Genomic DNA, 72,089 nt, shown 5'->3' with positions numbered 1-72,089 from the left:
TGGGGTGCAACCTTAAAGGTTTGGGCTGACTGATCTTGGGGTGAAGACAGATCTTGGGGTGAAGACACTTTTAGAACCCGTATTGCACAATTCGGGGTGTCTAAATACCTTAAAGAAAGTACTTCAGGTACGTTTCAGCTCTAAAGAAGTACTGTGATTACAACAACAGTTCTGGTGTGCGTGCAGATCCCTCAGACTTCAACAACAGTAATCAAACTTTCAATTAGAAGAACAGTAAGAAAAAGCCGAGACATCCTGATTACAAGCCTCAAGAAGCCAAGGAATGGAATTAGGTCATACAGTCCTACTTGCCACAGACTGGGCCCTCCTAGCTAGATTATCGGCCAAATTCTGATCTATTCCAAACTGTAGAATAGTAAAGCGCTCATCAAACTATAAAAGAAGATTTGATGGCTAGATTTGTCTCTGCATCTCCTCTAGTCATGACCAGAAATAACTCAAAATAGAATAAGTTATACAAATAAAATCTGAGTTTGAAAAAACGGTTACTAGAAGAAACCTAAAATCTTGAAATTAAATATGCAAAAAAGCATTTGAAAGAACCACAATCACCAATTAGGGCTTGCGAAATAGGGGATTAGAGTCGGTTAGATTTAGGGCTTTCAGTTTGTAAATTTGTAAACGTTGCACCTTAGAATGTAAAACAAGAAAATCATCATTACAAGTAAGCCCCGCCATTTAAATTGGCACCGTTTGATAAACTTTTGTAAATGTGGCGAAATGTGGGCCGTTAACTACTGGCTGTAGCCGCTATAACAAATAAAAATCCTACCACCCATTATGCTAGAAGCACATTTACTAAACCTGATATATATCCTGACTGTTCAATTATTATTTATTTCGATCCTAAAAGAATATTAGCAGAGATAATCAAACTTAAGGTTTGAACTTTCTTACAGGTAAGAAAAAGAAAATGAAAATGGGAAATTAGAGAAGTTAAATAGAGACAGCTAAAACTGAAAAAAGGCTTGTTGCAGAGGCAAAAGAAGAAATATGATGACTGGGATAACTCTGCGACTGTCTCCATTTAAGCAAAAAACGGACCTTCTTTTCATAATACTCTTTACTAATTAGAGGTAAATCTCTCTCTAGTAAAACCAACTGCCTGTTTGTCGCTTCAGCACTCATTGGAACTACTCATTTAGCCCTAAGTTCCTAACCCGCCACCCTGACTATCAGAACCTAATCATCATCATATACTTAGCTTTGAATAAAGCTAGCAAAATCTAACATTTGACCGACAAAAATTTTAGAATTCCCTACAATATTATTAGTACTCACATTGACACTAGTGAAAAAGTACCGTAGAAACAAACACAAGCTAGCAGTATTCCCAACCCTCTACATTTAACTATTCAGATCCAAAAACACATCAATACCTCTCTCTTCTTGACAATTTCCAAGCAATTCGAATCCCAATTAACCGCAAATTGTTCTTAAAGCTGATGATGTTAATCCATTTTACAGACAAATTGACTTTGTAAGCAACAATGGATTCTATATTGACCCCAAAAAACTGGTCACCCTATTACCAGAAGTAATTACAGACTTCTTCACAGATGAAGCTGAAGCATGCTTCTTGATACTGTTGCGTGTAGATCTTGAAGGATTCTTTTTGTTTTCTTGGAAAGAGACTTGAAAGATTCAATGCACTCAAAAAACCAGCATCTGAAGCTTACTTTCTCCACCTTCTGTCATATTTACATACAAGAAAAGAATTTACACCATCGGGGGAAGCTTGTCCATGGGTTTTATTACTGCAACACAACTACGATCATCTTGTATATATTTATCACGTGTGACTCTTAATTGTCCTTGACCAGAAGCTTGGTGGAATCCTAAGATCATATCAGCACAGTCCCTGCATAAAACCAAGATATAAAAACAATAGTGCAACCTGATGCTTGATACCAAGAAACAGACAAAGTGTTGAAAGTCTAGAAAGATGCCTCAATTGCGATTCTTCATAGCGTGTATGTTTTATTAGCAGTTTTGTCCAAGCTGGGCTGATTTGCAGAGTAAAACGTGCAAGATAGATTGCTGATGCACAGAGCAATGATGATTTGAACTTCAAAGCTTCATATTCAACCAGCGACAACTCAATTAAGTAAAACGCTAAATGCTCAAGCTGGTGCAAATCCAACAAGCAAAATACATGTAATCAGCAGTTAGAGTAAATTAAACTCTCACAAACAAAAGCACTTATTTAACGGTACGGACGCAAACCTTGGTATCTGATTTAGAAGCCTTGAGAAATCTTAACATAAACACATACGGAGTTGGCACATTCAATCGGAACATTAACTTTTTAAGAATAAGCTTCTCCTGTACACATAATAAGTAAAATGAGTTCAATTATATCCCTGCCAAGGCAGAAAAAACTATTAAGAAAAGAGTAGATGTCTCAAGCACCATTCCAAGCATTTGATCTCTCGTGTATGCGTCTGCCGTGATGCTAATTAAATCATTAACCTGAAACATTTTTTAGAAATGCCCACTTTAGAAGAAAATTTAAGCAGTTGGTTTATTACAAATTACTAAATTTGGGCATATGTATTCACCTTAGGATGCCAAAAATCCTCATATTTGGATGCTAACAAGAGTGCTGTAAGACCGACCAACTGCAATTCCTTCTTTTCAACTATAACCTTAGAAAGGAATCTATCCAGTAATGCTACCATTAGAAATAATGTCTCTTGCATCAATTCAAATTTGAGGTGTACCTGAAACCAAGACAAGGATCTAACACTCAAATCTCAGTTGAATAGCTAACCACACTGAGGAGAAACAATGCAAATGAAGAAATAAGAAAAACTTGTTGGGTTATCCAAGAACCCAAATGATGGATCGAATGGTAGGTTCTATACTTCAATTAACCAGTTGATCAGTATTCCACGTAGTGCTGGAGTTATCTCTTTGTGTATCATCATGTAATTTTCCAGGGATGGATTTTCAGCCTGCAAAAACAAGAGGTCTAACATAAGAAATTCAAGCGAAACAAAAATTCCAGAAGTCACTCAAGCATTTCCACATGTCAACTGATATCAAAAAGTGAGTAGGCAATGAGAATATTCCAAGTCACAGAATGCAGCCATATTGCTACAAGGAGAAAGTCACAGCAAAAAGTAGAAATTCTACAGTACTACTGATATGCTTCAGGTTTTTGAATACAAAAGCTGGAATCATACACCTAAACAATCATGCAAATGAAAAACATCATTCAAACCACTAGTCCCCAATGCAAAGCTGGGGTAATGCTCAGCATACTTAATGCTAAATGAAACTGTAAAAATTATGAGTAAGAAAATTCCAGAGAGGACAGTGGGAATATGACCTCCATAACCCAATAATACTGATAGATCTCATCAACATATTCAGCTACTTCAAGATGATTAGCAGTATCATCAATACTTGGTAGCTGTTCCTGTTTGACACCTTCAGCAAGCTCACCTAAAACCTGCCATAAGAATGCCAATTTCCAATATGAAATCATCGACAGAGAAGAAAGAAGCAGTAACAGATCTTCAGTAGGCCCCACCTCTCTAGCCCCCACTAGCAAAGAAGTAAATGATCTTCGACGACTGCCTCTGGTTCTAAAAGTCTTATCTGTCATAATGGTTGAACTTGAGTTGGCAATGCCAGTAGAAGGGAGCTTTTTGCAGTCAGGTTGATGTGAAAACACCCCAGCAGTCTTCTCAGGAACAGAAGCCTCAATTACTTCCTCTTCTTTGTCATTCGTTAAATTCGCAGTAGCAGATGAAGAAGAATAGTCTGATTTATGGCTGAAAGTTGAAGCCTTCTGGGAATTGGAGGATGTCTTTCTGGTTCTATTAGCTGTCTGCGACATGACATTTTGTAATAAAGAACACAGGAGTGAGAGAGATATTTCAAACTGCTTTTCAGCATTGACCAAAAAGTAAAGCTTAGCAAACAGACGAGCATCCATCCAAAATTAAAATTTCTATTATGCCTAAATAACAGATGTGAGAAAGGCTTAACAACTATAACTGCAACTTGTTGCTTATGAGAACATAATATACTTTATACAACCAACATTATTAGTCAGGGTGCTACTGTAATTGTTTACAGTGCAAGAGTTTACATCCACCACAGACCTCTTAAAAAATAAATTAGAGGTAGCTTTGGAGTTTAGCTACATATATGAGGAATTATAACATCTCTTACAGAGTTTAAAATCCCTATTATGTAGTCTGCATCCTTATGGGCCTCTAAAGAACCCAGATGAAGCTGTAATTTGATCAGGTTATGTTGTGTGATGAATCTCCTATCCAGTCCATACTGGGTGAAGATGAAACCACTAGATTGACAGATCAATCTCAGGCGAGATTTGGTATGACTTCTACTTTGTTGCTGATTAATTTCATTAAATAGTCAACAATATATATTTTTGGTCATGAAATTGCAATTGTTGTGGTTGTATCAATATGAAATATTCCAAACACATAAGAGGGGAAATTCATTTGGAATTCCAACTTTTCAGAAAGATTTACTACAGATCTTTAGGAAGGTTGTGGTAATGAAGGCAGTGGTTACAGCAATGGCTGGAGGTAGTGGTGGTGGCACTCTGGTAGTGAGACAATTAGGAGAAGGGAGGTGTTTTATTTTTAGTATGAACTACTACTTTACCCGCCAAATTATTAGTTAAACAGCAATACTCGATCAAAAGATAAAGAAATTTTGAAGCACATCTTCAGCCATTTCAGAATGTCTGTTCCAATTGATTTTTATTCCACTGAAATAAAAGTTCAAAAACCAACCAAAATTTTTTTTCCAAAATAGAAATCTTACCAAAAACTCAGCAAGATCAGATTGGAACACTTTATTTATTGTTAGTCTCAGCCAATTAGGTTTTGTCCACTCTGATGACCACCAACCAATTAGCTGATGGCCCATATTTTGGAACTAAGATAGATAAGTGGTTCTTAATCGGCCTAAATTGTTCAAATTTGGATATTAGCTCCTAACTGGTTAGTCCTGTCACTCAAGTCAACCAAGACTGAAGATATAAATTTATGGAGTTTCAGTCCTCAAATTAAGATCAAACCACTAGGTGTAAAATCCATACCAATCAGGTTTATCCACTTTATTGGCAAAACCCATACAGAGAAACTCTGGACCTTAGATGACATCAGAATTATTTTTGCTCCTTCATCCAATAGCTAAAGCCTTTAGGTTGGATATTTCAACATGATATCAGAGCCTCAGGCCCACAGTGATATATCAGAGTACAACCCCCTCCCCCCCGGGGGGGCAACATGTGAGGAAAGTGTTGGAAATAATCCCGCACTGCTAGGACCTCAGAAAACTTCACAAACCATAAACCCTCTCAACCTAAGTATGATATTGCATTGGATAATTCAACAGATTCAAAAGCTAGAGTACAGCACAGAAATTGTTATTTCATAATTTCCATCAAATTAAGAAGAAGTCGGTTGCATGAATAGCTCTCCCTGTTGTTTATGCAATTGATATTTGATCAAGAGTTGGATAAGATCCACACAAGCAAACCAGAACATGAGCAGTTGTTTTCATTATCTCTATTAGAAATCCAAACCTGGTAGCTATACCAGAGGAATTTAATAAGCCAGCAGAAAAAAGAATTACAGCGCAGTTAAACATACAGAATACAAGCATGGAAAAGGTGATGCAACAATTTTTTTTTTTTTTTTGGGTGGGTGGGGGAGGGGCGGGGTGGAAGAAGAATGCAAGATTAGGCAGAAACTGAGACACACCTTGACTTGTTGTTTTGACAATGCGCTTGTACGCAAGGTACTTCGACCCACAGGAACCCTATAATATGCAAGTCACGAAAAATTGATAGAACTTATGAAATAAAAACATAGATGTTAAGAACTAAAAAACAAATGGAAAGATAGTGTAGACATTGCATTTCCCCTTCATCTCTACAACTCGCAATAGTAAAATATTATTTCTCTTAGAGACCATTTCCAGACTCAGTACCAGCAACCAACTGATCACTACAAAGGAACCTCACCATTGTGTGAAGGCCTGCCCTTGTAACATGGGAATAATAGAGCTCTGAAATTCCAGGACTACCAAAGGATTCATACCAATACATGAAGTACTAAGAGGGCATGATCTAATACTGAAAGAGTATGATTGAATTCGCTATCTACTTTAAATTAGCTCTGTGGCTAAGGTAGACTGTGTACCATCTACCAGTGACTGGAAGTGCAACATCAATCCATGGGGCAAAAAGTAGGTGAGTCATAAAGGAAGGCCATGCTAAGTCTGTCCAAAAGACCTTTAATACAATAATTAAGGATTTTTCCAGAAGCAGTTTTTACTCACATTGAGATAAAACCATCACTCACTCGGCTCCGCAAAAGATTATTTTTTGCACCTCTTACATCAAGCCCCACCTTTCTTCCACCCATAGTTGTCACTGAATCCAATGAATAGTATTAAAGAGATCGGGTATACTGAGCTGTGGCACAACCTTAAATTCTGGAATGTTGCATCTTACCAGAAAAATCACTAGTTCCGGTACTTCTTTTTGAGTAATCACCTTTGTCCTATAAATAGATGAAAACATGTACTGATCGGTATGCATTGACAAAAAAAGAGGAATATAACTACCAGCAGAGAGCAATGCAAACCCAACAATTACATCAGTTAAATGGATCTTGCTCATCATCCTTGTGACAGGCAATGACTTCCTACAGATCAAAATTAGCCAAAAGAATATTAGAAAAAATTGCAAAATGGACAGATTATTCAGGTTTTGACAGGTGAACTTGAAGATAACTCTGCAATCCCGCATACCTTGTCAATATTGGAGGCTTTCTAGCACTTTTCCTGCCATAAATTTAGAGAAGATAAAGGAAATTTCTTTTTTAAGAGGGGAACTTCCTAATTTAAGAGTTAGAAATTAAGATATATTGGATTCCATGTACCTGCCACCTGTTCCAGTTTCTTCTTTCAGGGCCTTAAGCTTTTCAGAATAAATCTTAGTTCCTCCGATACCAGCTGTTTTAGAAACCATTAAACACAAATAAGCAGACTGGTCATAGAGAAAGTAAATAATTCTGAAAGGATGAGTGACTTACTGTTTGTATGGAGGTTACGAGTTTCAATATTTCTGTTTGCCGTACCTTTTCCCTGAATTAAACAAACACTATATCAACATTTAAGAGATGAATTTTTGGTTGGAAGAGATCAAGGAATGACATAATAAGTTGCACAGAGATTGCATATGCCTGAATTTACAAAAGAGTTCACAGTTTTCACTTCTTGTTAGATTTTGTCTGCGAATGATGGGAAGAAAGAGTTCACAGTTTTCACAACTTAATTTAATGAGCATCCATTATAAAGGGTGTCAGGTTAAGACTTCTGCACAACATTCATACATCATTTATTGATCAATTTATGATGAATATTTTTTACTGACCAAAAATGATAGAGTTTATTTTCTACAGTACAATATTAATCTGCATGTTATTATCAAAATGAGGAAATAGTAGCTTTACAATGGCCCATCACCTTAACGACCTTGCAGGCACCAATCCAATTATTAGTCTCTCCCCACAGAATATGGATTACTATATTTAACAACAGTTATTGGATTCTAGTATAAGCATCGAGTATAGCAGCCTGCTGGTTCAGATGGAGTCATAAACAACATTTAACTAGTTCAGAAATGAACTCTAAAACGGTTATAGCAGAACCCCCTGTTGAAACTGTTAATTTGTGTTAAAATTTATTCTCGTCACAATCATTAAAAAGATCTAGCTTATCATTAACATGTTGTAACAAGTAATCAGAGCTAGTGGGTTGGGTTTGCTGCCTGGCAATTGTGAGGGGTTTGTGTCACCTGTTCTACCCCCTCTTGTTGACAGTTGATGGTGCCACATGCTGAGCCCAGTGTGTCACCTGGACATACAGGGGGTGGTGGTGTTTGTCAGGATACATTGCAGTGGTCACTGAACTCAAGATTTTGCAATAAAAGTTGTAACAAGAACAACATAATTCCATCATTTAACGATTGGATTGTCAAATGAAAGGTTAAAGTATCTTGATGTTCAAATTGACAAATACTGTACTTAATACATTGTGTTTATTCTTTGGAAGGATGGATATCCACCTCTGTTGAAAAGTTTACTAGTGCCCTCCTCACAGGCTTCCAAAAGAAGATGAAACCAATGACCAAACAAGAAAGTGAAACATTCTTAGGAAGTGAATATACAGAAGTGGTGGCATAGCATCCACTATACTACGCCTAGCACAATGGACAGTTTACAGCCATCTGATAGCATGGTGGTGTGTCCGCCCTCTACTACCCTGTCAATTTTCAAGGTAAACAGAGTACAGCAAAAATAGCACTCAAAAAGTCACAATCAGGGTAAAATGGTTCAATAGCTGAAAATATTGGGAAAGAAGTAAAACACAAAATTTTCTAAAATCTCTTCTTTCCAGTCTCTGTCGAACTTTATAACAAGAACTCAGTATCTTAATGGTGTCAAAATGTATAGTACATTAAATAATGGACCTTCCCTTCAGATTATTCGAGAACCACTTCTGCTATATCTTTGATAGTGGCAACTACAGCATTGCACATAGCATTTGTATCTTCCTTTGTTTCTGACTTAAGTTTGTCGCAAGATCTGAGTAAATACTTTTTTCCACAACCTTTAGGGACAGGCAAGCTGATTTTTCAATTAAACTTCTTCCATCTCTCAATACCAACATTTAAAACTAATAACCTATGTTAAGGGATTAAGCTCTTCTGGGGATAATCTTCACTTCTCTTTCAGCTATAAAATACTGAGCACTCTAGTCCAGAGAGAAAATGCCTACTGACACTTGTTCCTTAAGAACCCAAGTGTTCCTTCTTACTTGGTCTATAAGTAGATAGCTAACACATTATACTCCTAAAGCTGGAAATTGCAAGGGATTCAGTGTTTAGAAACAAATATTCAGCACCCTCTACTGGAAAGCTAGAGAAGTTTGAATAAGCATCTCAGCCAACGTTGAATCAAACCTTGAAATATTGAAGAAAAGACATGAAAGGTAAACCAAGGCACATATTTGCTTGTAGAGGACCAGAAGTATAAGTTAAAAAACTGCATGCTGATGTAGCAACTAGGTAAACACCCGGTCAGTAGTCTTTCCCACATCCAGTGGCTTGGCACAAAGGAAACTATGCAATGTTACCTAACAATGTGGTAAAGTATGTGGTTAAGGGGGTCATGCAAAATTTTATGTTTTGAGGGAGCTTTATGCATGAAATACTAAGTTTTAGGGGAGGATTTTTCCATATAATTAAAAAAAAAAAAAAAAAGGAAACTTTTTATAATTTGAATGGTGGGATGTTATAAATCCTCTTTCTGTCTTATTTTCTTGTACTTCCTCACATTTCCTAATTTTCCCCTAGGGTTTCCCCTTTATTTGGCCATTCCATCACTGTTATTCCATTCAAAATGTGCTGATAATAAAGCTTTCCATAGCCTTGATCCTCACCAACCACTAAATGCCTAGGCAACACCTTGACATCTATTTTCAGCTGACTCCACCTTGTGGGTTTCGTCCTCATTATTCAATATGGACTTTTATCATCCAATCCACACTGGACTATCTCCAGTCTCAAATATATTGGTGAATAATGAAGAAAATCTTTCCATGAGTCTCAATAATATAATGTTGACAGAATAGAGAGTAAAATAGTAGATTCACTATAAGTAAAAGGCACAGCTGCAAGTAGGTTTTGTAACACAAAGGCCACCAAAATGCCCTATTGCATGGATTAAGTGGATCAACTGGTAGAGCCTTCATCCCAGAAACAAATGAAAGACACTGTCATTTAGTTACAACAAACATAAAGTGAGAGTTGAACTCAATTTGAGCAGAATCTCAAAGAAAGAAAAAGAAATCATGAAACAGTTTTTACAAAGACATACCTACAGATGACTAAAGTATAAACTAACTGTGATAGCTCCCTTTTATGGATCCAAAATTATCTTTGAAATTGGAACATTAAAATTGGGTGATCATATATTTCCTGTAACTCAAGGCTATGGTAATAATCAACGGTATCAATTGCCTCCAACACCTATATTGACATACATGCCTGTTTCAATCTGATACAGGCTGTCAGAGCCCATCTTTGGGATTGAACATTAAATCAGTTACTGTGTCAAGAAAATAATGATAAAAAATTTCCACAAAACTATGATAATAATCAATAAGTATCAGGCATGTCATCTTATATAATACCGATGCTAGAAACTCTGTGTTGCTTGATAAATGACCGATACATTGGCAACAACCAATTGGACTGATATGATCAGCCGATACAGTATAACTCAGGCATCAGTATTGGCTACCATTGAAACAGATATCAAAATCCACAACGGTAATTATGAAACAAAAATTTTAAATATGTATATCTGAATTATCCCAAAAAGAATAAACAAATGCCTTAAGAGTAACCAGAAACAGAAAGACCACATAAATGGAAGAAATATGTAATCGCTTTCAGCTAAAATGAAAGAAGAAGAAGATGAGATTTACACTGGTGTTCATACCATTACAGGTTTATTTGATGTCGCAGTTGCAAAACAAGTACTCTGACCCACTGAGGACCTATCAATATGTGTTGTAAACAAATTCATAACTAAAACAGTTCACTGAAAATTTTAAAAATACAATATGAAAAAAACTTAAGAATTCGAAAAGGAAGAACCCCATACCTTGACCCATATAAAGTTCTCCCTACTTGATTCTTGCTGTAAAGGATTTTTATGAATCAATATAATTATACAAGTAGGAAAAGTAGGAGGTGGATTATGATGCAAATCAGAATATAATTGACAATAATCTCTTATCTTAAGCCAAATACATAATGGAACTACGAGGGTTGGCTTAAAAGTATTTGTGGTATACAGATATTCTTCCTTTTTCACCGAGAGAACCACAATCTAATGCTGATTCTTTCTCTTGCTTCCTCACCTAGCTTTGGGGTTGCTTTCTGATAGTCAAGACTTGTCTGTTTGGCATGGTATAGTTGTGTGAGAGTTTTGTCAAAAACAATATGATTTTGTGCGGGTCTCATAAAGTTATGGCCAATTTGTTGAGACTGTCAAGCATCAACAGGATAAATATTTTTTTGAATTTGAGTAAATAGGGAGTTTGCTTTGTTCTTCTTTCTTTACTTGGGAAATGAGCAGCACTCATAGGAGTTGGTAAACTTGGTCTTGGAGTTAAAATAACCCAATGGGTTCAGAAAGAAGTCTTAAAGTCTAGGTTTTTGGCAAGTAAGAGTTTAATGGTTTGGAATGTTTTTATTTTGTCAAATTAAGAGCTAGCATGTATTTTTCAAACTAATAAACTAACATTTTTTTTTATTTCATAGTCTATGCAAAAAAGATCAAGAACTCCAACGCACTGCACCAGTACACAGCTTCCTCCATTAATACAAAGGTGGACAAGAAGCCCGGCAAATCAGATCATTTGGACTATTTTTCTTCACTAAATGGAAGTTGAGTCACTGCTTTATCACACTGGTGTGTCATTGGCGACCTTGTAGTATAGTGTTAGTTGTAGCCTTATAGGCTGCACTAAACCCTAAATATTTATGGCTTAAACCCTATTATTCTTTGTTACCCTTTACTGACTATTTAACATTTGGGCCTGCTACTTGTGGCTCATTTCTTGGTGTACTACAACAGCTTCTGATCAATTTAAGATATCAAACTTTTAATACATGATAAACCCAATTGAGACCCATAAGTCAATAAAGAAAAAGGTGACCGCGAAATAAATCTCACTCCACATCTCGCTGTATTGAGAAACTTCGGCCAGTTTTGTTATTCCAGCATAACCCATTATTCTCAAATTTGGAAGAACCTTCTTTGGGACGAAGTTTACCGAAGATTTCTTAGTTACAGTAAGTCAGTAACTTATGACAAACAAGACATATAGAGACACTTGCAAATCACAATTTAAAGGGTCTTGTGCATCAAAAAAGTCCAAAAATCAATATATCTCAGAACTCTTAGTGCTAAAACCTCTGCTGTCAGAAAACACATCAAACAGAAATACTAATTACTTCGCTGATGCTTGACCCTGTGCCAAACTTTTTTTACTGGAAAAAAAAAGTCTTCATCCAACAAGAAGAAAAAAATCTCTCTTTTACTCACTTTGATTTGGAGCCATCACCTGCTCGACTCCGTAGGATGTAACTCTTTGTGGTGCTGCCATCAGCCAATTTCCTCACATCCTTTATCTTGACTGGGGACAATATGATTTAAAAAAGATTCTCAAAAGCTAATATATGCATGTTTGTGCATCAAAATAGCTTAAGAGACCATGTCTTACGAGACCTACCAGATATAAGGTTACTTCTCTTTGAACTATCAGCAGTACCCTATAGATGAAATGGAAAGCAAGACAGAGCATAAAAACATGATTCAAGTAAACTGCATACTTGAAGTTTTAGATGGCGAAATAGATGTATTAAGGATTGAACCTATTAAATTTAATCTACCTTTTGATGATCTACGTCAGTCTGATCAACACCTTCTATTGGAGACAATGATTTCCTGCAGCCAAAATAAAGCAGCAAGTAAGACATTCAATGGGGTTAGGAGAATTACGTGAACTATCCAACCAGGAAGGAAAAGAATAACTTTATTACTCACAGTGGTTTGGAGTTGTCACTTGCTCGACTCAAGGGAATATAATTCCTTGCAATGCTGAAATGAGTCAATACTTTCCTCCCATCCCTCTTCTTGACTGTAGAAAAGTGTAATTATAACATTTTTTTTTTTTTAAATACACAAGTTTGTGCATCAAAATAGGCCAATAGCACCATGTGACCATGTCTCACCAGAACTATCAGATTTGGGCTTACTTTTCTTTGAACCACCAGCAGTACCCTATATATGAAATAAAAACCAACAAGAAGCAAATAGGAAAACATTAAAGTAATTCATAGAATTGGAGTTTCAAAGCACTGGGAGGGGGGTTTGGAAATAAATGTGTCAAACATTGAAACTATTAAATTCAATTCAACCTTCTGTTGATTCAAATCAGTCTGATCAACAACACCTGTAGGAGACTCAGATTTCCTGAAGCCAAAACAAAGCAGCAAATAGAGCATTCAAAGAGGTTCTGGGAAATAACGCAAAACAGCTCTGGCAGTAGTTCATGTATGCACCAAAAAATCACCCCCAAAACTGTATCCATTTCCATCCATGACCAAAATATGACAAGTAGTAGAGATGGTTCAATCTCATAAAAACCCAAAAAAGGGACTTCAAATATTTATGAAGAAATAGGAATGAATCTCAGACGATTACTTTTTTGGGTATAAATATCAGTGGGATCTAACCTGAAATGAACATTATGCAGACTCAGGTATTAACATTATGCAAAGTACATAGAAATCAAACATACCTAACTTTCATCAATGGCTTTCTTTCAGACTTCCTGGAAAAAGAACAATAAAAATTAAGAAAGAATCAACTCCGAGAGAGAGAGAGAGAGAGAGAGAGAGAGAGAAGAAATTATTGAAATCAACCTACATGGCAGCAGACCCGAAATTACAAGTTGTGTGATAGGAGAAAAAAAATTAATAAGTTGTGGTCATGAGGTACTGAATAAGAAAGTAATTTTGGAGTCTAGGCTGCTCTCTTGGTTGGATTTTGATATCATATTCTGAAAATGATGGTATGATATATCAACCCTAATTATGGGAAATAGAAAGCAATTGAAGTCAAAATTCTGAAACAGTTGGGGCGCTACTTCGATAGATAAGCTCCCCTAACACAGGGAGCATGGTGACACAAATTAGTTGGACTACTTTTATGCATTATCAAAGAGAAGTTGAGCAGCTGCTATATTTTGCTGATGCTGTGGTTGGTAGAATCTAGAATGAGACGATGACTCGTATTAACAAGGCCGCCAAAAAAGTTCCAAGGAAGCAAAAGTTAGGCTAAGGCCCCTAGGGAAACTTGGTAGTTCTATGATAACCTTCTCTCATTTTCTTAGTTCCTGCATTACCTATTAACTTTTATTTAGAAGTACATACTTTCAGCATTGAGACAAAGAATACCGACTTTTGTTTAGATGTATAAGGAATTGACCATGTAGAGCTTCTCACAGATCACAATTTCATGGGGGAAAAAAGAACCCAAGTCTTAGAGCCAAATCCTCAAGAACACGTTTCAAACAGATTAGGTTGAACGCTAACCTGGTGCTCAACCCTGCACCCAAAAGAGATACAAAAGGGGGGAAGGAAAAGCGAGCAGCACAAAAAGTCTTCATCAAAACAGGGGGAAAAATCTCTTTTTTACTCACGGTGCTTTGAAGCCATTGCTTGCTCGACTCCTTATGATGGAATTCCTTACATTGCTGACATCAGCCAATACTTTTCTCCTAACCTTAATCTTGACTGGGAAAAAATATTAAAAAATTATTTTCAAATCTGCATCAGCAAGTATGTACATCAAAATAGGTAACTGGCACCATGTCTCACCAGAACTGCCAGATTTCGGCATAGTTGTGATTGAACAATCAGCAGTACCCTATTGATGACAGGAAGCATGAAGCATAACCCAAAAGAAAAAATTGTTAAAATAACTACATTAATGGAGTTAGGGGAAAAGAAAAAACAAATCAAGCAGTGAACTTATAAAGTAATATGATAATAAATATAACCTTTGGATTCTTAAAATCAATTTGATTGCCACCTTCTGTCAGAGATGATTTCCTGCATCCAGAAGAAAGTAATGAAAGTATTTAGTATGTTATTAAACAAAACAAAACAAAACAAAAAGAATTTCTATATTAGTTTAGGAATATCCCCTTCCCCCCACCACCAAAAAAAAAAAGGTAGTTCAGGGGAAGAAAAAAGTTGAATAATCTCGACTACAGTTTCATCCCCTGGTTTAACCAGTCCATCTTTGAAGCATTACTTTTTGGATACAAATCTCAATGGACTTAGCATGAAATGAACCTCATGTGGATAAAACATTAACGGAACATTCAAATTCTTCAAAGAAATTGAAAATACCTTGTCATCACCAATAGTTCTCTTCCAGTTTTCCTGAGAATTCAGTAAAGAAATTTGAGAAAAATCAACTCCATAACTCAGATAGGAGAAAGTAATGATAGAAATGGACTTACATGACATCAGAACCAAACGCATCATTCCTACCAAATTTTACCCTCTCATTATCTGTATAAATCTTAAAATCTCTTGCACCGGCTGTGGAAAAGAAGCAAGAAACGTAAAAAAAAAACATTTCCGCACAAGAATGGAAAAAAAGAAATTATAGGAAACGTACCATTCTTTAAGATCCGTTGGTTTTCCGCAACTCGACTTTGATTTCTAGTCAACTTACCCTGATTTTACAGATGATCATCAAACTTGATGATTTTCGATGATTGCATATAAAAAAGAACAAAGAAATCGAAAAGAAACACCAAGCCGAGAGAGTATAATAACTAGTAAAAAGGAAAAAGTGTTAGGGTTTACTTTCAGTACCTTAGATGAAACCATCGTGCTACGCTCTCTTTTTGGTTCTAGCCCGACTGTCTTCTACGAGAGTTAAAGACAGAGAGATTGTTTGGGAAAGTGAATGTGCACTGAGGGACGAAATGCACTGAAAAAAAAAACTAACGTTGGGTTGAGGTTGAGCTCGAACTCGCCGACCGCCATCCATGCGAATTTGAAATTGAGTGGACCAATTTACAGAAGCGCCCCAATAATTATCTAAATTTACAGCTTATGCCTTTCTTCTTTTTCTTTTTCTCTTTTTATCCTTTTATAGGTCTTTCTGCATTCTTCCCACTGAAGGTCCACTCGAGAGCCTACTGTCTTAGGAAGTTCATATATATTATTATGGGAAGCAAAGCTTATAAATTAATAATATACAATGAAAAAACACAAATAAGTGTAATATTAGTTTTTCTTTAAAATTGAAAATTTTAAATGGCACTAAGGATGAAAATATGATTAAATAATTTAATAAATCGGTATCAATATTTTCAATAGGGTTCATCCAATCAACTGCAACGTAAGGTAATATTAACATATAAATTCAATAAAAAGTAAGGTATATTAACATATAAATTCAATAAAAAGATGAAAGTTTAATACGATAATATAATTTATAAATCCCCCCCCCAAAAAAAAAAATTTGCAATTCATAAGCATTCCTGTAGAAAAAGATTTATTCTCCTTTTGGTTAAAGTTTTGACACAGATAAGATGTCGCCTACATACTATAGAATATGATACGATGGTGGTTCAATTAAAGATCTTGCTACACGGTTATCTCTGCATTTCTTCACCCCTCCTTCCATCTCCTTCTTCCTTTCTTTCTTTTTTTTTTTTTTCTTTTTTTTTTTAATGAAAAATAAATAAATATATACTAAAAAAACTAAGTAGTATGGTTACATCGAAAGGCATACTCAGCTAGCCGAGTATGAATCATCTCTCCTGAGGAGAATACAAAGTGCTCCCTCGACAATTTTCAACCAAAACCATAGGGCCACAAGGTACTGGTAATGGGTCCCACGTTTTAAAATTTTATTATTTTTTTCACTTGCCCCCCTGTATTTGTAGTTATAAAATCATCGAGGGAGCACAAACAAGGGGGATGATCCACACTATGAGCCATTGTACAGCTAAGTCCTACATTTTTTGTTGCTAATTTTAGGAATAAATGTCTAATGGTATGAGATCTGAAATTACAAATTTCTAACTTTGTTGTAACGGTTAGAGGTTGTGGCAAAATTGGATTAGAGTATAGAGACACGTGTATAGGCAGGGTATAGGATACTTCTATAAATACTTGTACACAGTTACAAAAAGATATACAATACAATACTTTCTATTTCAATATGGTATCATCCCTCCGAGCGTAGACTTCTCTTGAAACGGCTCTAGAAACCGCTCTTGAAACAACCTCTTTCTCTTGAAACAAAGTTTTCTCTTTCTTTTTCTTGAACATGGCCCTTCTCGTTCCTTACCCTTGTAATCCGAATGTTACAAATTTTGTAACAATTAGGTTAAACTCAGAGAATTATCTCCTTTGGGATACTTAGATCCGTACTCTGATCGAGAGCCAAGATCTTGATGGGTTCATCACTGGAGCGGTTTCAGCCCCTCCTGCCCGTGAACGATGTTGGTGAAGAATACGCAATCCCTCTTATCAAGCCGGATTCGCCGATAGACTTGTAAAGCCCGGATCACGGGGACCTTAGTTGACGGTGTTCTTGGATTGGTGGGTGCGTCTTCTTCTTTCAATCTCTGGAAAACTCTAGCAGATGCTTTCTCTCAAGTTTCTGAGGCTAGAGAGTTTGAGATTCTTTCTCGTCTTCATTTCTTGCGCAAGAACGACTCACAATCTCTTGCTGATTTCTTGATTAATCGGTTGCCTTCTAGTGTGCTTAATATGCAAACACCTTTACGACGTTGGTCAAGATCCAGATATTCTTCATTCGAGTTTTTGGTACAGATGCTTTCCCTATTTAAGGCCTTATACTACTAACAAGTTTGCCACCCGATCTTTGCAATGTGTGTTTTTGGGTTATAGTGATAAGCACAAAGGTTATAGGTGCTATCATCGTGCTTCCGGTAAAATATATATTTCAAGAAGTGTAATTTTTTATGAATCTCTCTTTCCATTCAAGTCTACTACAACTAGTATTGATGTCTCTTCTCCAACGGTGCAAGTTAGTAATTTGATGGGCGCATATAAAGATGCTTCGTTGAGTTAGTTAATGGGAGAAAACAGCCGGAGTGGTTAATGGGCGAAAAATTTGATTTTGTTGAAGATGCGGAGTTAGTTAACGAAAAACCTCGAGTTGTAATGGAGGACAAACTACTGAGCGGTAATGGGCAGAAAAAGACAGCGAGCGAGTTAGTAAGTCAAAAAATCGGAGTAGTTAATGGGAAGAAAACTCGAAGAGCAAAGACCAGTCTAGACACAAACCAGGTGAAGTAGTGGTGACCAAGGTCAAGACCCGGAGACAAGAGTATAGGCAAACAACAAGTCAAGTTGAGGAAAACATATTAGACCCAAATGCGAATGAATGATGCAGAAAAACAGGGCCGGGCAGAGCCACTCAAAAGTCAGCCACAGAACACTCATAAAATGACAGTCCGAGGAGTGTAAGCCCAACCAAGAATATTTCATCCCAAACCCAAAAGAGGCGCAAATCCAGTGGCCATCAAGAAGAAATGACGCGGACAAAATAAACATACTAGTGCCAGAACGTGAATGAATGTGGTAGTGCAAATGGAAAGACTAAACCAAAGCGGATGGCACAGAGACAAAGCTCCCGGCACGAGCACCCAACAGGAAGGAATAGATCAGAGACATTAGTCCCGTATTAAACAGCAAGGCGCAGTAGCTACATCGATGGTCTACGCAATAGACGAAAACGCACATGGATGTTGAAGAGGCAAGACTCAAACCCGGACAAACCCACACGAGCCACGTGATCAAAACACGGCACAGGACCGACAAGCTCCGCGGGACCGACACCGCTAGAGTTCGTGTCGACAACTCAGAATCGACAATGGGAACTACCCAACGAGAAAGTGAGGAAGACTACCAACAACAACGCCCCCACAAAGAGGGGTCATATCGGACACCAACCCCAAGAAAATCAAGAAGAAAACAAGACCAAAAACCCAGAAGAGCCAAACCAACCAACACCAAGGAACCCCAAAAGCAGAGCACAAAAGAGAGGGACAAACCCACAGAAAAACCAAAAAAACAACCACAAGGAGACACCAAAGACCAAAGCAAAACAGAAAAAAAAAAAAAAAAACAACAAACCAAACCAGAAGAAAAAAAAAGAAAAACAAAAAAAACAGAAACCCAAAAAAAAAAAAAAAAAGAAAAAAAAAGAAAAAAAGAACGAAAAATACAAAACCAATTAAACAGCCGCCATAGGGGTAGGACACGTGTATAGGGATAGTATTAATTGAAAATTCAATAATATATTAGAGTTTGAGAATGGTCATTCAATTCTTTACCTTCTAGTATACTCCTTGTAGCCCTTTCATCACACCAATTTTCATTCAATTGTACTATTGTTGTTGTGTAGTTTGTATAGCTTCTAGAACGTGATGCAATAGTTATTCCAAGACATTTCCAAATTGTCATATTCTTGTTCCAAGATATTTGATGGTATTATTCCAAAAAAGGCTGCCATTCCATCTGTTACAATCTAGTTCATAGGATACCCTTGTATACGTTAACGTATGTGAGTGGAAGATATTGTTACAGGAACATACGCATGGGGATCGACAAAGCTCCCCCCGATTTTTATTTGGTGGGACCCACACATATTTGAAAAAGAAGGCAAATTATTTTTTTCCCCACAAAATATAGGTAAATTAAAACAACAATACAAAAAAAAATATATACACATGACTTCAACCCTAAAAATTTAGATGCAAGCCAAAATTTTATTTGGTAGGAAATGTAAAACAAAATTTTGTTTTTAAGTAAGAGATGCAAACTAATGGTTACCTTACTAACTATAAATATTTTATTCGCAAATTACAATACAAAAAAAAATAACAAAAAATGTAGAAGAAATAAATAAACATAGAATATAAAATCAAATAAAAAGAATAACAAAAAAAAAGGAGAAACAATAAATATACTAAGAATAAATAGGAAGAAAAGATAAGAGAGAAGAGATGAGAGAATAAATAGGGATTGAGGAGTTAGTTTTTAATTAGGAATGATATTTATACCCATGATTTTACTTTTCAAAATTATTTTCAATATTGGGGGGTCAAATAGTGACATTTCACATGTGGGAGAAAAAATAGAAAAAATTAAAGAAATTTATATAAAAATGAAAAAAACTAAAGAAATTAGTATTATCTTTTAAAAATCCCAAGTGTGACCGGATCCACATCCTCTGTAATTCCTTTCCCTACAAGTCCCTCATAGGCCTGTGTGGCATTTAAGTAATCCAACAGTCACCCAACAAACTAGAGTTTAAATAAAATTTATATTTATAGGTGCGTTTAAATAAAATTTAAATTTAGTTTAAATTGGGTAACCTTTTAGATTACTTAAATGCCACATGCAAGAAATTACAGAAGATGTGAATCTGGGGTGACCTGGGGAGTTAATGTGATACGGATACCAAGAGAAGTTTATCCAAAAAAAAAAAAGAAAGAGGGAATCTTGGTGGTCTCTTGAATAAAATATTTTAAGCCGAATTTATATGTGTTCTGTTGTAACTTGTAAATGGGTTTGACTCTTGTATTTGTTCTTCAAACCTAGAATAAATTACATGGATCGTCTGTATTTATTTACAAGAATTACGTCTATTTTTTATGAAAAAAGTTTAATCAGAAGCGCATGGAAGAATCGGAGTTAAATGATAATGCTCTTCAAAAAAAAAAAAAAAAAAAAAAGTTAAATGATGATGTGATCATTTATCCCTAAACGAGATCGGTTTTGCGGCTTTTGCCCTTCTTTATCCTCCCGTTATTCAGGTATTTTTAGAATTCCAATTTCTCTTCTCAAGCTTCTCTCCTCTGTTCACTCTTCGTTTGCTAGTTTCAATCTTAAGACTCGAGCTTCTCCTGTTCTTCCGCGACTCCACGACGGCACGCAGCTCTGCTTGTTTCTTTCTTAACTTCTTTTGTTGACGGATCTCCGTTTTGCGGCGATTACACGGACGGACAGCAACTTTGATCGTCCTCTTCACTTCTTTGCTCGATTTCAAATCGGCAAATCCGCACGGCTCCAGCAGGTACTCTTCTCTATCCTTCAATGCAAAGTTTGCATTTTTTTAGCTAAAATCTTCTCTCATTCTCAGACATTAGTGCTTTATCTGGAGTCAAGATGGGCCCATTTTTTCATATCAGCAGATATGGTTCTGCTTGAGTTTATATACATTACAGGAATGGAAACAGGAAGGAAAAGAAATAAGGAGCAAAGACGATTATAATAAAAAATAAAGAAAATTATAAATAGGGGTAAAGTAGGAAATATGATAAATTTTGAGTTTTTTTTTTTTTGGGTCAAGACAGATTGAAGATTCCACTACGTACCCTTCCATGGCGAGGTAGATCTAAAACATAAAAACGTCGACCTCAATTCCTTTGTTTCTCTTCTGCCAGTGGGAAGACTCGTTAATCCGTTCTGTTGTTGACGTGGGAGCTGGAGCATTTTCTCAATTGCCCATCTCTTTTCTCCGGGCACATCAGTGATCTGATTTGGTTGTTCGTTTTATCAATTCACTAAATAGGTATGGGGGAGCAAATTTTAATTGAATTTTGTTGGGATTAGTTTCTTATTTGATCTATCTGGTTTTCCGTGAATTAGGGTTTTACTTTGTATAATCGCGGGTATAAACCGATTAGGGTTTTAGATTTTGTTTGGTGGCTGTACTTCTATTCCTTCTGCTTCTGATGTCATGAGAATGGAAACAGGAGAAAAAAACAGATAGATGGGACGATAACATTGAAATAGAACATAGGATGTTCTATTCTAAAGTGCTTATGCAAAATAATTTCTTCCTCCCTGTAAATTTATTGTGGCTATGAAATTCAATTCCTTTCTTCTCTGTCTCCCACTACTCGTTTATTTATTTATTTGAGAGTTTATATCTACCTGCTGAAATCACTGTTGGTAGTTCTAATGAGTATTCTCTATATTTAAACATAGTTGAATGGTTATTTTTGCATCTAAATTGTTGATTTTACATGAGGCAATAGTTGTCTGTATTACTGCAGATTCTGCTGCTTTTATTACCCTGATTGAATTGTTATTTTATTTCTGATCGTGTTTTAGTTTAACTAATTTGATTGCTTCAAGTGATAGATTCTGCAGAACTACCTTCATACCGCGATTGTGGCTTTTCTTTTTGTGTTTTCTTTGGTTGGATGATTACATTATTATTTGATCTGTGCCCACGTAGTTTAACTGTAAGATAAAGATTTCTATAGGTCATTGAAGTTGGTGACTAAGGTTAAAAAAGGGGCATTGACATTGACCTCAGGCTCTTGGAAAAAGTGCTGTTCATGTTTAAAAATATTTTGATATTTCTTTGTCAGAGGGGTAAAAATACGGTGTAATGAGTCTCAGGAATATATACACTGAGGTTGCTGATGACAGCCTGTGATAGAAATACTAGCCACTTGTATTTGGATCTGAGTTTAAAATTTCAAAAAAATCGTGGTAGTAAGTGAAAAAAGAGGTATCATAGTCATGATGTTTATGGATGACTCATTGAATGACTCAATGGTTTGGGTGTTGAGTTGAAGATGCATGCAGGATGACTGTCACACTGGTAATGGGAGTAAGATTTTTAAACTGTTTGTATGTCTTGAACTCAGATTGGTTGTCATACTGGTCTTGGTAGTAAGATTTTTAAACTGGTTATACAACTTGAAGTTTGAACTCAGAATGGTTGTCAAACTAATTGGCTTTCACATCTATAAATGCTCTCAATCTTCATGTGGTGACTTGTTTATTTATATTTTTTGAACAGTCACACGATTCATCTCCATGGCAAACAAACCTCAGATTGCTACAAAGAATTCAGCCCTTATTGCAATGATTGCTGATGAGGTACGAATAATATGGATGCAGCACTAGCTTTAATTCCTTAAGTATTTTCAAGAACTTTTTTTATTTGCAATATTTATTTGTTTTGAGTACTTGAGGGGGGGGGGTGTTTGCCTTTTCTATAGATTCATATCATTCTTCCAATTACTGAGGTTTATCATTATGGATTAAATGTTCTGATTATTACACTCATAATAGAAAATAAAAAAGTGATGTATGCATTCATCCAATAAGCTCAGTGGTACCCTACTTAAATTGCTAGCACCCTCTTAATTATATTTGATCGGAGTTGCTTTCTATTCTATTAATCATCTCATAATTCAAGTTGTTTAGTTATCTATTTTGCTCTGTACTCTTTATTATACCCATTATTCTTTTCTATCCCTCCTTGGAGTAACTAGATCTTGGATTGTACTATTTCATTTACGCGTCACTATGAATCTTCATTTTTAATTATTCATGTAATGATTTCAAGATTTTTGAGTTATCTATCCTGATTTTGTTACTTTTTTCTCTGAATTTTACCTATTATTGTGTTCTATGCCTTCTGTTGAGGTAATCAGACCTTCGGTGTACCATTTCACTTTGACATCCACTATGAATGTTATTCAAAAATTCTCATTGCATTGACACTCAATTGCCTTTTCCTCTCTCCTAAGGCAATACTTCTGGAAATTGTTTCATTGTTAGATGTTGTGTCAGTATTGGAAACTGTTGCTGAACATTATGTGATCAATTCTTTGGTATTGTCGACAAACTAAAACTGGAAACTTCTGTCTTCTTTGCAACCTCTAACAATACAGCATGTTGAGGACAATGGTTTTGAATTAGAGGGATTGCTTGATATTATATGATCTTATGCATGGGTATGATTGATTAGATAAAGAAAAGTTGGGAAAATTCTCTTTCCTTATTTTAGCATATTCATTTGTGCATGTTTATGCTGTATCTACTTGGGGTAAATGGTTCATAGCGACCTTGTTAACAAAGTGGGTTTAATGCGTAATGAAAGGGCAAGCTTGGTGAGGTACGCTTCCGCACAAGCATAGTCCGGGGGGCATTTTTCCCATGCAGCCTTACCCAAACAATTTTTACCAAGAGGCTGTTTCGATACCCTAACCTCATGCTACAATTGTGGTCCACCAACCACTACATCAAGATGCATCCCTGTGTTTGATGCCCAAATTTGAATTATGATTTAGGTGTTTCACATTGTTAGAATTAATGTATGACGTCTTTTAATGAATTATTTGTTCAATATAGGACACTGTAACTGGGTTCTTGCTGGCTGGAGTGGGCAATGTTGACATAAGAAGGAAGACAAACTATCTTATTGTTGATTCAAGTATGCTCTTATCTTATACTAATCATTATCTTGCATCAAGTTTGTATTTGATTTCTCATCCTTCTATTATGGTCTATTCAGTAGCTTTTTCTTTTTATGTCTTGCAATTCACCTTTAAACACTTATCAATCTCAAATTTTATTTCTCTCCACGTTTTTCTTTATCTGTATTGTTGCATATGGAATTTGGATAAACTAGAAAGGGTTCTTTGGCAGGATGAAAAGGATTAGGAGGATGGTATTTACATTTTTTTTGGATTGGTGAAATACAAGTCATTAAATTTGACTGTGATATGTGCTAAGAGAGGCTGACAGTCATTAGATTCCTAGTATAATGAATTGTTCTTTTAAGCTTCCATTCTGGTGATTGGTAAGCAAAATCAACAGTCTTCTGTTCATCTGAGGATGTGGGAATTCTGGATGGTAGCAAGGCTGGGATTTGCTAAACCATTAAGGCTGTGTTTTGTTGATGGAGAAAAGTGGAAAGAAAAAAAAAATGGTGGGAGACTTGTATGGTATCTCACACTTCCACAACTGAAGGAGTGTTGGGTTAAGCGTTTTTGGAAACTTACCAGATAAATTCATAAGATGCTTGTTGTCTGATGATGCAGCATCCCAAGTTTCCCTGCTTCATTCACTGGCACTATCATGGAAAATTTGGTAGGACTTAAATCTTCAATGACACAAGGTGTCTTAAAATGTAGATAAATGTCTCTTATCTCTCCCTGGGCCCTTGTTCGTTCAGACAGACACCTCTGAAGCTGTTGACCTTAAATCTCCATGACACAAGGCATCTTTAAATGGAAATAAATGTCTCTTTACTCTTCTTTGTTTTGAAAGTTTCAAACAGATATATGGGATTTTCAGCTCCCTAATTCTTGGGATCGTTTTGTGATCTGATCAGACTTGAGAGATATACAGAACTGACCTTGTCTTATATTGCTTCATGCTTGCGACCTAGTGTTCGAATGATGTAGATGATCCTGTGTCTGGCCAACACTACCAGGGAGAGAAGAAGAATGGAACTAGAGGACCAGGTCCAGCAGTGGCAACCCCATGAATCAGGTTTTGATGGGCCAGATTGTACCAGGCCAACCAAGGCTAAGCAGTGTTTGAGCCAGTTCATCTGAGCTTCTAGAACCCCCAAGATGTGCTGCACCAATTTTGGTCTGGCTGGCTTTGACCAGTAAGACTCTTAGAGTGTTAAGACACTTCAGTTGCTTCTTCGTTAGTATGTTATTTGGTATGGTTCCCTTTTCGTGTACTTGCTGGGTTAGAAGCCTGGATTCCATCAAGCTTTACTAGTTCCTAGTGCTTACTTCTCTATCTTTGTTAAATTGCAATAGCTATTATATTGATTCCCATTGTATGAAATTGTCACTAATTGATTAATTAAATTTACAAGCAATGCTTGGTTACATTTCCGAGAAAGAATCCTCCTTTCAACAGCTGGGATTGCTTTGGGTGAGAAACCCTAGATTGAGACTGCTCCAACTCTTACCCATCTCTATATCGAGTGCATGATCTCCTTTACTTGTGGTCTCTCTGTGCCTTTCAAAGATTGTTTCCCCACCAATATAACAGCTGCTGAATTCCTGCTACTATTGTGTTAGAAGACTTCCTTCAAGTGTACTGAAGATCAAGCACCAAACCCAGCTTTCTGATCCACCGAGATCTGCTGCAACATAGGGATTTTAGCAGAAATCGACGTTATGTGTCTCCCGAATTCTGTTCTCTACAGGATTTTAGGGATTTGGTTTAAAGCCTCTTGATGGTCAAGTTTTGGTCAATTACTTCCTTTGTTGAGGTCTGAGTTTGTTTTTGTGAGTTCCTTGGGAGTTTGAGGGACTGTTGCTTTCAGTAGATAGCCTGACATTATCTAATATTTATAATTGTTGCCTTCCTTTCTGAATGATTTGCATCATTAATATTGCTTTCCCAATGCTAGAGTAGTTACACTGGGTTCTGTTACTCATTTAGAGTGGAATACTTATAGTCGATCATGAGGGCAAGCTAATTTAGTGTAATTCCCATTTGAATGAGCCTTGTCTTTGAGTTCTTTGACTACTATTGACTTCCCAATCTTCTCTTTTGCATTAGAAACTACTGTTAAAGCAATTGAAGATGCATTCAAAGAGTTTACCGCAAAGGAGGACATTGCCATTGTGTTGATTAGCCAATATGTAAGTTGAACTAATACCTCATATCATTTTATATTGATCTATTTCTATCATAAGTGATCTTGCTGTTAGTAATTATTATTTTTTTTTTTTAAACCTGCAAAATGTTAGATTTGAAGGGTTGACTTCTCTATCTAGAAACTGACATAAATATGATCAGCATATGTGAGAATGTTAGGTTAACTAACAATGCTAGGGAGGGTTGTTTTGATGGAAAAAGTGTTGGCATGAGGTGGGTTTCTGTAATTATATGATTCATTGGCTCTTTTCATTTGCAAGGGCATAATGGAATTGCAGGATCGTGGGAGATTTTTGGCAGTGTAATATGTCAGTTCCCTTTACCACTAAAAGAGGAAACCAGAATGTTTCATGGTGCACTTTGATTCCTCTATATAAGCCAAGGTCTATGCTTTTTGCTTTGCAGTTTGGCAAAATCTTTGGGGTAGGAATCAAAGTTGGGAGTACTGTGATCCATGGGTTGTTAAAGTACTGTGGCTGGTAATGAATAACCAAAAGAAAGTCATGTTCTTGGGTAAGTTGGAAGAGAGGCTGTGAGGGGAGTCTGTGACTGAGGAAGGGAGTGGGTTGAGTAGCAGGGGAAGGGAAGGTGAGCGGTGGCAGCAGGGGGTGGGCTGTTGACTGCAAATGGAGCTGGGTTAGGAGGTGAAGAGATACAATTGGAGCATTTATAATTCCTAAACAATAACAGTTCAAAAGATACTCCAGATTGTGACTTATAAACATAGTTTGCTTCTGTTAATATTGGATGTCTGGGGTGTAAGTTACCCTAGTTTGTACTATGTAAGAGGGTGAATCAATAGTGGTGCTTGTTAGTCTGAGGGTTATTGTCATGTGTTTCTCAATTTTGTTTCAGGTTGCAAACATGATCAGGTTTCTTGTTGATAGTTACAGCAAGCCAGTTCCTGCAATTTTGGAGATTCCATCCAAGGACCACCCATATGATCCAGCCCATGACTCGGTTCTTTCACGAGTGAAGCACCTCTTCTCGGCTGAATCAGTGGCATCTAGGCATTAAGTCAGGACACTATGCTAACATTATTGTGCACCTTGTTCTGCTTTTCAAATTATGATTTCACTTTGGTTGCATAGTCAATGTGTGTTTTGTTGTTCTCGTTTTGTTCTTAGAAGCATCAATTCAAAATGTTTACTAGGCTTATAATAATTTGAATAAATCAGAAACCATACCAAATTCATATTCTAGAGGGAATTCAGGCTGATTTGTCAAGTGTATGGCCATCCCAATGTGAATCACTGGTAAAAAGTTGTTATTGGGTAAAGAATCATTGGTAAAAAGCTCACATATGCTTGTATGGTCACCATGTAAACTCAAGTTTATTGGCAAATTGTTTCAGGAAATGATTCCCATAAAAGCTGGTTCTGTTGCTGTCAAGCAAAACTTATTTTTCAAACAAAGATATGGGCCTTGAATATTGGCTGTAAAATCAAACCTTGGCCTTTTTCGGTGACTTTGCTTCTAGCCTTGTACTGTTGTAAATTCCAGTGACTAATATGTTAGGTCATTCAATGGAAATGGGATGTGAGACTTGAATTGTGGTTTTGCAAGGTATTGTCATGTCACTTCATGAAAAGGTTGGACCCATGAACATTGTGTTGAGCTCTCCTTCCCTCACATTAGAATCCTGCCTCTATAGAAAAGAAGGGGCTGAAATAGCCATTCATCTTGTCCCTCACATTAGAATCCTGCCTCGATGGAAAAGAAGGGGCTGAAATAGCCATTTATATTGTCCCTTTTATGTGAGATGGGCAGGTACACTGATTTCTTTCTTCTTTCTGCAAAGAAATGGTAATACACTTCTGCTAAGACGTGTGGTGCTAATCGGTAGGTCTCTGAGTTAGGTTTGCCAAAAAAAGGGTCTCATGTTAGAACCCTCCATTTCTTTTCGTAAGAAATCAGATAATGGTTTATATACTTAGGATCTAATTCCATCAGTGAGGCACAAGGAACATGGACAAGCAACAACAGAAGCTCCACTAGATTTCTTTATCTCCTTACTTTGATTGGTATTGAGTGAGACCAGTCAAGCAAGGCCAGAGACAGCAACTTTCCTACGGGAGGAAAGTAGGGAAAGGAAGGGTTGGGGCGTGGGGGAGAAGATTTTCTATTCGCATCACCAGCCAGAGGCTTTCTTTCCTAATCAAAGTTGAGATGATGAATTTAAGGCTTAGTGAAACCCAGAGTTAATAGTAACGAATTAAAAATAAAAATGAATGCCCCTGTTTATTGGGTCATGTACTTGGTTAATTCCTACTGAAAAGGCAAAAGGTATGTCATTAAAGTATTTTCCATGTTATTTTTGGGCTTACAAACGTGACTATAACCCTGAGCAAGTTTGTTTTTTCTTAGTCAACCTCTACCAAATGATCAAATGTGAAAAGTTATCTCAAAGTTGCCCTAAAGTAGAGGACAGAAGGTGGAATAAAGGATTATTCATTGATTATTTGAAAAGCAGAGGCGAAGACAATGAGTGCAGATCCCATAATTTGTTCAGCCGTTCTTTTTTGGCCAAAGATGAAAGACAACAATCACAGCAGAAATGAATCTGAAGACGTCATTGAAGAAGTCTTCTGAGAGGGCTAAGCTTATGCTGACAGAATTGGGTCCTAATGAGGGTTTGGTATCCAATCCCACAAGATTTTTCTTTTTTTTGAACCACATAAAATGGCTTGTTCAATGGTGGACAGTTTTGTTTTGGCGGTCTCTGCGGATCTTTTCCCTCTCTGTGTCTTGAAGGATTCAGTTTGTCAGTTCAACCATGCAACTCAGCGAATCGTTTGACTGAGCAGACTTCATTTTGGTTGGCATTTTAAGTATGACTCGAACTGATTCATTGGCTTTTCAAACTCTTAAATTATTGGGAAAATGATGGTCAAGTTGCCTTTGTATCATCTGTTTTATATTCTCTCTCTCCCCCTTCCTGTTTCAGACATATGGGTCCGGTACATGTATATGAATCATTGCTGTCCCATCTCATGCTTCCATTAGCTTGACATAAAAGATGAACTTTGCTTCAGTCCTGTTCATCCGTGAAGCCTAGCACTTTGGGCCGACAGATTGAAATCAATCTTAACCATTGAAAATCTCGCTTGACTGTCCTGCACATTAAACGAGCAGGATTGAAGGAATTTCGATGAAAAACTCTACACCGACTGCATATGGATCACCAACCCTGAATTATTAACTCATCAATTTGTCCAAGAAGTTTTGGAATCAAAGATATAAGGTGACCACTTGTTTTAAGATAAGATTGCAACAGAGAGCAAGGTAATGGGGGCTTGTGAGGAGGATGATTGTATCTAGTTTTTGTTCTCCTACTGGAACATGTTCTGCATAATCAGTCAAGTCTACAGTTTTTCATTGATTTGTTCTAAAGGAACAAAAGAATTTACGAATACATAGGCTTTCAAGAATTGACATTGAATTATACATAAAAGGATCCGTGGTGAGTTCACGCAAAATAAATCTCCAATTGTTCAGAATACATTTTCTCCCAATAATTTTTTCTTTTCCATAACTTTTATTTAAAGAGAACAGAACATATAATTTGGAATGTCGACATATTAAAGTTTTGATTTTCATTGATCACTACTGTAAATACTAAAAGGAGCAAAAGGCCTGACCCCATGCACTTTTGAACGGTTACAGAGCTTAATGAACAAATGACAACATTGTGTCTGTTTTTTTCTATGGAAAATGACAACACTATGTCAACACCAGCAGCAGACGGGTTACTTTTTCTGGAAAGTTACTAACTTACAACACAATTACATCTCATAAGATGTAAAGTTATTCCCTAATCCCAATTCTAATCATTTCCACCAGTTATTCCCTAATCTCAATTCTAATCACTTCCACCATGTTGATAATCCAAATATCAAAAGCATACCCTCCTAGTAATTTTGTATGGAGGGGATGTATTTTTTATAGCCTCTTCTCATCCTAACTTTTTCCACATCTATTCGAAACTGGGACTAAAACTCTCAACAAACTCCCATTTCTTTTCAATAAGACTATACAACACTAATCATTCCCACCGTGTTGATAATCCAAATATCAAAAGCATACATTCCTTGTAATTTTCAGATTTTCTGTTGCACCTTCCAAGTGGATGGATGAGAATGATAATGAGGCCATACAAAGTGCAGAAAGGCAGAAAGCACTCTCTCTTTCACTTTGCAGTCTCTCTTATGTGATATATATATGTAGTGTATGACACCATCACCTCTTCATACTTATAGCACCGCTTCCTTTCTCTTCTTCCTGCATTCTTTTCTTTCAGTTTTAATTCAATCATGGAAAAGCTCCAACCTTGTTCAGCTAAGATCTTAGTAATCTTCTTCTCTCTTCTGTTTGTAATTTTTCCTGCTTTAGTAGCAGCTGATTGTACATGTGATACTGAAGAAAACAGGGGTGTCGGCAACAAAGAAGAAGCACTCAAGTACAAGGTGGGTGCCATAGCTTCAATTCTTCTGGGAGGTGCTGTTGGTGTTTGTATTCCTATACTGGGCAAGAGTTTTCCTGCTTTGAAACCGGAGAATGACATCTTCTTCATGATCAAGGCTTTTGCCGCTGGGGTTATACTCTCGACAGGGTTCATACATATATTACCAGATGCATTCGAGCAATTGACATCTCCTTGTCTCAGTCAGAACCCATGGGGGAAGTTTCCTTTCGCGGGTTTTGTTGCGATGGTTTCTGCAATTGGGACTTTAATGGTGGACACATTTGCTACTAGCTACTTTAGAAGATCACACTCTAATAAGGCTAAACCAGTTAACTCCGATGAGGAGAATGGAGAAGTTGAAGTTCATACCCATGCCACACATGGTCACTCACATGGGTCAGGGGCTATCGTCTCCGGCGGTGAATCAGAACTTATCCGGCACCGTGTCATATCTCAGGTAGATTATGATTTCGCTCTCACAGTCAGTCACTCCAGGTTTTCTCTCTTTGAGAAAACTTGTTGCTTTTCTTCTTTAATTGTAAGTTCTTTCAATTTGATCAAGTAATGAATCTATTGCAGGTTTTGGAGCTGGGTATTGTGGTTCACTCTGTAATCATAGGGATTTCACTGGGTGCTTCTCTGAATCTTAATGTGATAAAGCCTCTGTTTGCAGCACTGACTTTCCACCAGTTCTTTGAGGGCATGGGACTTGGTGGATGCATCACACAGGTATCATGTTCTTAATTCTACTGTGCAGCTCTTTTTCAACTTTTATAATAAAACTGGGTGGTCCACTAACCACTCATTTCAATTTCTAAGCCCATAAGATCAGACCCAATAATCTGTCTTCCTCTTGGTTCAAGGCCATAAGAGCTAACCATGTACAATTTCTTTATGATTCTCATATATAGGCAAGATTTGAAAGCAGAGCTGTTGCAGTGATGGCACTTTTCTTCTCCCTTACTACACCATTAGGGATTGCAGTAGGGATTGGGATAACGAGTGTTTACGATGAAACCAGTCCGACGGCTCTGATCGTCGAAGGGGTTCTCGATTCTGCTGCGGCCGGCATACTGATTTACATGTCACTTGTGGATCTTCTTGCAGCTGATTTTATGACTCCTAAAATTCAAGGCAATCTGAGGCTTCAGATGGGGGCACATATATCCCTTCTCTTGGGGGCTGGTTGCATGTCTCTTTTGGCAAAATGGGCTTGACCTGTAAATAAGTGGGCGTCTGCGAGATGCCCCTTTTTCTTTTCTTTTTTTCCTTCTCACTTTGAAGGTTTTGTTCCTTCATTCAAGTCAACCCTTGTGAAATTTTACATTTTTTTTTTTTGAAAATTTTAGAATGGAAAGATGATAGTATAGTTCTATGTGTACATATTAACATCCTAATGGCATAGTTTTATTTGCTTATTGATGAGAAAGAAAATATGAAGATTATATTTTACAAATGAATACGAATTAATAGTTGTGCAATGATATGAGTGGCTTAGAGAGTAGCTTTGCTTGGTGGTCATAATAAATAACATGGATAGCTAATCATCCAAGGGTTGCATGGTTGGTAATGACAGGTACCTTTGAGTTAATGAATTCTTACACTCTATTTTATATGTAATAATCTCCATCCCCTAATATAAAACTAGCAATTGAAAAAGAAAAAAAAAGCACTAGAGAACTCTGACATTTCTTTCTTTGATGATCATGAAAGACAAAAGGCGATGGAGATTCTGGTATGGAAATAAGATCTTTACTTAAATAAGTAACAGACAGAATCTTCTCTTTGTTTTCTCACTGTTGATCTTTGAAACGAAACTGACGAATTTAACTAATCTATCGAATACATTTCCCACGTTTAGTCTTAAAATAAGCAAAGCTGTAAGCTACACACTTTTACATAGAGGGGGGACAGCTAGAGTGTTAGTGGGGGCCCAACCCACTTAATTCCGGTCCAAACTTCTAGTTTTTTATTTTGAATCAAATTGTGAAAGGTAGTTATGGGGGGTTTCTTTAAAACTTATAAATAAAAGCAGCAAGTAGTTTGTCTTCAATAGAACAACAGAAATTTCAAATCTGGTTCTCCGTGAGAGCGTTGTTGTGTGTTGTCACTAGAGAGAGAAAAGGAAGAGAGAAAGAAGAAAGAGCAGGAAGAGAAGCAAAGAGATTTTGGTTATCATTGAAATCATCTATCTACAATTATAAATCTATTCAAAGCAAGGAGACTTTGTTATATCTACTATAATGTGTGGTATTTTTCTTGATTTGATTTCTTTTGAGGTAACTGTAATCTTTGTTATTACTAATTGATTGTTCCTTCAATTTAAGAGGGATATTTGTACTCCTCTTTTTCTCATAGTGGATTGGTGCAATATTTGCCCGTGATTTATTCCCTCTATACTGGAGGATTTTTCCACATAAAATTCTTAGTGTCTTTGTGGTGATTATCTTTTCCCTTGTTTTAACTTTATTATTTCTCAAAATACACACTAGGTTATTGGATTTGTCAATCTTAAAAAGTGGCATCAGAGCCTAGTTGTAGTTGAATTATTTTTCAGTTATTAGTGTGCTTTTAAGATGGAAGAAACAAATGCTACCATGATTAAACTTGATAGATTAAACTATGCAAATTAGAGACCGAGGATTGAGGATATTTTTTATTGCAATGACTTGTATGGTTTTGATGAGCACATTTATGTGTGAAATCTTAAGGCATAAATCATACATTTTACAGACTTTGAGTGGAATTACCTTGGGTTTTATGTTTTTTTGTAAATTTTATGAATTTTTAGGACTTTGGCGAATATATGAAGTTTTGGGTATTAAAAATGTGATTTTTACATGTCAAGATGTCCGTTCAAATTCTCAAGTGCGAAAGTGAGCCTGATTTGGAGTATGATGGATTAGAGATGCAATTATGGGCCAACTCCAGAATATCTTATAAAATTAGATTAGAATTTTTATTTTTATTTTTATTTTTATTTTAATTGAATGAATGTATGGGGCCCACAAATAGTTAGACTAGAATTTTCCATTTTTTTTTGTTAGATTTTATTTATTTCTCTAATTAGTTTTGTTCTCTCTTCTTCCCACTTTCTATTCTTTTCAATATTTTATTTTATTCTTTTTCCTTAATTAACCTAAAATCACTTTTCTAAAAATTTGTTTTCCTTCTTTCCTTCTTCCACCTTCTTTACGTGTAATTCAATCTTAAGTTTTAATTTATTCTTTTTCTCCACTTTCCCTCTTAACGTATTTCTATTTTTTTTTCTCCACACATTCTCTCTCTCTCTCTCTCTCTCTCTCTCTCTCTCTCTCTCTCTCTCTCTCTCTCTCTCTCTCTCTCTTTGGTTTGCCAACCCCGGTTTATAAATCGGTGTTCGATCCGCGTCGCACACCTGGCTATGGTGGGTGAGTTTCCCAGCGGGGATTTTTTTTATCCACAAGGATTCGATACCGATGAAGACCATACCATATGGGCTAACTTCGCTTGAGTAGTCTTGGCCCATGAAAGTCATAGATTGATTTGGGTCATATCCCTAAGCCATTGATCTGCCTGAACACTTGGGCTGCTTCTTTTGAGAGTATGTCTTCAGCCCTGCATCACCTTCCTCTAAGGAAATGACTTATATGCTCCCTACCTTGGGGAGGAGAGAGATAAAGACATGCATGCGGTGCCAGCATATGCCACACTGCTGGACATCTTTCTTTCTTATATATATTTATGACACAGAAAATTGTCTAGTGAAATTTCTTCCTTTTGGGCATTTTGTCCATTAAGTTTCTTTTGATTCATCGAATAATTTTACAGTGGGACTTGTATTTTGTATGTCATTTGTTTTGTAATTTTGGCTAAATTTCCTTAGTTTTGATGAATACAGGGTTTCTAGTGCTAAACCTGGAAGAGAATTGGCGGCAATTGAGATTTTTGGAATGAATGGAATCCCACTTGATATTTTGGGGAGACACACTTTGGAGAGCAAGGTAAATTTCCATCAATGTGTTTAGGGAGCTAGCCAAGATATAAGAGATTGAAATTTGCATTATGTGAGAGGTTTTTTTATTTGATGTGAGGTATCTATTAAATGGGAATACCTAATTGTGCCATATGCAACAATGATGTGGAAAGTTCAACCATTGAGATCTAGGGAATCTGTTAATTTTCTGGTTCAAATTCAACCATATACCTTCCCATGTATTGGCATGCAACCATGCACTTTCATCATACTGTTGGATTTTTTGGTGTTTTGTTTCGCTACTTGGGCAAACTTGGTTCATGGTGAAACTTTAACTTCTGAGCATGGGAACTTTGGGGCACCTCTGAACCTCCTGTCCACAAAATTTAGAATGGCAAAGCAGGGCACCCATCCATAGATACCTTGTGGAATTGGTATGTAAACCTGTATGTTGATAAGTGTCTGCTGTTCTTAATGTTGCTTTCATTTTCAGATATGTAATGGTTCTTGGTCTGGATTTAGTCTTTTAATTTACTAAACATTTCAATGAGCTTTGAAAATTCCTGCCAGATGAAGATGCCCATTCAAAATGGTCAAACTGGAAAATCCAACCCCTGAGTTAGGCAGTGTGGTCCCAGGAGGAGTAGGTGTTGTGTTGGGTTTCCTTCACAGTCCACTCCAGGTGCAATGCAGCCAAACGTTGAAATGCCACAAATGTTATTCAATTAGATCATCTACTTTACTTTTTTGCCAGTGTGGACTCTTCTGTTTTCGAGTATGATTTCAAATTTTGGTTGAATTAAATGGAAGACATTAAAAATTGCTATAACAGGTTAGAATGGCTGGAACTGAAGCGGAAATCACTAATATTTGGGTTTACTGTTTCTGGAATTAGATGTTGAATCAAATTCTGTACTGCATTTCCTCTAGTATGTATTTAATTTCTGCATCTGAAATTAACTGATTAAATAATTGTCCACTGTCTTGAGGATCTGTATACAGGGGATTTTTTTTTTAAAATTATCCAATGCAACCAAATTGATTAGTCACTGCTTTGTTTGTTTATATTTGTCTACAGAAACAATTCTGCATTGGCGGTGGCTCCTTCATGATGTGTTCTTGTTCCTGCTGCACTTTTTCAATTGGCAACAGCCTTTAAATCTTTTCTGAATCACTACATGGTCTTGAGCGAGTCTATATGTATTGGAAAATAAATAGGAAATGGTAAAATCTCCAATGAATTGAAGATATAAATAAATGATATTCAGGATTTATAAAGATAACTAAACCGATGTATATATTAATGATAAATTATTAACTAATTCATTTTATTAATTTTATGTTATTGACTAATAAAAGAATAATTCTATCTTTAATGAATCCACTATATCAAAAACTCATAATTTCTCACGGTTTTTTCATGAAAAATAGTAACTACTATGCTCACATGAAGGGCAAGCTAAGTGTATTAAAGCAATAATTATAAGACATTTTAATTATGAATAACAGTCATGTATCGTGCATTTTTTTATTAAAATATTATTAAAAATACAAAGTGAGTTTAATACAATCTCCCTACATACGCTTATTTGCTTCTAACCTCGTTCTAAATATAAATTTGAGGATGATATGAAAAAGAATCATAGTGAAAAACATTCTAATGCAAAGACTGAAATATTGGAGAAAACTAATCTAATAAATATATGAAGAAGAACAAAAAAGCAAGGCTGTTTCTCCTCGTCTGCAGTAATCAAACGAACCATTGAGAATCAATAAACATTGATCATGAACACAATAAGGATTGGTAAGTGTTGGGGTGAAAAATGTACTCTTAACTCTTTAATTCGCTATTGAGATACCTGAAACCAAAACAATGGTAAGAATGGGCCGTCTCTGGAGACAAAAAACCACTTTCAATGATTAAGTCAAAGTTCAGTTCAGGTAAGAAAAACCCAAGATTGATAGGCGATGACGTAATTGAATTAATTCTTCTATCTGGGATTTTATATCAGGCCTATGACTCCGACGTGAGTTCGCAGATGTCTCTTATTGGTCGTGACTTTTCTAAACAAAAACTGCACTGAAAGTATGAATAGCCAAACTTGTAGAGTTCTCACTCAGTGTGCTCCTCTTGATTCATCACTCGTGAAAGAAAAAGGCTGAAAAAGAAATTGTGGGAGAAATTATTGAAAAAAAAATAGATTCGAAGTCTATTAACTAAATATGGGATAAATACTCAATTTATTTAAAAAAAAAAATCAATAATTGTGACTAGATATAATAATATTAATGGCAGAAGTTTAAACATCCACATCCAACTAATAAAACTTAAAATTTAAATTGCTATTAGTAAGAATCGAAACTTTATGAGAAAGTTTAGGGATTCAAAAATAAATTTAAATGATTACGATTAGATATGATAAAATTGATGGCTAAAATTCTAAACGAGATTTAAATTTCCATTAATAGGAAATGAAATTTTAGGAGAAAGTTTAAGAATTAAAAAAAAATTCAATGATTATGATTAGATCTGATAAAATCAATGGCTGAATTTTAACAAGATTTAAATTGCTATTAATAGAATCAAAATTTTAGGAGAAAAAAAAAAAAAAAAAAAGAAAATTATGCTTTATGAAATGAATACTAAAAATAGTGAGTGTGAGAGAGAGAGGGGAATAATGTGAGAAAGAGAGAGTGAATACCTGATAATTGTGGAGAAGATTTAGGAAAATTTCAATGTCTGTTAACTACACCAATATTTTATGAGACGTGTGAGAAAAAAAATAGAGAAAAAATAGAAATAAAAAAAATAGATTCATGAGAGATCAAATATGAATGAAAATATGAAAGAGAATATAGGGAAAAATTTATGGATGGTGAGTTAGTATTTAATTAGAATTTTACATTTTATTCATTAAAATTAGGGGTTTAATGATAACCATTAGATAATGATTAAGGATGACATTTATACCCATCATTTTTATCTTAAGAAATTACTGATAATAAATCTTTAGATAAAATTCACAATTCTAATCAATGAGCCTTATCGCAACTACAAATGGTCATCTTTGGTGATTCTTTGAAAGACTTGGTGTTCACGCTAACTTGTTGAAAAAAAGATTTGGAGCATTTTCATTAAGCTGGTGTTTATGTGGTTATTAATTTTTCATTTTCTGCTGCATCATATTCTGACCAGTTGTTTCTTATGCTTCTTCCATAACAAAAGCTTTTGTTGTATTCTCTGCTGCGTTTCACTTTTGTTGTGGTACTTTATCTCTGAGGCAAAACTTACTAATCGTCAAAGGATTGAAGCTGGGCCTGTGGCTGCTGGATTGTGAAAGTAACCTAAAAAATTATGTTTGAGAAGAGCAAAATAGTTGAAACAAACCTATTTGTACTGAGCCATTAAATACTAGAAAAAGACCAGGCATGGTGAATGAACCACTACTGTTCAATATTATGGTCTAGCTAAAAAATTATTTCAGTTTTGCCCTTCATAAGGTTAGGGTTTATTGCAAATTCAATGACTGATGGCCATGCCTCTCCGCACTCAAGGAGCCACTGGCACTGCAATCAGCCTAATGGGAAATGACCAGGATACATTGCTACAACAAGGCTAATAATACTCTTTTGGTTAGGCACAAACCCATAAGATTACATTGGTATTGTTGAAGAGGATCCTGTGCAATTGCATATCTCAAACTCATTCTTCCTTGGGGATGCTTTCTTCATTCCCTAAGCATGCTTTGAGGAATGTGTCTGGTAACAGAGTCCAGTAGTAAGTACTGGAGGACCTACTTTGTTGAAGAAGAAATGGGGTACAAAAGCGGGATGCTTAAAACTTATCAGCAATTAGTAGCTAATCATGGATTTCAAAACTTTCTTTGAGTTTTTTTTTTCTTTTTCTGTTGATGCATTGACAAAGATGGAAAGTCAACCCCACTTGTTTTTGGTCTTCTATTTTTTTTCACTTTTCTTCTATAATACAAATGACCTTCCTTTAAAAAAAAAAAATGTCAAGCTTGCAAAAGTGTTACTCATAGAAGTTCTCATTTGGAAATTTTGGAGTCTTCTCGATTACATTCTCAAAGGGTGCTTTGTCATCCGCAAGGATCCAATCTATGACCTTTCCATCGAGAAGTTTGAATCTTACCACTCTACCCATCTTGCATTGACAATTTTGGAGTATTTTACAGTTGCTTAATCCATTTGACCACTAAACCTACAAAAGTATTTTGGTAAATCTGCATATATGATTCCTCATATGTCTAAGGTTATATGATGACTCTTAAATCATAAAATTGACTTCTCTCTACTATGAAACACGTATTCATCATCATCAAGGTCAAAGAGTGCCATCCAGTGCCGCCCCCATGGGGTAGTTGTCTATCCATAATCCATAAATCTTAAAATTTCAAGCCAAATACTATGTCAACATTATTGAGATTTATAGGGTAAGCATTATCATGAAGCATCTTTCCCAATTGTGCCACAATATGCAGGACCCCAGGCCTAAGAATACAACCAGGCCAGATGTTGACCCCCAAAAAAACAGGCCAGGCTGCACTAAGGGCTTTTTAAACCCCAAACCAGCCATAGCCCCCTTACCTCAGCCTAAGGTCCAGCTATAATATCAGAGCTCAGCTAACCCAACCTGGCCTAGAATGACCCTGATTGGGGTTTAATTCTTTTATGGATTGAGCAGCCACATCTTTGGTACACCACAGCACCACAAGCCACACAACAGCCTCTATTTCCTTCACAGAATTGGCAGTCATCTCTTTCGTCTACTGCATCTCCACACCAACCTCCTTATCCGCAACCTTGGTTCCCACAGAATCCAATCACTCCACCATGTACAGCATCCAATCACTTCACCTGGATTACTCTCAACCCCGCTTTTCCCTTACACATCTCCACACCTACCTCCTTGTCTGCAACTGTGGTTTCCACAGCCTCCAATCACTCTTTGATTACCCTCACCACCACTTCTTCCTCCTGGATAGCAACCTCACAGTTCAATGTGTTCATTCCCTGCTTTTTCAGTGATAACACCACCAAGTGGGACCCAAAACCACGAACGGAAAACGGGGGGCACCCCGGGGGGGAGCCCACGGCCCGTGCCCCCGGCTCCCCCCCCCCCCGGTTACCTATAGGGCCCTCCTAACCAGGATCATAACAAAGTGCTTCAGTGGAAACGAAGAGATTGCCTGACACATAGTCAAGTGTGACAATTCTAAAGCAAATATCTACCATGTCCCATCTGTCCAAGGTTTTAATCTTCATTTCTCTTGAGCTTCACATTGTATTTGTTTAATTTACTTTAATTGCATATTAGTGCCTCAAGGGACTCCACTTTTATTTACTTTTTGGTTATATACTATTTACACATCCTAAGATTTTTTAGTTCCATTTGTTTGTATCATTTTTATGAGTTACCATTTGTGTAGATTTTTCTATGCATCACCTTTCATCTTCAATTGCATATCTTTGTCCCCCGAGTACGGACAAGCTTTGATGCACATTGATCAAGATGGATCTTCAGGGGATGGGCTAAATATCTAAGATTCTACAGCAAAGCCTGGCATCTTGGACATCTGCCTGAGTAATATTTCTCAGATTTAATCTCAGTGAGTTAATACATTAACTTTACCTACTAGTCGAGCCTTCAGTTTTCTAGATTGACACTAACCATAGCTTATAGCCCATGCGGCGTATGACAGGGAAACCGAGAACATTATCCTAACTGAACGGTAATTATACTGGGAATGGTATCCCAATTCATATCTCAGCATATAAGTACAGCCACAAATAATGAAACAAACACATCACATGCACATAGTTTCTTTCCCCGTATGTAAAGGAAATTTCAATAGAAGAAACATGATAGATCAATACCTTGTTTGCTGTCCTATGGCCTAGAATGTTGTGAATAAGTTCTGAATCACTACTGAACTCTACAGAATGTGTCCTCAAGGCCTCATTATTGTTGATAGAAGAATATGCAAGGTAGCTTGGTGCTGAAGTTGAGACAACTAGAAATTTAGGACTGACAGAAGAACTGGTAAGAAATTTAGCAATAATCTAGTCTAGGCAAGAAGGGTAAATTTAGTCTCTTGGGGATTGGCTAAGGAGGGTGATCAAGAGAATTTGGGTGATAATCTGTCATTCATCACAATTGTATGACTTATTTGGGTTTATGGGTTGCTGTAGTTAAGCGGACTAATGGAGGGCTTTTAATAAATGAAAACGAAGGATGGGAGACATATGATAGGACAAACACCAAGAGATTTGGGAGATTGAACAGGGACAGTTTACTATAGGGTTTGAAAGACAGGAGGATGAGTAGAGGATGCAGATTGATTAATATCTTGGGTTCACACCATTTTCATTTCACCCCAAGAATTGCAGTCTCAATTATGCTGCTGAAAAGGAGAATAATCTCAACAGTACAGACTACAGATACTATATTTATCAACTCTACATGAGAAAACTACCATACTTAAAAGGAATGCTGATCAACTCTACATGTGAAAACCAAAATAAGCAACTGCTGTCATATTCAAGATCCCATCAAACATATCTATGACCAGATTATCTCCCCCTCTGTGTCTGTAAATGATAATAAAGTGCATTCCGTTGACTGAAAATTAATCCTCACATGCATAAGAGAAATCTGGCACCTCCATTCCCCAAGATGGTCCTACATGAAGCTTCCCTTTTCACCCCCAATCAATGCTGCTTGATAATGAAATGATGGTACCAATCACTGAGTTTTTACTTTTCAATAGGTGTTTATAATTTCTTGTATTGGTGTACAGATTTTTGTGAATTTTTTTTTCTTTCTTGTTATGATCAAAGTTAATGGTGCTGCATCGTTGCGTTGGTACTGTATGGTTTTTTAATTGTCGACAGATTGATTGCTTTCGAAATCACAGTAATTTTCGTTAATGTAAGTGAAACTACAGCATGTTTCTGTGGATGCTATTCTGCCATTTAATACAATAAAAACAGCTCAGTTGTTATCCTAGCTGAATGTGGTGAAGGGCTGGTGAGGAGAAGAGGTGACACTGGGAAGAATCAGATTTGCAGGGCAGAGAACAATGGCAAAATCAGACTTTTTTTTTGGCTGTGCTTGGTGCACAAGCTCCAGTCCACTGGCTTCAACCAAACTAAAACTTTCAAGTTATTCCATTCTATTTATTCAATGATGAGTAAGGAGATAAAACACACTTTTTTTTTTTTTTTGGCTCATTTATTTTCTCCATTTTATTTCCATTTTGTTGTAATGCCAATTCCTGTCTTCCTGCTGTTTCTATGTTAGAAGTGTTGCTTTTTCTGTGGGTGGTGGTTGATTTGTCAATTCATGTGCATATGCTTCAGGTCCAAATGCCAGACCCTTCAATAGGGCCACCTTCTATAATTGCCAATAAAGTTCGACCAGCCCAACAAGGAGCTAATGATATTTATTTAGTTTGGGATGATGAGGCCATGTCCATAGTAGTTACTACTTATTCTGCTTGTTCGAGTCTGAATCTGCAGACTGCAAGCAAATCCCTGGATTTTGTAGAGGCCAAAGATTCAAGTAGGTATCCATATTATTTTGATGATAGTACTTACAAATCTGAGAGGCATTCTGTGATCAGTTGGAGGCTTCTTCAACCTAACAACAGTCCACATGAAATATAAGAAAACTTATTTAATATCATTACTTGTTCTCTCTTTGATAGGACAGTACACTCAAACTTGGCCCGTTTCAGCTTCTTTCACATGTTTGGCATCTCTTTCAAGAAGCAAACTTTTATATCCAATTTCTCTCTGGCTTTAGGTAGTGTGCTTCGATTTTTCAATGGAATTGGTTGATGATGTTATTGACAGGAGGGTATCTGAAAGCAGGCTTTTCAGTTGCACCATGCCCAAAGTGGATGAACTATTTAGAACTTCTCCAGAGGGAAAGCATTCTCCAAGAACCACAGACTAGAGTTCCACAATCTTATACTGTGTTCTTTACGGATGCCACCACTGGTCACCGAAATTAACTCCGCTGTTTTCTTTAAAATAAATTTTATAATATAAAACCATTTTTACAGTATGTGAGGGTGTCAATTCTTGAGAGATGTAATTCTGTTTGATTAGCGTTCTTGTGAATTGCTTACTCTTTAATCTTAGTCAATTTGGCGCTTACAATTTTTTTTCTTCTTTCTGTTCTATTGAGCAGCAGAAGATGAACGGGGTGGTTCTTTTCGTGCTGTAACATCAGATATGTTTCCTTGAATGGTTCACTCATTAATACCATACCTTTAGTCAGAAAACTCCTAAGACATTCCCTCTGTACCATGCTTGATATACCTCTTCCATAGAACCAGTTCTTCTCTTACCAGGGCATAAACATGCTGATGTCTTCGTTGGAGAGGGAGAAGTAGATCATGATTAACAACACGCTTGCATTAATGTAATAAAATGGGAATGAAAAAATCGAAGAAAGAATAAGTTGAAGTGCATTGAACTTATGAGCTTAAGATTGAAAGAACTTGTTAAGTTCAACAAGAATGTGAAAAATACAATGGAAAAAAGGGTACAACTTTGAGTTTTTCAGCTCAAACTTTGAACTATAAACAGATCACAGTTACAGAAAGGAGAGCACTAAAGATTTCTATTTATTTAAGTAATTTGACAGCTTTATCTCTGCAGAAGAATCCTTCTGCTTCTTGAAACGCTTAGAGGTAACTTTCAACACCCTAGCCCATCCCTGCAAATATAAACAGAAGAAGGTTACTTGCGGGGAAAAAAAAAAAAAAGGTAGAAACGGAAGATTTGAAAGCCCTGGGACATTTCAATATAAGGTGAAAACTCATTAGAAGAGAGAAATTAGTTTGGGAAGATAAATAGAAGATACCTTTCTTGGTGACGAACCCTTGAAGTGAGTATTAGAAAAATCAGAGCAACCCTTACTCATCGCAGATGTGACTTTTTTCTTAATCTTAGAACTCATTTTCTTGATCTTTTCTTGAGCTATTTTCTCAAACCCATCTGACAGTTTCCTTCGAATCTCCACCGAAGAACTAGAAACCAGACTCTGCCCCCGAGGAACCAACGGGGACCAGATCCCGCTCTGTGAATAATCAAAATCGAAAGCAGAGTTTCCCTTCTTCGTCGCAGATGTGATCTTTTCCTTAATCGTGGAACTCACTTTCTTGATCTTTTCTTGAGCTATTTGCTCAAACCCATCTGATAGTTTCCTTCGAATCTCCACGGAAGAAGTAGAAACCAGACTCTGCCCGCCCCGAGCAACCAACGGAGACCAGATCCCACTCTGCGAATAATCAAAATCGAAAGCAGAGTTGTCTGGGAATTTGAGGAGTAACGCCTCCTTCATTGTCGGGTCGAGGTACTCGACAGTCACAACGCGTTCGATGATCATCTCTCCAAGGGTTTTGCCTTCAGATACAAAAAAGCAAGAAAGGTTTTGGAGAGGCAGAGAGCGGTTAGAAGACAACGGTATAGTTTTTCTTGTTGCTTTTTTGTTCTTTCAAAAAGTTACCGTTGCCAATTTGGGCTTTAAATGACGGTTTGTGGGCTGGGCTGGGTTGGTTTATTGTGACAAAACATATTGACCAAGAAAAAATAAAAATGTGAAGAAGTTTTCACTTTTCCCCTACAATATAAACCCTAAAAAACTAGAGTTTTCCTTGCCTCATGGTGAAAAAGAAATCTCTTTAGCCGTTAGGAACATCTAAAAACTTGTTTTGTCATCATCAAATCAGTCATAGAGATTAGGACTTATAGGCTTAGGGAATGATTTGGACTTATTGCCTCTACGTATGAGGCTGCTGTGCCAAAAGCATGAATTGATGCAACAAGGTGCTAGAAAAATTATTATAACAAAATGTGGAAGAACTAGGCTTTTTAATTTAATATTTGCATTTTTAGAAAATTTCAAGCACCAAACACCTGTACAAAAAGAAACCAACCTGTATCCTTTGTTGGAATGGTACTGAGGACATCGAGCATTTGTTATTCTCTTCCCTTTCTCTAGCTCTCTCTGGAGAAAAGCCCTAGTTTCCATTTGGCCTCGCTCTCGTCACTTTGGGTTTGATCGTGACTGGTTTTGGGTATTGAATAACCTTTCAAGTACCTCTAATTGTGATTGGATTGGTAGGCTTGTCTTGGCACCACGGTCCAACATCTGTGGTGGGAGCATAATTTCAGGCGTTGGACTTCCAAATTCCACTCTTTTGATTTGATTTGGAATGTTATTCACTTTTATGTATTTCTTATATCTATTCCCCATCTCCCAGTTGTAGATTCTCCAAGGAACATATTCATTGTTGTTGCCTGTGGCCTCAACTCCCAATTCCATTCTTCTTTGATCCTTCTCTCTTTGGATCCTCATTGTAGTTGGGTGCTTTGTTTCGTTTATTTAATTATTTATTCATTAAAAAAGAAAAACCAAATTCCCACCTCTAATAGGAATAGATTATGAGTTTGGGATATGATAAGGTATAATCTAAGTTAGCTATATTACAAAAATAATAGAAAATTCTTTTTCTTTTTTCTCTTGGTAGGTCAGGTAAACATTATTGGTGCGTACATCCGCTGCTTACCTATCTTCGTAGAGAAGATCAATGGAACAATGGAAACACTTAGGCTTAATTGAGGAAGTCTTGTCTCAATCTTACGATATTATACACCATAATTAATAAATGAGGTCAAATTTAATGAAGATGTTATCAACAGTTTTTTACTGAATATTGGGCATGTAGTGAAAATATTTCAAACCTGTAGTAAACCCAGATGTTGGACCATTTTTCTTGGTTTTCAGCATTTAAATTTAGGGTTCGTAACTCTGTTGGCTATGTTGGAGGTCCAACAATGGCGATAGTTGCCGTGATCGCCTCCCAATCTTCGAAGCTGAGAGAGGGAACGGCAATTGAGGTGGCAAAGAGGTGCGAAGTTTCGATTTGCACGTATTTCCTCTTTCAATCTTCCATTCTTGAAAATCTATGCTGCTATGAGTTCTTTTTCAGTTCTAAAACTCTTTCTAAAGCCTTCAACCGTGCAGAAGAGTTACCTACCACTCAGAAAACCATTTTACCATTTAGTAAGGGAAAACATAACCCTTTCAATATACGATCTATTGCTTAAGTGAGACAATCTCAATGGATAGCAGCAATGACGGCACAACATCTAAGCAATAGAAGATCAAAATCCACACTAGTTCTATGAGAAGAACACTCAACCGTTATATGGGATACAGAGTTGAGATGCCTTACAAAATTGATGGATTTGTGGCCTGTATCAGCACTGTTATGGTGCAACAAGCAGCATTAAGCTGCAGAGTAGTACCAGTATTAAATGGTAACATAAGCCATTTCCTCTGCAATAGAAGCCAAGGACCTGAGATTTAATCTTACCAGAGTATCAACAAATAAACACGTATCTTCTTTAGTATTTCCCATTGGAACATCAACCGCATAAGACTCAATCATTGATGTGCTTCCAAAGCCATTGTTTTGATCATCAACATCATGAACAGTACTAGTAGTAGTAGAACGCTAATTGATGAGACAGCAATCATAACTTGAGAATCATCATCGAGCTCGTCCAACCTCTCTATTCTTGTGTTTGCAGGAAAAACTGAAACCAGCTAACCTCTCTTAAGCTACCAATTCCACCATTACCATTCAAGATGGAACAACTCTTGATGAATCGCCTGAAGGTTTGTGGGTTATCGAATTGCCAGATCAGTGACCATACTGATGAGATGGGTGCTTGGATCGTTTGTGCTAGGCTTGGACTACACTGTTTTGGAGCGAGTTTGTGATTACGGTACCTTTTTGTCATGGTCTTGTAGATTGCAAGATGTGGCTGAGGAGCTAAAATAGAAGGAACACGTTGATATTCTAGTTAAAACCTATCTAAGATTGATTAGAATTTAGAAATATTTAAATAGTTACAGAACAAGGTCATGAATATGGATTTATTAAAAATAATTTGGAACACACTGGAACGTTCATTTCAGACAACGAAGTCTCGGTAGCAAATATATGTTGAGATGGGTGCTTGGATAGTTTGTTGCAAGGCTTGAACTACACTGGTTTGGAGCTGAGTTCAGGGGTAGCATACTTGTTTATCATGGTCTCCATGTCTGTATAGTTTGCCAAGTGTGGCTAAGGGGCTTACATAGCAGACATTTGTTGAGATGACAAACGTAACACTTGGTATATCTGAAAAACAAGTCTGTGGGTTTAGGGTTTGAAGATTGAGACTGTGGGCATGCTTACATGCCTTGGAGTTGGCTGTTTCAAGTAGGAAGAGAAGAGAAACAAGTGTTGGAAATTGGGTTTTCTTTAAAATATGTTGCTTACGTAGTTTGAAGTTTTGGATTACACTCAAAGGTGGAAGGACTGAAGAATATTAAAGAAGAAAGAAGAATCAGAATATATCACGTGATCCAAACTATGCAGGGTTTTAGGGTTTTTCTCCCCGTTCACATACGTGCCCCCTAAGCCCTAAAATACTTGCTAAACAATTATTACAAGATTTCTCAGTTGATAATAACAGACTTCGCTTAGTAAAGAAGTAAGGGTGTGTGGTATATATAATAATCTTCACCCCTTAATATGAAGCTATAAATTCATCTCTCTTTCCTACCACACAAAAAAAAAGGCATATTATATTTACACTCTTCTATTTCTGCAGTCAAAAGTGAAGCCCTATGGGTATATAACACCATCTTTAAAGATGTAGTTGAGGTGCACATAAAAAAGGCTATCAAACCTCAACTCCCCCGACGCCACCCCAATCCAAAAATAAAAAGCACTTTGACTTGTTTTGGATAACTATGAATCTTGGTCATGCTTTTACATTCCTATAATTTGTTTGGTAAGAGAAGGAATTTTTTTGGTAAAATTTAGGAAGAGATTCATGTTTTGTGTAAAGAGAACAAACATCAGTGTGAATTTCATTATGTGCAAAGATGTGAAAGAAATCTTATTTTATATAAATCTTTCTCTCTTAAATTATTTAGAGCAAATTGCATTGGCACCCCAAAATAGAGGCCTTAAAGCACTGTCATCTCACTTTATTTTTAAAAAGCACTGAGACCCCAAAATTTGATTTTTGTTAGATTATTTGTCAAATTTATTACTGAAAAATAGTTAAATCACTGTTAATTTTTAAAATAAACAGTGTTTGAAAGGTTTTCAATGATAAATTTGACAAATATATCCAACAAAAGTCCAATTTTGGGGTCTCAGTGCTTTTTAAACATAAAGTGGGGGTGCCAATTCTTTAAGGCCTCCATTTTAGGATGTTATTGCAATTTGATCAATTATTTATGAATGAGACTAGTGGCAAAGAATCTTCTGTTTAATGCCTTGATGGAGTCCTCTTAGTTTTTTAATCTTCCATAGAGTGCAGTGGAATCTAGGAGCTAAGGTGCCTCTGAACTTTGACCTCCTAGGTATCTTTTTAATGGAAAGGAAAATAAATAAATTTATTTATATTTAATTTATCAAATATTTGTAAGTTATGATAATTTACACTATAAATTTGTATCGTTATTGGATTTAATGGATTCCGTCAATAACTTAATAGGATTGAAAACACGTAAAAACCATGATGTCAATAATCACTATTCATAACATTAGGATTAAGTCACATTCAAGAAGCATTGATGTCTACAAATTTTAGAGACTTTGATATCCGGATTTTGCTTTTTTTTTGGAGTCAGGTGAGTATTATGGTGGGGGGGGGGGGAATATTACTAATATATGTGCCGCTGAATGGGTGCGAACCCAAGACCTCCCATGGAGAAAAAAAGAAAAGAAAATCAAAATGAAAAATTGGTCCTCACCAGTGGCGCACCATTGAGCTGCCTACGATCCAGATTTAAAGTGATGGTCGAGATCAAATTTGGACCACCCGTTTTTTTTTTTTTTTTTTGGGGGGGGGGGGGTTCAATCGCGTAGTTCAAAAAGTAAAAAAAGAAAAAGAAAATCAAAACGAAAAATTGATCCTCACCAATGGCAGCTTAATGCTGCACATAAACGCACAACACTGAAGCAAAATCCTTGATATCCAGAGGACCATTACCATCTTCTATAACTAAGACCTCTCATTACATTTGAGACATTAAAGTTCAAGACTTGGTCCCTAAGCCCAATTCACTTGTTGGAAAATTAAGTTGTTGACATGGTAATGCAATACTTCAGCTAGAAGATGAGACTCATAAGATGGGCCCGTTGTTTTTTAGTCCCATTCATGTTCTCTCAATTTTAAATGCCGAATGTGTAATATGGGTCATGGGCTTAGCATTCTTTAGGTCTCATTATTGTGGGTTCAGTATATAAACCCACATTTTCAGGACTCTTAACTCCAAAACAAAATTAGGAAGTTAGTTTTTGTTAAGCTCGTTTTGATATCATTTTTCATTCATGTTACCAAAACTTTTCTCAACAATTTACTCTTAAAATTTGGTAACCACTCCTCATGTTCTTCACAAGATTTCTAACAAATTTACTCCAATTTTATAGTTCACATGTTTTTTCCCCCCTTTCCTTCAAGATAATTGCTATTGCGTCTTGTATTATTACTTAATTACTAAAGAATCTTACTCTTTATAAAATTACTAGAGCCCCTTTACTTCTAATGATGTTAAGAAATCGTTATGGCTGTGCGTTTAATGTTTGTTTTGTCCTTATAGAACTAAGAAGCTAAAAAAAAAAAATTATATGAAATATCAATTTTATCTTTGTTTCTTATAATGTTAGATTCAAAAAAAGTTAAGATGAAATTGGATTTACCAAAAAAAAAAGGAAAATGAATGAAATCAAAACAGCTAATCTCTAATAACCAAAAAAAGAAAGAAAAAAAAAGCCTTTTTTTTTTTTTTTTTTCTTTTCTTATATTCTTATACATGGCAAGTAGGAGGAGAAGGATAAGGAAATAATGACAATTTTTGTTTTTTTATAAGAGAATAAGACTTTTAGCACCTTAAGTTTACGGTTAATTTTTTTTTTTCTTATGCAATTTAATATTAAGTATAAATAAGTGATATAAAATTTTAGGGGTAATTTGGGTTTTTGAATAAACAAAGATGCTACCATCATCACTTAATTAATGAAACTTAATGACAGAAGGATTGTAAAAACAAGTAAAGTCTAAAGTTGAATTAATAATTTGAAAAACTATAGGAGAAAAAGTAGTCATTAAATCAAAGTAAATAGAAGCAATACTAATTATCTTTTATTCTTTTAGTAATTTAATCCTATAATTTTATTTTTTTATTGTTAAACAATCCTATAATTTTGTTACCACGTGCTTTTTTTATTTTTCTGATACTTGACCTTGTAGAGGAAAAAAAAATAAGGGTCTTTTAGTGTTTTCAAAATTCAAAATAAATAAAAAATATTATAAATTTTAGAATTTTATTAATAATTAAATCCTAAAAGGTTAAAAAAAGATGATTTTAAAATTTTTAATTATCTATGCCTATAAGAATTAAGATAACAAGAAAGATATTATGAAAATGATTTAATTAAAAAAATCATTATTTTGTTCCAAAAAAAAGAAAAAGAACCACTATGGGAAATAAGATTTTTTTGAAAAACTTATATTTGATAATTAAAATACAAAGTAAATTATTTTTTAAAAATAGTTAAAACAAACCGACGTTATGATAAATGTCGGTTAAATCTCTTTCTAGCCGTTGGGGATCGTTTCCTCTTCTTATTAAATTTTGTTTATTTATATATTTAAACCTCATTTAACCCGTGCAGATATTTGATAAAATGCCGCTTCATCTCCTGCTCACACCATGGTTTCCCAATTCCCCAGTATCAACTCTCTCTCCCTATTTTCGTTCCTCTACTGAAACACTGGTTTCTCCGATCGTTTCTGAGTATCAATACGCGTTTCTTCTCTCCACTGAAACCCTGGTTTCTTCGATGCTTTTGAGTATCGACTCTCTCAGATCATTAGCCATTTTCTTCTCTCCATTGAAACCCTGGTTTCTCCGGTCGTTTTGGGTACTCTCTCCGATCGTTACCCATCTTCATTCCTCCACTGAAACCCTGGTTTTTCCGTTGGTTTTGAGTTCCAACTCTCTCACCGATCATTACCCATTTTCTTCTCTCCACTGAAACCCTGGTTTCTCCGGACGTTTTGGGTACTCTCTCCGATCATTACCCATCTTCATTCCTCCACTGAAACCCTGGTTTTCCGATGGTTTTGAGTACCAACCCTCTCTCCGATCATTACCCATTTTCATCCCTCCACCGAACCCTCTGATTCCTCCGATTGTTTCGACTTTCCAGTATCAACTCTCACTGATCAGTACCCATTTTCTTTTCTGCTCTGAAACCCTGTTTTCTCATCGTTTTGAGTATCTAACTCTTTCTATCGCGCCTTTCTTCGGCTTGGAATTCCTGTTCATTTATTCACGAAGAGAAGAAGAGTGGGTGTTCGTCGGTCAAAGAAGGCCACAAGTGGAAGCAACCGATGCTGGCAAAAGCAGGGGTTTTGGCCGGTGTCGACTTAGTCTCATTACCCATATTTGTTTCACCACTGAAACCCTAATATCTCTTAGTCTTGAAGGTCGCCGGCTGCTTTTTCGAGAGCTTCTTTATTGATATTGCTGAGAATTCTACAAGGGGAAGAATTGAAAATCCACGGGGTTCCATACTGGCAAAGGTTTGAAATCCCTTTCACTGGTTTTCATCTACTGTTTGATAATTCTGCCTTCCTATAGTTCTTTTGCTTTTTCTGCTTGTTATATAGAATTTTTCTCATACTTCAGATGTTAAATGGTTATGAGGGAGATGGATCAACGATATGAGGAAGTTACTGAAAGTGTACTACTATTTAATTTATGGTTTGTAACGAGTTAATTTCTCAACAAGGAAACTGTGAGATGGAACCGTGATCCCTGGTAACGCTGTAATAAATTTGAAAAAGTGGCAATGTCGTTTAGAAGGAAAAAAAATTAAAGGGTAGTTACGTCTGAGGGTGCTTCATACTACAAGTCTCTTTTGATTGTCTTCTTCCACTTAACAGTACTGCTTCACAAGTAACTAATCAAATTCAGCGATTCCTAAGTAATATCAAGAATTCCTCTAGTAATCCATCCAACTATTTTAATTCATGAGTGAAAGATTTTTTAATATGAAATCTCAGAAGCAGGATCCCGATCCACTGCTCTCTAACATCCACAAATGATGGTTTGAAACCTGAATGAATTCTCAGAGAGTTTGTAACCTCAAGTTCAGGGACTGTTTCAGATGTAGAACTCATGATAGTGGAGATGGATGGGGACAGGAATCTAGTGATTGAATTGCCTAGGGTAGAGAGAGATTTTACAACCAGAATTTTAGCAAGAAAAGAAGTATTTAGGAATTTGATACTGAATTCTAAGGGAACCATTATACAACTGAGAAGAAAATAACAAACAGAGGTTCACGTGTCAACATGACACCCATTTACACAATAATGAATAGATCGATTCTGCACTGCACTGGAAAAGTTCTGGTTCTGTATTTGGCTTCTTCTAGACACTTCTTATAGTTTGTTTAGTAGGTTATTCTTCATGCATGATGTTGCTTCTATTGTTCCCGTAAGTATGAATGCACATTCTTCTCAGTATTTTGTCTATTTGCTTTCTGATTTCTATGTTGGCTTGCTGAAGGATATGGATCTCGAGGAGTGGAAGTTGGAAGATCTTGAAAAAGCGATGAAAGGGAGCGATGACAAACAGTCGAAGCTTGAACACGAGTGTGTGATCAGGTTTGTGTCTCAACAATTACTGGCTGTCTTAGTGTCTTTTCTTTCAGTATTTTTGTCTAATATGCTCTATCTGAATCATTTTATTTCATGGGTAAACCAATGGATCCTATATAAACCATTTCTATAGCATTATTTCTAATCTTTTGTTTTTGGAATCAAGTTTATTGGCTGATTTGTTCTCATCTGTACAGATGTTTTTCTTTGTCTATTGGTCCACTGCACTTGTTTTTATTAAAAAAAATGGTCATTTGCTCCTTGAAAAGAAACCTTTTTTTGATGAACACCTATTTCCAAGTGTGGCCAACTCTTATGTGGTTGGTCTAGGTAGACTGAACTATATGAAGTGGAAATTCATTTGATTTGACTCCTCAGTGACCTAATCCTACCAATTGCCAATTGTGCCAGCTCTTATGAAGTTGGCCTAGGTAGACTGAACTATTTTGGTGTCAATTCATTGATTTGACTTCTCACTAACCTATTCCATCTGAAGTTGGTATGTCATTAATAGTTAACTGACCATTTTATGGCTAAAATTAATTACTACTTTGCACCAAAGTGACTAACAAAACCAAATTAGAAAGTAAGGCCATAAATTTAGAAGCTTATCAACAAAACCAAATTAGAAAGCAAGGCTAGAAATTTAGAAGCATACTGTGTAAGTCAAACCGTTGGCTACAATTCCAATCAGACTATACTTAAGTAATGCTTGTATTTAGAGGAAGGACTGCTGCAAGTCTCACTTGATTATGGTTTGATTGCTAGAGATGACATTGTTCACCAACTTGGAAACTTATGTTCGGTAGACTAAAGTTCCAATCAGCAGCACTTCAATGTGGGATTGAATGCAGGCCATGAACCTGTGCTGCATTTAAAACTGATTAATGTTGGTCAGAATATCTGCTGTAGTGGTGTTTCGAACTCAGAAAGTAATGCATGTTGGTGAAGTAATTGGAAGAACATCGGATGGGAGGTGGATCAATTGTAAGTTGAATTGGAGTTAGGTTTGTGAATAGAATGAAGGAAGAAGGACGGCTACCAAGTAAGGGAGCAGCTGCCAATCCACAACTCTTTCCATTAATGACACCAACATCTCAACTCTTCAACTACGAAAAGATTTGAACAACGAAGGAGAACAAGAAAATACAAAGTTTGGATGGATGAATTTTGCCTTTTAGCAAGGTTTTTTGCCATAAGGGTGTAGTAGTCACAACAAGGCCCACATCCATTTGTATTACTCAAATTTGACAAGAGAAATAGGATAGTGGAAATTGTTCTCTAGCATGGATGGCTAAATTAAAGATATTCAATGCAAAGTCGTCGTTATATTGGACTAGGCTATAAATAATCATATTGTGTCACACCAATTTCAACCCTTGATTTTAATCATAATTCTATTCATGTCCTTGTGTTGGTACCTATCCTATAAGGATGAAGGTCCGTCTCTACCCTGAGATTTACCCTCCTCGATTTTGACACTTGATTTCAATTATAGTCTTATTCTTGCCCTGAGATTAAACTTATTGTATAAGGTTAAGGGGTGCGTCTCCACTTTTAAGATTCACCCTCCTTGATTTTGACACTTGATTTCAAACATTATTCTATGGGATAATTAGTAAATTAGCTACTTCTAGGTTTATTTTTACAGAATAGTCACCCAATGTTTATTTCAACAAAATTAGCTAAAGCCAACTTTGGGTTTACAAAACTAAACAAAACAATAACTTTTCCTCTTTGGACATTTTTACCCCTAAAACTAACCATACCTTCACATTAGGCACTTATGATTCGCCCTCCTCGATTTTGACACTTGATTTCGTTCATAAATTTATGTTTGTCCTTGTGATTATAATTTTTCTATAAGGTTTCAGGTGCATTTCCACCTTGAGATTTCCCCTCCATGATTTTGACTCTTGATTTTAATTAATCATAATTCTACTCATGTCCTTGTGATTATATTTATCTTATAAGGATGAAGGTGCATCTCCACCTTTAGATTCACCTTCCTCAATTTTAACACTTGATTTCAATGATAATTCAATTCCTGTCATTGTGATAATACTTATTCTATAAGGTTGAGGGTGTGTCTCCACTTTGCAGTTTGCCCTTCACAATTTTGACACATGATTTAGTCATAAATCTATTCTTGTCCTTGTGATTAAAATTTTTCTACAAGGTCAAGGGTGTGTCTCTACCTTAAAATTGACCCTTCCTGAAAATTACTGTAGTCATATTTTTGTCCCTACCCTTGTGATTATGTTTGTCCGATACGATTGAGTGTGAGTCTGCACCTTGAGATTTGTCATCTTCGATTTTGACACTTGATTTCAATCATAATTTTATTTTTGTCCTTATTATTCTACTTACGATACGATTGAGTGTGAGTCTGCACCTTGAGATTTGTCATCTTCGATTTTGACACTTGATTTCAATCATAATTTTATTTTTGTCCTTAATATTCTACTTATCCTATAAGGTTGAGGATGCGTCTCCACCTTGCAACACATCCTCATTAATTTTGACACATGATTTCAATTATTAATTCTATCAGTGTCCTTGTTGTGATTGTACTTATTCTATAAGATTCACGGTGCGTCTCCAACTTGAGATTCGCCCTCCTTGATTTCGACCCTTAATTTCAGTCATAAATCTAGGCATGTCCTTATGAATATAATTTTCCTATAAGGTTGATGGTGTGTCTCGACCTTGAGGTTTGACCTCCTTGATTTGGCATTTGATTGTAATCATAAATCTATTCATGTCCTTGTGATTGTACTTATCCTAAATGGTCGATGGTTTGTCTCACCATTGAGATTTGCCTTCGATTTTGATACTTTATTATGATCATAAAACTATTTCTATTCTCGTGATTGGCTATTTCTGTTCTTGTGATTGTACTTATTCTATAAGGTTAAGGTGCTTCTCCACCTTGAGGTTCACCCTCCTTGACTTTGACACATGATTTTAGTCATAAATTATACTCTTCCTACAAGGTCCACCTTAAGTTTCATCACTCTTAACTTGGGACACTTGATTTCAATCATAATTCTGTTCTTGTCATTGTCATTGTATCTATTCTATAAATTAATATTCAGCTTCCTTAATGTTGATAGATTTCAATCATAAAACTATCCTTGGTTCTTCGATTATAATTTTCCTATAAAGTTGTTGGTAGATCTCCACCTTCATATTCGCCCTCCCTGTATTTGACTCTTGATTTCAGTCATAATTCTATCACTATCCTTGTGATAGTACTTATCCTATAACATTGATGGTGAGGCGCTAACTTGAAATTCACGCTCCAGCCGCTCTTGGATTTCGACACTTGCTTTCAGTCATAAATCTAGGCATGTCCTTGTGATTATAATTTTCCAATAAGGTTAAGGGTGCGTCTCCTCCTTGAGATTCGACCTCTTTGATTATGACATTTGATATTAATTATTAATCTATTCATGTCTTTGTGATTGTACATGGTTGATGGTGTGTCTCCTCCTTGAGATTCGACCTCTTTGATTATGACATTTGATATTAATTATTAATCTATTCATGTCTTTGTGATTGTACATGGTTGATGGTGTGTCTCCTCCTTGAGATTCGACCTCTTTGATTATGACATTTGATTTTAATTACTAATCTATTCATGTCTCTGTGAATGTACATGGTTGACGGTGTGTCTCCACCTTGAGATTCCCCCTCGATTTTGATACTTGATTTTTATCATGAAGCTATATCTATTATTGTGATTGTACTTATTCTATAAGGTTAATGGTGCATCTCCACCTTGAGGTTCACCCTTGTTGATTTTGACACATGATTTGAGTCATAAATATATTCTTGTCCTTATGATTATACTTTCCTACAAGGTCCACCTTGAATTTCACCTTTGATTTTGACACTTAATTTCGAATCATTATTCTATTCTCATCCTTCTGATTGTACTTATCCTATAAATCAATATTTGGCCTGCTCAAAGTTGACACTTAATTTCTCTTACTAAACTACACTATTCCTTATGATTATTACTCTTATAAGGTTGATGGTACATCTCCACCTTGAGATTCGCCATGCCAATTTCGACACATGATTTCAATGATTTCTATCGTTGACCTTTTGATTCTACTTATCCTATTGGGTTGGTGGTGCATCTCCAACTTGAGTTTCCCCTCCCTAGATTTCGGCTCTTTATTTCAGCTATAAATGTGGGAATGTGCTTGTGATTATAACTTTCGTAGAGGATATGACTATTTGATACACTTGATTTTTATCATATGGCTATTTCTATTCTTGTGATTATAGTTATTCTTAAGGTTAAGGGTGCTTCTCCACCTTGAGGTTCACCCTTGTTGATTTTGGCGCATGATTTTAATCATAAATATATTATTGTCCTTGTGATTATACTTTCTTACAAGGTCGACCTTAAGTTTCACCTTTGATTTTGACACTTAATTTCAAATCATTATTCTATTCTCATCCTTCTTATTGTACTTATCCTATAAACCGATATTCGGGCTGCTCAAAGTTGATACTTAATTTCTCTTATTAAACTACACTGTTCCTTATGATTATTACTCTTATAAGGTTGATGGTACATTTCCACCTTGAGATTCGCCATGCCAATTTCAACACATGATTTCAATGATAATTCTATCGCTGTCTTTTTTATTCTACTTATCCTATAGGGTTGGTGGGGCGTCTCCAACTTGAGATTCCCCTCCCTCGATTTCGGTTATTTATTTCAGCCATAAATGTGGGAATGTGCTTGTGATTATAACTTTCTTAGAGGTTATGGCTATTTGATATACTTGATTTGATAAACTACACTGTTCCTTATGATTATTACTCTTATAAGGTTGATGGTACATTTCCACCTTGAGATTCGCCATGCCAATTTCAACACATGATTTCAATGATAATTCTATCGCTGTCTTTTTTATTCTACTTATCCTATAGGGTTGGTGGGGCGTCTCCAACTTGAGATTCCCCTCCCTCGATTTTGGTTATTTAATTCAGCCATAAATGTGGGAATGTGTTTGTGATTATAACTTTCTTAGAGGTTATGGCTATTTGATATACTTAATTTCTCTTATTAAACTACACTGTTCCTTATGATTATTACTCTTATAAGGTTGATGGTACATCTCCACCTCGAGATTCGCCATGCCAATTTCAACACATGATTGCAATGATAATTCTACGCTGGCCTTTTTATTCTACTTATCCTATAGGGTTGGTGGGGCGTCTCCAACTCGAGATTCCCCTCCTCGATTTTGGTTATTTATTTCAGCCATAAATGTGGGAATGTGCTTGTGATTATAACTTTCTTAGAGGTTATGGCTATTTGATATACTTGATTTATGGACATTTTTATTCTTGTGATTATAGTTATTCTTAGGGTTAAGGGTGGTTCTCCACCTTGAGGTTCACCCTTGTTGATTTTGGCACATGATTTTAGTCATAAATGTATTCTTGTCCTTATGATTATACTTTCCTATAGGGTCCACCTTGAGTTTCACCTTTGATTTCGACAATTAATTTAAAATCATTATTCTATTCTCATCCTTCTGAATGTACGTATCCTAGTCATCAATATTCGTCCTGCTCAAAGTTGACACTTAATTTCTCTTTTTAAACTACACTATTCCTTATGATTAGTACTATTATGAGGTTGATGGTACATCTCCACCTTGAGATTCGCGATGCCAATTTCGACTCATGATTTAATTGATAATTTTATCGCTCTCCTTTTGATTCTACTTATCCTATAGGGTTGTTAGTGCGTCTCCAACTTGAGATTCCCCTCCCTCGATTTCGACTCTTTATTTCAGCCATAAATGTAGGAATGTACTTGTGATTATAACTTTCTTAAAGGTTATGGCTATTTGATATACTTGATTTTTATCATATGGCTATTCCTATTCTTGTGCGTCTCCAACTTGAGATTCCCCTCCCTCGATTTCGGTTCTTTATTTCAGCCATAAATGTGGAATTGTGCTATGATTAGAACTTTCTTAGAGGTTATGGCTGTTTGATATACTTGATTTTTATGATATGGATATTTCTGTTCTTGTGATTATAGTTATTCTTAAGGTTAAGGGTGCTTCTCCACCTTGAGGTTCACCCTTATTGATTTTGGCAAATGATTTTAGTTATAAATATATTCTTGTCCTTATGATTATACTTTCCTACACAGTCCACCTTGAGTTTTACCTATGATTTTGACACTTAATTTCGAATCATTATTCTATTCTCATGCTTCTGATTGTACTTATCCTATAAATCGATATTCGTCGTGATCAAAGTTGACACTTAATTTCTCTTATTACCCTATTGCTCGCTTAGGTGGTCGATGGTACATCTCCACCTTGAGATTCGCCATCGCAATATCGACACATGATTTCAAAGATTATTCTCTCACTGTCCTTTTGATTCTACTTATCCTATTGGGTTGGTGGTGCGTCTCCAACTTGAGATTCCCCTCCCTCGATTTAGACTCTTTATTTCGGCCATGAATGTGGGAATGTACTTGTGATTATAACTTTCTTAGAGGTTATGACTATTTGATATACTTGATTTTTATCATATGGCTATTTCTATTCTTTTGATTATAGTTATTCTAAGGTTAAGGGTGGTTCTCCACCTTGAGGTTTACCCTTGTTGATTTTGGAACATGATTTAGTCATAAATATATTCTTGTCCTTATGATTATACTTTCCTACAAGGTCCACCTTGAGTTTTACATTTGATTTTAACACTTAATTTCAAATCATTATTCTATTCTGATCCTTCTGATTGTACTTATCCTATACATCGATATTCGGTTTGCTCAAGGTTTAAATTTTATTTCTCTTATTAAACAACACTATTCCTTATGATTATTATTCCTATGTAGTTGATGGTACATCTCCACGTTGAGATTCGCCATGCCAATTTCGTCACATGATTTCAATGATTATTCTATCGCTGTCCTTTTGATTCTACTTATCCTATAGGGTTGGTGGTGCGTCAACTTGAGATTTCCCTCTCTCGATTTCGACTCTTTATTTTAGCCATAAATGTGGGAATGTGCTTGTGATTATAATTTTCTTAGAGGTTATGGCTATTTGATATACATGATTTTTATCATATGGCTATTTTCATTATTGTGATTATAGTTATTCTAAGGTTAAGGGTTCCTCTCCACCTTGAGGTTCACCCTTATTGATTTTGGCACATGATTTTAGTCATAAATATATTCTTGTCCTTATGATTATTCTTTCCTACATGGTCCACCTTTAGTTTTATCTGTGATTTTGACACTTAATTTCGAATCATTTCTTATTCGCATTCTTCTGATTGTACTTATATAAATCGATATTCATCGTGATCAAAGTTGACACTTAATTTCTCTTATTGATCTTCGCTGTTCCTTATGATTATTACTCTTATGTGGTCGATGGTAGATCTCCACCTTGAGATTCGCCATGCCGAATTCGAAACATGATTTCAATGATTATTCTATCGCTGTCCTTTTGTTTCTACTTATCCTATTGGGTTGGTACCGCGTCTCCAAATTGAGATTCCCCTCCCTCGATACCGACTCTTTATTTCGGCCATAAATGTGGGAATGTTCTTGTGATTCAAACTTTCTTAGAGGTTATTGGTATTTGATATACTTGATTTTTATAATATGGCTATTCCTATTCTTGTGATTATAGTTATTTTAGGGTTAAGGGTGGTTCTCCAACCTTTGTTGATTTTGGCACCTGATTTTAGTCATAAATATATTGTTGTCCTTATGATTATACTTTCCTACACGGTCCATTTTAACTGTTTTACCTATGATTTTGACTCTTAATTTCGTATCATTATTCTATTCTCATGATTTTGATTGTACTTATCCTATAAATCGATATTCGTCGTGATCAAAGTTGACACTTAATTTCTCTTATTGAACTACATTGTTCCTTATGATTATTACTCTTATGTGGTCGATGGTACATCTCCACCTTGAGATTCTCCATGCCAATATCGACACATGATTTCAATGATTATTCTCTCGCTGTCCTTTTGATTCTACTTATCCTATTGTGTTGGTGGTGCGTCTCCAACTTGAGATTCCCCTCACTCGATTTCGACTCTTTATTTTAGCCATGAATGTGGGAATGTACTTGTGATTATAACTTTCTTAGAGATTATGGCTATTTGATATACTTGATTTTTATCATATGGCTATTTCTATTCTTTTGATTATAGTTATTCTAAGGTTAAGGGTGGTTCTCCTCCTTGAGGTTCACCCTTGTTGATTTTGGCACATGTTTGATCATAAATATATTCTTGTCCTTATGTTCCTACATGGTCCACCTTGAGTTTTACCTTTAATTTTAACACTTAATTTCAAATCATTATTCTATTCTAATCCTTCTGATTGTACTTATCCTATACATCGATATTCGGCTTGTTCAAAGTTTACATTTATTTTCTCTTATTAAACTACACTGTTCCTTATGATTATTAATCTGATAAGGTTGATGGTACATCTCCACTTTGAGATTCGCCATGCCAATTTCGTCACATGATTTCAATGATTATTCTATTGATGTCCTTTTGATTCTACTTATACTATAGGGTTGGTGGTGCGTCTCCAACTTGAGATTTCCCTCCCTCGATTTCGACTCTTTATTTTAGTCATAAATGTGGGAATGTGCTTGTGATTATAAATTTCTTAAAGGTTATGGCTATTTGATATACATGATTTTTATCATATGGCTATTTCCATTCTTGTGATTATGGTTATTCTAAGGTTAAGGGTGCTTCTCCGCCTTGAGGTTCACCCTTGTTGATTTTGGCACATGATTTTAGTCATAAATATATTCTTGTCCTTATGATTATGCTTTCCTACACGGTCCACTTTGAGTTTTACCTGTGATTTTTGACACTTAATTTCGAATCATTACTTATTCTCATGCTTATGATTGTACTTATATAAATCGATATTCATCGTGATCAAAGTTGACACTTAATTTTTCTTATTGAAATACACTGTTCCTTATGATTATTAGTCTTATGTGGTGGATGGTACAATTCCACCTTGAGATTCGCCCTGCCAAATTCGACACATGATTTCAATGATTATTTTGTTGCTGTCTTTTTTATTCTACTTATCATATTGGGTTGGTGGTGTGTCTCCAACTTGAGATTCCCTCCCTCGATTTCGGTTCATTATTTCCGCCATAAATTTGGGAATGTGCTTATGATTATAAATTGGGTAAATATCACTTACCTCCTCTCTTAACTGGACAAATAGCACTTACACCCCTTCCTAGTTGGATAATATTTTTTACCTCCCCTCTTACCTAGCAAATATATCAAACACCTCCCCTCTGTTAACTTTCTCGTTTAAATTTAACTTTTACCGTTAAATATAATTTTCTAAAACCCCAAACTACCCTTTGCTAAAATTATTTTTTTATATTAAACCCTAAATTATTGTAATCACCCTAATAGTTAAAATACTAAATTATCCATAATTAAAAAAATTATTAAAAACAAAAACTAAAATCTAAATTAACTTTAATTATTAAAAGCCCAACATGCCCTTTTTTTAAAATATTTATCAAACAAAAAAAAAAAAAACGTACTACTATCAAGTAAAATAAAAAATGCAATTAAAAAAGAAAAGTATGTTTATAAAATTATTCACGTACTACTATTTTGGGTTTTTTGAATTGTTTGATAATTAAAAAAAAAAGGGCTATGTTGGGCTTTTAATAAATAAAGATAATTTGGATCTTAGTTTTGTTTTTAATAAATATTTTAATTGAGGCTAATTTAGTATTTTCACTGTTACGATGATTACGGCAATTTAGGGTTTAAAATAAAATAAAAAAATTTAGCCAAGGTTAGTTAGGGGTTTTAGAAAAATATTTAATGGTAAAACTTAAATTTAACCAAAAAAGTTAACATAGGGAGGTGTTTGATAACTTGCTAGGTAAGAGGGGAGGTAAGGGATATTATCCAACTAAAAGGGGGTGTAAGTGCTATATGTCAAGATAAGAGGGGTGGTATGTGATATTTACCCTTATAAATTTTTTTGAGGTTATGGCTATTTGATATACTTGATTTTTATCATATGGCTATTTCCATTCTTGTGATTATAGTTATTCTAAGGTTAAGGGTGATTCTCCACCTTGAGGTTCACCATTTTAGTTATAAATATATTCTTGTCCTTATGATTATACTTTCCTACACGGTCCACCTTGAGTTTTACCTATGATTTTGACACTTAATTTCGAATCATTATTCTATTCTCATGCTTCTGATTGTACATATCCTATAAATCGATATTTGTCTTGATAAAATTTGACACTTAATTTCTCTTATTGAACTACACTATTCTTTACGATTATTACTCTTATGTGGTGGATGGTACATCTCCACCTTGAGATTCGCCATGCCAAATTCTACACATGATTTCAATGATTATTCTATCGCTGTCCTTTTGATTTTACTTATCCTATTGGGTCGGTGTTGTGTCTCCAACTTGGGATTCCCCTCCCTTGATTTCGACTCTTTATTTCAGCCATAAATGTGGGAATGTACTTATGATTATAATTTTCTTAGAGGTTATGATTATTTGATATATTTGATTTTTATCATATGGCTATTTCTATTCTTGTGATTATAGTCATTTTTAAGGTTATGGGTGCTTTTCCTCCTTGAAGTTCACCCTTGTTGATTTTGGCAATTGATTTTAGTCATAAATATATTCTTTTCCTTAGGATTATACTTTTCTACAAGGTCCTCCTGAAGTTTCACCTTTGATTTTGACACTTAATTTCGAATCATTATTCTATTCTCATCCTTTTGATTGTACTTATCTTCTAAATCGATATTCGGCCTGCTCAAAGTTACATTTAACTTCTCGTATTAAACTACACTGTGGCTTATGATTATTACTCTTATGTGGTTGATGGTACATCTCCACCTTGAGATTCGCCATGCCAAATTCGACACATGATTTCAATGATTATTCTATCGTTGTCCTTTTGATTCTACTTATCCTATTGGGTTGGTGGTGCGTCTCAAACTTGAGATTCCCCTCCCTCGATTTCGATTCTTTATTTCAGCCATGAATGTGGGAATGTACTTGTGATTATAAATTTCTTAGAGGTTATGGCTATTTGATATACTTGATTTTTATCATATGGCTATTTCTATTCTTTTGATTATAGTTATTCTAAGGTTAAGGGTGGTTCTCCACCTTGAGGTTCACTCTTGTTGATTTTTGCACATGATTTAGTCATAAATATATTTTTGTCCTTATGATTATACTTTGCTACATGGGCCACCTTTAGTTTTACTTGTGATTTTGACACTTAAGTTCGAATCATTATTCTATTCCTATCTTTGTGATTGTACTTATCCTATAAATCGATATTCGTCGTGATCAAATTTCACATTTAATTTCTCTTATTAAACTACACTATTCCTTACGATTATTACTCTTATGTGATCGATGGTACATCTCCACCTTGAGATTCGCCATGCCAAATTCGACACATGATTTCAATGATTATTGTATCGCTGTCCTTTTGATTCTACTTATCTTATTGGGTTGGTGGTGCGTCTCCAACTTGAGATTCCCCTCCCTTGATTTCGACTCTTTATTTCAGCCATAAATGTGGAAATGTACTTGTGATTATAACTTTCTTAGAGCTTATGGCTATTTGATATACTTGATTTTTATCATATGCCTATTTCTATTCTTTTGATTATAGTTATTCTAAGGTTAAGGGTGGTTTTCTTTCTTGAGGTTCACCCTTTTGATTATACTTTCCTACAAGGTCCACCTTGAGTTTTACCTTTGATTCTAACACTTAATTTCAAATCATTATTCTATTCTGATCCTTCTGATTGTACTTATCTTATACATCGATATTCAGCCTGCTCAAAGTTTACATTTAGTTTCTCTTATTAAACTACACTGTTCTTTATGATTATTATTCTTATGTGGTTGATGGTACATCTCCACTTTTAGATTCACCATGCCAATTTCGTCACATGATTTCAATGATTATTCTATCGCTGTCCTTTTGATTCTACTTATCCTATAGGGTTGATGGTGTGTCTCCAACTTGAGATTTCCCTCCCTCGATTTCGAGTCTTTATTTTAGCCATATGTGTGGGAATGTGTTTGTGATTATAACTTTTTTAGAGGTTATGGCTATTTGATATACATTTTTTTTTATCATATGGCTATTTCCATTCTTGTGATTATAGTTATTCTAAAGTTTAGGGTGCTTCTCCAGCTTGAGGTTCACTGTTATGGATTTTGGCACATGATTTTAGTCATAAATATATTCTTGTCCTTATGATTATACTTTCCTTCACGTTCCACCTTTTGTTTTACATGTGTTTTGACACTTAATTTTGAATCATTACTTATTCTCATGCTTATGATTGTACTTATATAAATCGATATTCATCGTTATCAAAGTTGACACTTAATTTCTCTTATTGATCTACACTGTTCCTTATGATTATTACTCTTATGTGGTCGATGGTATATCTCCACCTTGAGATTAGCCATGCCGAATTCGAAACATGATTTCAATGATTATTATATCGCTGTTCTTTTGATTCTACTTATCCTACTGGGTTGGTGGTGCGTCTCCAAATTGAGATTCGCCTCCCTCGATTTCGACTCTTTATTTCAACTATAAATGTTGGAATGTGCTTGTGATTATAACTTTCTTAAAGGTTATGGCTATTTGATATACTTGATTTTTATCATATGGCTATTTCTTTTTTTTTTATTACACTCCACTTTGAGGTTCACCCTTATTGATTTTGGCACATGATTTTAGTCATAAATATATTCTTGTCCTTATGATTATAGTTCCTACACGGTCCACCTTGAGTTTTACCTTTGATTTTCACACTTAATTTCGAATCATTATTCTATTCCCATCCATCTAATTGTAATTATCCTATAAATCGATATTCGTCGTGATCAAAGCTGACACTTAATTTCTCTTATTAAACTACACTGTTCGTTATGATTATTACTTTTATGTGGTTGATGGTAAATCTCCACCTTGAGATTCGCCATGCCAAATTCGACACATGATTTCAATGATTATTCTATCACTGACCTTTTGATTATACTTATCCAATTGGGTCGGTGATGCGTCTCCAACTTGAGATTCCCCTCCCTCGATTTCGACTTTTTATTTCAGCCATAAATGTGGGAATGTGTTTGTAATTATAACTTTGTTAGATGGTATGGCTATTTGATATACTTGATTTTTATCATATGGCTATTTCTATTCTTTTGATTATAGTTATTCTAAGATTAAAGGTGGTTCTACACATTGAGGTTCACCCTTATTGATTTTGGCACACGATTTTTGTCATAAATATGTTTTTGTCCTTATGATTATACTTTCCTACACGGTCCACCTTGAGTTTTATCTGTGATTTTGACACTTAATTTCGAATCATTATTCTATTCTCATGCTTCTGATTATCCTTATCCTATAAATCGATATTCGTCGTGATCATAATTGACACTTAATTTCTCTTCTTGAACTACACCGTTCCTTACGATTATTACTCTTATGTGGTTTGATGGTACATCTCCACCTTGAGATTCGGCGTGCTAAATTTTACACATGATTTAATTGATTATTCTTTCGCTGTCTTATTGACTCTACTTATCCTATTCGGTTGGTAGTGCGTCTCCAACTTGAGATTCCCCTCCCTCGATATAGACTCTTTGTTCCAGCCATAAATTTCGGAATTTGTTTGTTTTTATAACTTTGTTAGAGGTTATGGCTATTTGATATACTTGATTTTTATCATATGGCTATTTCTATTCTTGTGATTATAGTTATTTTAGGGTTAAGGGTGCTTCTCCACCTTGAGGAACACCCTTGTTGATTTTGGCACATGATTTTATTTATTAATATATTCTTGTTCTTGTGATTATACTTTCCTACACGGTCCGGTCCACATTAAGTTTTACCTGTGATTTTGACACTTAATTTCGAATCATTATTCTATTCTCATGCTTCTGATTGTACTTATCCTATAAATCGATATTCGTAGTGATCAAAGTTGACACTTAATTTCTTTTATTGAACTACACTGTTCCTTATAATTATTAGTCTTATGTGGTCAATGGTACGTCTCCTCCTTAAGATTCATCATGCCAAATTTGACACATGATTTCAATGATTATTCTATCACTGTCCTTTTGATTCTACTTATCCTATTGGGTTGGTAGTGCGTGTCCAACTTGAGATTCCCCTCCCTCAATTTTGGCTCTTTATTTCAGCCATAAATGTGGGAATGTGCTTGTGATTATAACTTTCTTAGAAGTTATGGCTATTTGATATCCATGATTTTTATCATATCTCTATTTATCATTCTTGTGATTATAATTATTCTAAGGTTAAGGGTGCTTCTCCACCTTGAGGTTCACCCTTGTTGATTTTGGCACATGATTTAGTCATAAATATATTCTTGTCCTGATGAGTATACTTTCCTACATGGTCCACCTTGAATTTTACCTTTGATTTTAACACTTAATTTCAAATCATTATTCTATTCTGATCCTTCTGATTGTACTTATCTTATACATCGACATTCGGCCTGCTCAAAGTTTACATTTAATTTCTCTTATTAACCTACACTGTTACTTATGATTATTACTCTTATAAGGTTGATGGTACATCTCCACTTTGGGATTCGCCATGCCAATTTCGTCACATGATTTCAATGATTATTCTATCGCTGTCCTTTTGATTCTACTTATCCTATAGGGTTGGTGGTGCGTCTCCAACTTGAGATTTCCCTCCCTCGATTTCGACTCTTTATTTTAGCCATAAATGTGGGAATGTTCTTGTGATTATAACTTTCTTGGCCCGGGGGGGGGGCGTCAGCCGCCCCAAAACCGCGCAGTTGTGCTCCCCACCACTAACCCGTGACTGTTATCTCCCGCCGCCCCCTTAGAGGTTATGGCTATTTGATATACATGATTTTTATCATATGGCTATTTCTATTCTTTTGATTATAGTTATTCTAAAGTTAAGGGTGGTTCTCTTCCTTGAGGTTCAACTTTGTTGATTTTGGCACATGATTTTGTCATAAATATATTGTTGTCCAAATAGATTTTTTCCTAACTAGAAGGACTAATAGATTGTTGTGCAAGGATTGCAAGGTGATACCGGGGGAAAGCTTAACTGCACAACATAGACTTGTGGTCTTGGATATGTGCTTAGTCCCAAGAACACATAAAAGGTCCAAGGTAAACTATCCTAGAATAAGATGGTGGAATTTGAAAGGAGAGTACTCTAAATCCTTCATTAATGAAGTAGTTAAACAAGGAAAATGGGATTTTAAAGGGGATACCAATGCAATGTTGAATGAGATGGCTATGTGTATTAAGAAGGTGGTTAAAGATGTTCTAGGTGAATCGAAAGGATAGACCCATTCTTATAGAGAGACGTGGTGGTGGGATAAAAAAAAGCTAGTTTTAAGGCATGGCAAAGAACTAATGATGTTGAGGATCTTCATAGGTATAGGTTGGATAGAAATGAAGCTAATAAAATTGCAGGAAAAGCAAGGGAAAGGAAGTATGAAGAGTTGTATAATAAATTGGGCACAAAGGAAGGGGAAAAATCTATTTATAAGATAGCTAAGATGAGGGATAGGAAGAGTAGAGATCTTGACTGTTAATGACTAAAATGGTCATTCTATATCCCCGGTCTGAACCGGCGGTTGCACGGTCCGACCAGGATTACAACCTAACAGGATCCGGCCAGGCGGTTCATGATAGGACCGACCACACTAAAAAGTCCATCTTTATAGCAATATGAGATGGCCTCGTGAAGGTAGACTCCTACCACCAAACAATTGGAAAAGAGAGTTAGTTAGGTAAAAGGACTCTTCTAAAAGAGTTACTCTCCTACAACAACTCATAGCAGGTTATTCCGAATATAACTCTATCACCATACACTATATAAAGACCTCTGGTAAACATTAGAGGGCAGGTAATCATACTTCTTGTGATCAATTACTTGAATTCTCTATTGAGATCAGATTATTGGTACTGACTTGTTCGTCGGAGACGTACCTCGACCCTCCAAGGTCGAGCTCATATCTTGCAGGTTCTTGACAGGGAAGGACGAGCGAGATTCCGTATCAACAATTGGCGCCGTCTGTGGGAATTGCATCAAAAAGTCATGGTGCGATCGAAAGTGAAGGCTGTAAACCAGAAGGAGGTGGAGGATGATGCTTCGAAGGGAATTCCTCAACCTGAAAAATCGGTAATTCCCGACTAGGTGGAAATTAATTCCGACCAGGTGGTGAAAAATACCGATCAAGGGGAGAAAAACCCCGAACACCCGAATCATGGAGCATTAGCAAATCAAGTTGAGACACTCCAGAAGGAACAAATAAAGCTTCGGGAGGAATTATCCTCCATGAATGAACTACTCAGGATGGCCGTGGGTCATATAATTGCCCCAATGCAGATCCTAAAAATACTCAAAAAATATTTGAGGGAAGCAAGAATAACCACTTGGTCCTTCCCGATCGAACGCCTCGACCATCTCCAGAAGACGGACGAAGTCAAAAGAGAAGGTAGGCGAAAAATCCCGAGCATCTGAGAAAGAAATTCCAAATAAAGATCCTCTGTTCAATGAAGATCATGATCGAGGAAGTAGCAACGATCCTCTCAAAGAACCAAAAAACAAGAGGGTTGAGTCCGGACCGAACAAGCGGGAAGATCGTTTGAGCAAACAAATCAAAGAGTTAGACGAGAAGGTAAACAAGTTAAACGATCCAAAGAAAGAAGAGCTATATGCTTTTCTAAAAGAGGATCCTTTCATCCAAGCTATCTCTGAGGCGGAAATACCAAAGAGTTTCAAATGCCCAACTTTCATACTGTTGGATGGATCGCAATGTCCAAAACATCACATCACTCGCTACAGATCGACCATGTCAATTTATAAGCATAATGAGGCAGCCATGTGCCAAAGTTTTGCAGCCTCTTTAACTGGTTCCGCATTGGACTGGTTCCTGGCACTGCCAAGCGGTTCGATTATGAGTTTCGATCAACTAGGACGAGTGTTTGTGCAGCGCTTCCAAGGAGGAGTCGGGTTGAAAAAAAGAGAAGATACTTTGTTTGCTATAAAACAAGGTAGAACGGAATCTATCCGAAGTTTCCTTCAAAGATTCAATAATCTTACCATGCAAATTGAAAGCATAGACGAGAAAATTGCCTTTCATGCGTTATACCAAGGAATTACTCATGAAGGATTGCTAGAGCGACTGCTCCAAGATATGCCAAAAACATATGCAGAACTGAGCGAAAGATGTCACAAACAAGCAGAGATTTCGGAAACCATAGAATCTCGAAAAAGAGAACCAAGGGCCGAAAGAAGAAGCAGTCGAGAAAGGGTTCAACCGACCAGGATGTTAGGGATAAGCTCGACCAAGAAAGCTCGACAGGAATCCCCAAAAAAGCAAGAGATTAGTAATCTCCCACCACTGAATACAAGAATATCCGAAATCTTGATGCAAATCAAAAATCAAGGATGGCTGGATCGACGAACTCCTCAAACTTAGATAAATCGAGATCCTTGAACTCCCCAATGATGCTCGAGAAAGCCGCACGCCGACCATACCTGAATCCAGGGGCAGCCACTCTTGCAACAAATTGTTGGCACCCCTTAGTCTGAACCCACCTACGGATGACTTCATGCCGTAAATCATTTGAAAGATCAGCAAAGGTGGCCGGAGAAGCTCGAGCAAGTTGATCGGTCAGATCTTTGATAAACTGATCTTTCTCCAACTTCTCCTGCTCGGCAGCAGCAAGACTCAGATCTTTGCTCTCCAAAGATCCCTTGAGAAAGTCAATCTGATGTTCGGCAGATTCAGCCCGAGCATCAACTTTCAACTTCTCACTGGTCAAGCTCTCCACTTGAAGGCTCAACTCCTTGACCTTGTCTTCCTAGCATACGAATGGCAGACAAGTCTCTCCGGGTAACCTCTAAATTTCCCGCCCATGCCCGTGTTAAAGCACGGGACCAACCCGAACGGCAAAGGAAGTTAAAAACAAAACACAATAAATGTGGAAAAAGGAAGATCCCGATCGGGAAGAAGATACCTTGTCATCATATCTTGAGTGCCAGAGGAGCCAACACCAAGCAAAAATTTCTGGTCGGCAGGAAGAGTGACTCCCGACAACCAATCCTTAGCCACCTCAGTTCCATTCTTGTGATTGCTTAAAACATGTGAGGATGAAGTAAGCGACCAAGAAGGTCTAAGCACGGGAGAGGATATCGTAGCAGCCTCGAAACGAGAGGGTAATACATCCCCCTCAAGTGAGCCGACCATAAATGACATGGGAGCTTTCTTCTTCGCCGCCCGAGGAGGAAGATCGGATTCACTTGAGGGCCTTTTTTGGGCTGCGAAGCAAAGTCTGCTTCCCTTTAGAGCGATTCCGATCAACCTTGGTCGGAACCCTGTCCTCGGCTTCAGCAGCATCTTTCTCAGCAGCCTTGGCAACATTGCGGTTAAGCCTCACTGCACAAAAAAAAGAAAGAACATGTACACACTGTCAATCCCGAACTGAGGGACTTCGTCTATAAACCAAATAAAAAGAAGTACCACTCACCGGGAAGGAACCCCCAATGACGCAAAATATTGGGGTATTCCGGACAGTACCCGTGAACGGCAAACATGTTTTTATCTTCGGAGGGAAGATTGCAAATCTTCTCCCTAGCACGCTCCTCGGCCGAAGTCAGCAAAGGAATGTCATTTGAGCCCTGAAGCGGTCCTCGGACCCAGTAGATTGGAAAAGAAGGTTTGGAAGGAGGTCGGACAAAAAAGTATTTGGGACGCCACCCTCTAGTGTTGGACGGGAGGGTTCCAATCCCGACGAAATTACCTTCCCAACCACATTGGGAGGTTGTTCGTTTTGACAAATAAAACCACCCATCCTGCTCTTGCTTTTTGGTCATAAAAAAATGAAGGAAAAGAGCAAGAGATGGTCGGACGTTAACATTCCTCCCCTGGCAAAAACCCCAAAAACAAATGACATTTCTCCACATGTTCGGTACGAACATTCCAGGACACATACCGAAATGGACACTAATTTCTCTGAGGAGAGGGTGGACGGGAAGATGAAATCCACTCCTTAAAGCATCTTCATAAAGAGCAAATTCTCCAGGCCTTGGAGAATTTGCCCGCTCATCAGGGCTCGGGACACGAATGATATGATCGGAGGGGATGTCATATTGTTGACGCAGGTACTCTAACCTCTCTTCGGTCATAGATGATGGAAGGAAGTCAGGACCCGAAGAGTATGGATCATAGTCTATGTGATCGGGAGTGAGATCTTTATTCTTCTCAATTGTGTACTCTTCTAGGGATAAACTATCTTTCCAACGTCGTCTATCAGCCTTAAAACGAGCTCGGGCGCTTTGAGCTGCACGTGGACGGGATTCTACATCTCGCTCACCATCATTACTGGGAGGTTCTCGACCACAAAAAACCTCTTGGGTTTCTTCGGTCCTGGCATCGTTACTCTGGTCGGGCTTTGATGACAGCTCGGGCTCATCAGAGGGCTCTGCTTCTAAGTCTCTCCTACGTCTCAAAGACGAGGACCCCTTCCTTACTATAACCATGGACCTCTATGGGACTAAAACGAAGGACCCTAAGCAGAAAGAAGAACG

The 72,089-nt window shown here is 36.3% G+C and overlaps 4 protein-coding genes and 1 pseudogene across 6 annotated transcripts; 2 read left to right on the top strand and 3 right to left on the bottom strand.

The window, feature by feature from the left end:
• Nucleotides 1-1,248: 1,248 nt before the first annotated feature.
• Nucleotides 1,249-15,762, bottom strand: LOC149006139 (uncharacterized). Its single transcript, XM_089168225.1, is given in 31 exon segments — nucleotides 1,249-1,894; nucleotides 1,896-2,149; nucleotides 2,248-2,346; nucleotides 2,434-2,493; nucleotides 2,583-2,744; nucleotides 2,889-2,978; nucleotides 3,356-3,478; nucleotides 3,560-3,859; nucleotides 5,775-5,832; nucleotides 6,355-6,448; nucleotides 6,530-6,578; nucleotides 6,674-6,722; nucleotides 6,829-6,861; nucleotides 6,960-7,032; nucleotides 7,113-7,164; nucleotides 10,587-10,644; nucleotides 10,752-10,787; nucleotides 12,201-12,291; nucleotides 12,388-12,427; nucleotides 12,548-12,602; nucleotides 12,702-12,795; nucleotides 12,890-12,938; nucleotides 13,076-13,130; nucleotides 13,459-13,491; nucleotides 14,362-14,455; nucleotides 14,540-14,588; nucleotides 14,722-14,773; nucleotides 15,077-15,109; nucleotides 15,190-15,271; nucleotides 15,351-15,408; nucleotides 15,551-15,762. Coding segments are annotated over 31 exon segments (2,544 nt in total). The 5' UTR covers nucleotides 15,566-15,762; the 3' UTR covers nucleotides 1,249-1,740.
• Nucleotides 15,763-20,538: 4,776 nt separating this feature from the next.
• LOC149006138 (vacuolar ATPase subunit F family protein) lies at nucleotides 20,539-27,698 on the top strand. Of its 3 annotated transcripts, XM_089168905.1 has the most exons (6): nucleotides 20,543-20,801; nucleotides 21,082-21,299; nucleotides 22,545-22,624; nucleotides 23,885-23,966; nucleotides 26,066-26,148; nucleotides 27,020-27,691. In XM_089168905.1, exons 3-6 carry the CDS (start codon nucleotides 22,562-22,564, stop codon nucleotides 27,179-27,181), a joined length of 390 nt encoding a protein of 129 aa, XP_089025031.1. In that variant the 5' UTR covers nucleotides 20,543-20,801; nucleotides 21,082-21,299; nucleotides 22,545-22,561; the 3' UTR covers nucleotides 27,182-27,691. The 3 variants fall into 3 exon arrangements, with proteins under 3 accessions (XP_089025033.1, XP_089025031.1, XP_089025032.1); XM_089168907.1 differs by lacking the exon at nucleotides 21,082-21,299 and having other exon boundaries at nucleotides 20,539-20,801; nucleotides 27,020-27,698; XM_089168906.1 differs by lacking the exon at nucleotides 20,543-20,801 and having other exon boundaries at nucleotides 21,078-21,299.
• A 2,668-nt stretch (nucleotides 27,699-30,366) lies between these two features.
• Nucleotides 30,367-31,998, top strand: LOC149006137 (zinc transporter 5-like). The gene is made up of 3 exons (XM_089168340.1): nucleotides 30,367-31,086; nucleotides 31,209-31,358; nucleotides 31,541-31,998. Exons 1-3 carry the CDS (start codon nucleotides 30,478-30,480, stop codon nucleotides 31,844-31,846), a joined length of 1,065 nt encoding a protein of 354 aa, XP_089024466.1. The 5' UTR covers nucleotides 30,367-30,477; the 3' UTR covers nucleotides 31,847-31,998.
• An 11,056-nt stretch (nucleotides 31,999-43,054) lies between these two features.
• Nucleotides 43,055-44,061, bottom strand: LOC149006136 (uncharacterized). The gene is made up of 2 exons (XM_089169542.1): nucleotides 43,481-44,061; nucleotides 43,055-43,333 (listed from the first exon to the last, which is right to left on the bottom strand). Exons 1-2 carry the CDS (start codon nucleotides 44,003-44,005, stop codon nucleotides 43,238-43,240), a joined length of 621 nt encoding a protein of 206 aa, XP_089025668.1. The 5' UTR covers nucleotides 44,006-44,061; the 3' UTR covers nucleotides 43,055-43,237.
• Nucleotides 44,062-45,935: 1,874 nt separating this feature from the next.
• On the bottom strand, nucleotides 45,936-46,428 carry LOC149006135 (abscisic acid receptor PYL12 pseudogene; annotated as a pseudogene).
• Nucleotides 46,429-72,089: the final 25,661 nt, after the last annotated feature.

The sequence above is a fragment of the Hakea prostrata genome, chromosome 9, assembly GCF_041222555.1.
Source record: "Hakea prostrata isolate BN-2017 chromosome 9, UWA_Hpros_2, whole genome shotgun sequence".
Classification (NCBI taxonomy): Eukaryota; Viridiplantae; Streptophyta; class Magnoliopsida; order Proteales; family Proteaceae; genus Hakea; species Hakea prostrata.
Note: the sequence above shows the minus strand (reverse complement) of the source record. Positions and strands in the feature narration are given on the sequence as shown.

Coding starts and splice junctions, on each gene's coding strand:
- LOC149006138 (XM_089168907.1), top strand. CDS start 22,562: ATGGCAAACAAACCTCAGATTGCTACAAAGAATTCAGCCCTTATTGCA. Junction 22,625..23,884: donor TTGCAATGATTGCTGATGAG/GTACGAATAATA, acceptor TGTTCAATATAG/GACACTGTAACTGGGTTCTT. Junction 23,967..26,065: donor CTATCTTATTGTTGATTCAA/GTATGCTCTTAT, acceptor CTTTTGCATTAG/AAACTACTGTTAAAGCAATT.
- LOC149006137 (XM_089168340.1), top strand. CDS start 30,478: ATGGAAAAGCTCCAACCTTGTTCAGCTAAGATCTTAGTAATCTTCTTC. Junction 31,087..31,208: donor GGCACCGTGTCATATCTCAG/GTAGATTATGAT, acceptor AATCTATTGCAG/GTTTTGGAGCTGGGTATTGT. Junction 31,359..31,540: donor TTGGTGGATGCATCACACAG/GTATCATGTTCT, acceptor TCTCATATATAG/GCAAGATTTGAAAGCAGAGC.
- LOC149006136 (XM_089169542.1), bottom strand. CDS start 44,005: ATGATCATCGAACGCGTTGTGACTGTCGAGTACCTCGACCCGACAATG. Junction 43,334..43,480: donor AGGGTTCGTCACCAAGAAAG/GTATCTTCTATT, acceptor TTATATTTGCAG/GGATGGGCTAGGGTGTTGAA.